This window comes from Cyprinodon tularosa, unplaced genomic scaffold (assembly GCF_016077235.1).
Source record: "Cyprinodon tularosa strain WSP-4 unplaced genomic scaffold, ASM1607723v1 ctg433, whole genome shotgun sequence".
Classification (NCBI taxonomy): domain Eukaryota; kingdom Metazoa; phylum Chordata; class Actinopteri; order Cyprinodontiformes; family Cyprinodontidae; genus Cyprinodon; species Cyprinodon tularosa.
Genome location: NW_024039156.1, coordinates 335,083 through 404,957, shown reverse-complemented (window position 1 = coordinate 404,957; position 69,875 = coordinate 335,083). Strand labels below are relative to the sequence as shown.

The window sequence follows — 69,875 nt, the reverse complement described above, 5'->3', positions numbered from 1 at the left end:
TTTTAGGGAAGAATGGGTTCCAGGTGCGTTTTGGAATTAGCTTCACCAGAAACATATTTCCAAAATCAAAAGAGGGATTAAATTGGGATATTCCAGATTTTGTGGCTCAATTTATTATTGTCCCGTTTTCCACTGGTAATCATGTTGACCATAGATGTTGCCATAAGATTTTACTTGGTAACTTTCTAAAATATTATAAGTAGGAGATTAGGGGACAAAAATAATTTGCAGAGGTGACTGAAAGGGTGGGGAGAGAGGGGATAAGAATTAAGGGAGAGAAAATATAAAATACAGAATAACTCAGAAATCTGCTTCCAGATTTCTGAGTTAGGAAAGAAAATCCACAACACACCAAGCAGGAGTATCCCATGGTCATGGAGTAAATGTGTGTACACATCAAATGCAAAACCTATGAGATTACACAATGTTATTCAGAGTTATATTTTTAGCTGCAACTTGGCATTAAACATTACTGTATCCATGTGCAACTGGACTTAAACACCTGTGATGTATGTATACATTAGGCTCCATCAGCAGGAAAATGTATGAGGGGCCCCAGGGCTGCAGTAAAGGAGATTAGCGCCCAAGATATCCAAAGGCCCCCAGAATAAAAGGACACGGGGACAAAAGCACCCACTTAAGATCGGCAGACGAGAGCCCCGGGGCCAGAACCCAGAGGCTATAGTGCTGAAGCCCCAAGAAGCTGCAGCTTCTTCTCTCTGCATCCACTATCCTGCAATGTCTGACCACCAACACCCTGGAACCCCAATCCCCCACACCAAGGAGGATATCCCGATGCAATCCTGGGAAGGAAAGGGGGAGGGAACTAGAGTTATTTATTCAAAAAGGGACTGGGCCCTACCTGAGGGATAGAGTGTGAATGCAGCCCAAGTTGAACGCCACAATCTCCCAGTTAAATAAATTGTCAACCAAGATGCCGGAGAGGGTAGCCCCCCACAGCAGGACCCACCACACCACTTATTCTGGCCTAATTAAACAGTAACCCAAGTTACCACCATGCTTTATTCTTGCTGCTAGCCTGCTCCTGACCCGGTAAACAACCAGGCAAGCTCACTCCTTGTTTCATATCTGCTCAGTCAGAGTAACACCAACCAGTGAGTTTTGTCAGTGATTCCATTTTGTCCTTTGCATTTTTTTTTCAAGCTTCCTACATTAAAATTCCACAAATATCTATTGTTATATAGTCGAGGTATCATATACCATTATTTAATGTCTAATTTTTCTATGTGATCATTGTTGTTTTTGAACATGGATGATGTTCTAAGTTTAAAAGTCCTTCAATAGACCATTATTTTTGTTGAAGGCATTTGAGAAATGAAGATAAAGAAATAAAGAATCAAAGGTGTTGTCCATAAGTCAGGCCATAAAAGCTGTTCCAAACATGTGTCAATTTTTTTTATTTTTGCTGACAATTACCTGCATGATCATGATCGATGTTCTAGGGAAGACATCTGCTACATCTTCACAGCTGCTACATGCTGTGAGGGATTGTTGTCGAGTCAATGATTCGACACAATCAGCTGGTATTTGATAGGTAACTTTGAAGCAATCTGAGTGGATGATCTGGTTTAATTGTAATGTGCTTTGGAATGACACGTATTATATAAATAAACTGAAACGAACTGAATTGAATGTGCAAAATGCAAGGTCACAAAATTCAGCACTGCACAGAATGGGGCCCTGGTTTGACCATTACTCAGATGATCTCTGCTGGGCTTAGAATTTCCATTTCTTAGGAGATGCTAAACTTAATGATGTTATGAGATGAGCTCAGGCTTTGTAGTGCAAGTCAAGTAATAGCGGGAACGTTTCCGCAAAGCCTGTATCAAGGGTCAGAAAGCATAAAAATATGTGCAAGAATCAAAGATTATATTACGAACTATGATTATGCACTCTGTCAATAGGTGGTGTCATGTGCACATGATGCTCCAAGAAATGACCCCTTTGCTGAAACAAAGGGCTTAAATCAGGCTTCTTGAATTACAGTCCTCTAGGGGACCATATAGATGTATCTCTGCTTCAACAGAATGCTGGGGCAAAATAATGTACACCTATCACCTATATGTGTTCATTGAAATAAGACAAGTAACTCCTTAAATTATGATGATTTCAGAAGAGGTTTGCCAAGTGGCCAAGGATCATGATCAGGGTGACACTACCCCACACGGTCACATGCCCTTGAAGATTTTCATTCTTTTTTGTTTACATGATAAAGTCGTGAAACAACATGACATAAACACGGATATAAACACATAAGATGCATCAATATTGCAGCCATGCCTCTAGTGCTCACCACCTTCATAGTCTCCTCATGAATCCAAATATGCCATGTCAGTCTCTGTTCTTTCTTTCTGAGGAAAATCCCACAAGCTCGCTGGTGGTCAGAGAACTTTACATACAGCCCTCTCACAAGTTTAGAGTTTCCTCATTCACAACTGCTCTGCAGAGGAGCAAACAGCCTGTACGCTGGCTAGAACTACCACACCAACCCATTGGTGCGGGTAACTTTATGGTGAAGGTAAATTCCAGAATACATCTCCTCTACAAATTATAATTTTGCAAGTTTTTCATAATGTAAGCACCCTCTTTAGACCATCTTTAGGCTTCACTCTTATAAATGGGTCTAGTTTTGGCAATAAGCTTCTCTTCTATTGCATCATTTTGTTGCAGTACTCAGGTTTACAACATGGTTTAGTCTCATTACCTGAGCAGAGGTGTGTCTTCATTGCAGAATGTGGAGTTGCAGTAGTTTTAAGCCATCAAAATCCTTCATGAACAGCTAATGACTTTAATATAATTTTGTAAGGATTAGATGTTACAGCAGAGCTTGAGTTGTTTACTAATTAATTTCATATGCATGAAATGAAATTGTTAAATTGTTAGGTTAAGACACTCTTGTGTGCCGTTGGCTGTTTATTTTTTTAAAGGGGATCCCCTGACAGTTTAAAGGCATCAAACACACTATTCGATGAAGCATTATGTATTAACCCAATGAAAATTGTTTGGGTTAGTCTGGGCCTGCACGGACTAACTTACTAGAAAATCTTTGCCTGGGCGAAAAATGTCAATGTTGATTAATAGTGTGCTGTAATTAATGCATCACTCCGTGTGTCACACTGTCTGCAGAGCAGAATCAAGCTGGCCAGTTGACCACAGTGAGGCACCACTTTCATAGAAAATTGTGTAAAACTCAACAACTGACTGACTCGGAAAAATAGTTTGAGCCAAATCCTAAAAGGAATGAAAATACTTTGTGCATCACAAAATTCCAAAAGGGTTAACATGCTAGCTTTGAATAGTGGCATGAGAGCATCATGGTGATGATGCGATGCTTTAAAAAACATGTTGGCTCAAAGAGGGAGATGGCAACTCAACAGAAGCATGAGACGCCACAGTATTCTACATTTGCTCTTTTTTTTAGATGAAGAAACCCAGACAGCAGTTTGCTGAAAATTGTGTTTTAACTCGTGTTTTTCAAACAGTGGTTAAACCGCTAACAATCGGCGTTTGTCTCCCCTACTGTCAAAAAAAGCTGGTCTAACCCCCCGCTGACAGCAGCATGGGCTCCGTCCTTCCATCGCTGCATGTCTGGTGACACTATCACGCTGTGTAAGCGTTGATGCTGTGACCAGTAAGGCAGAAATCAGGGAAGCAAACAATGTAGAGCAACATGTTAGGAAGCCAGGCCATAGTAAGTGTGCTTTATTATTTCGCTCTATTATCTGTCTGAATCTCTTTCACCAGTGCTGCGCCATGTTTAACAAATGTAAACAGCTTGTTAATCGGAAGCAACTGGCGCGGTGTGTTGATGTCCGTACGTTGCGTTCAATGGTGTCATGTAATTTAGTGGGTAAACCTGGCTCCGATCAGAGCCAAGGCAATTGTAACGCAAGTCGTTGTTGAGCCATTTGACTCGGGTAGACACATGTCAGTGAGCTGTTCCTACTGCCACTAAAAGCCATTTGTTCCTGGGTTTAAAGGGGTTTTTCGGGCAGTGGGAAAGGGGTATAAGTCTCTCTGATTGCTTGTTTGCTACTGTTCGCTGGTTAGTGACACTGGATATATTTACTTGCACTAAATGCACTGATTTAACTGAAATAGGTTTTTGGGGATTAAAATAATCTGAACCTGCGGATGGTTGCCTGATTACCTGAGGACTCTTAAGCTGCTGACTGCCACCACCTAGACGACAGAGTGTTTGCCAGGTTTGGGTACTCTAGCCAAGCTGAGTTTTGTTGAGTCAAACTGAGTTTTTGTCAACCTGAGTCTTAACCTTGTTGTTTTTTTGTCTTTGCCTCCCAGCAGGAAGTCATCCTGCAAACTGGATGTTTTGGACCTTCTCCCCCTGGAAGGATTGTCTGAGCTTCCAACTGAGCTGGGGATTCAAACAGGAGGTTTGGATCTACTTTTCCCCAAAGGATAGTTTGAGCTTCACACTGAGAAGGGGATTTATCTCCACAAGAATCAGTTCAAGTACAATTGGAAATCTAAGTGGCAGTCAGCTCCTCCGTTCCTCAAGGAAACACCTAAACCTGGTTAAACCCTGTCCGCCATCCAACGAGCATGTCAATTACCAGAACAACCCACACCGACTGGATTCAGAGAAAGACACCTTTACTGGAAACATGAGTCATGTTGACTTTATTCCCTTTTGCAAATCAAAGCTCAAATTTCCCACTGAGCCTAAACTAACCACAGGAACTTCCCCTTCACTTTTCAGTCCCGGTTCGCCAGCGTTTAGAGCAGCACTGGACCCATCTCTACAAGTCAATAAACCTGTTAAACCTTCCCCTGGTCTCTCTGTTTGGTTTTCTGCATGTGGGTCAGATCTTAAAATAAAATCATGACAACTTGTACCAATCCATCTCATAAAGTTTAATTTATCAAATATTATTTTAGAAACTAATCTGACTGTAAACTGAGAAATCAGATCAGACTTTGATTAGATAAAGAAATCAAGAAACAGGAGGTATTATGTGGAGTTAAATACTGTGGAGACCATGCTATAATATGGAGTTTTAGGTTAATGAGGTGTTTGTATTAATCAAACAACATCAACATCAGCATTGTTACTGAATTTAATACTTTTTAGTAAAAAAAATAGGTAGGGGTATGGGTCAAAATTAGGTTTTTCTTTTTCAGGTAGGATTTTTACCACTGTTGCATGTTGGGTGTCTCTATTTTGTTAAGTGTAAGGTTTTACTCTGTTATAAAGAGATGAAGGCAAAGCCTGTCTGAACTTGTGCGTTTGGGTCATGGCACGGCAGGCTACCAGTTCAAAGGAGAAAAATGTCTCCTGTCTCGTGTGCTTGATGACTAAGTTAGTACTTTGGTAAAGAAGTTTATACAAGCTGGAGGCAATGGAGAGAAGAGCCAAATGAGATACCCCTGCAGAAGAGCCAACTTTCTCAATCTTTTATCTCAAGCTACAATGAAAACTAATCAAATCAAAGAGATTTTTCAGCTTGAAAAAAATCATACAAAACCAGTGTTTAGGCAAAATAAACAAGTTTATTTTATTTTAGTAAACTTCAATATCTAAGCTACCCTATATTTAAGTGCTCAGATTGTGCCGTCTACATATATTATCTACTAAACAAGGCTTTTTCTGCAAATAAAAATATCCTGAAAGCTTTTAGATCCCCTTCAGTTTTCGTGTTTAAATGTCTGCACAGGATCATCCTGCAGCAGTATGGTGGTTCTGATCCTGGTAACGACATGGTGCTCCTTCACTCTGACTATCTTGTTCACCTCTGCATGTGAGGCCATTGGTGGAAACACTTCCAGAAAGTACAACTCCTTGGCGGGATTAAATTAAAATAATCCTAGAGTAGTGTCTGTTTTTGAGAATATTTTTAGTGCCACAGGTATCTGTAAAACATTACTAAGAAGTTACCCTGCTCATGCAACAGATCGTTTTATAGAGAAACATATGAAGCACCTCCAAAAAAGTTAAAGAAAATGTTAAAAAACAAACCCCTGAACTTTGTTTTCCAAGTTTGAATTTATTTTTTTTTTTTTTGGAATGACTATGACCTGGATGACTGAGGATCTTCACAAGCACATGAAGCCCCTCTACCAGGCCTACAGAGGAGCACTTTGACCCTCGGGCAGACTGCTATAATTCTGAAACATAAAACAAACATACATCATCATGCAAGTCTTCCCTCATTTTAACAAAGACGTTAAGGTAAATCATAATTAGAAAATGGATAGAGCAGGTTCTGTGCTGCAAAAAGAGTCCATCTAGGCAAGTCTTACAAGTTTACATGTATCCAAAAAGTCTTTTTAAACTTGTTTTGAGATTAATAGGCTAAACAACAACACATTAGGTTTGATTGATAATCTTTTGAGAAGATTCTAATTAAAAATAGATGCAATAATTTTCCTGCGCAGTATGACGATTGCACTTGGTAAGAGTTCTTGAAATCATCTTTTATAAACAAAAGTCTTTCAAAACACGTTTGTCTTACTGGAGTGGGAGATTATAGATTATCAGTCTAACAGAATCTGCTCATATTTATTATATTAATCTGAAATCAAAAAGACTTTTTGGAAGGAGAAGTTAGATTTATATAATGTGTTAATTTGATGGTCATGTTTTTATCCAATGTGAGGTTAAGTTAAGTGAGGAGTAGATTTCATCTGTAGTTAAGATAAATTAATCAGGCATGCAAATGAATTATGGTGTAAATGAATATGACAGGATGTTGCTGAATTATTGTTTTTCTTTTGGGGTTAATTTGTTGATTTAAACCTACAGTTCCAGTTTTATTTCAGTTCACATAATTTATACAATGCCAACTATCATCACATCACCTTAAAGAATCAATTCAAACACACAGATAGTTTACTGTCTAAGGAAACCCAACTGATTCACTGAGTCGCTGACTTTTCAGAAACGCTCCTCCTGGATGAACATGTAGAGAAAGTAGACGTTCATTTGCTTTACATTGTTATGAGAAAGTTTACAGAATAGCCTATAAAAGACAGACCCTCTGCATATTGGTGACGTCTACCATTTTCTAGAAGATAGAGCAGTTCTAAAAGAGGAACCATGACTTTAATACACAGCACCAACAGGACTTGAGTTTTAAAAGGACTAATGATTCCACGCATTATTCTATCTCCTCGATTCAGCCTCCTCCAAACTTAGGCCTCCTATTAAGTATGTGACAGAACAGAAAGTGAATGAGCCCTTGGATGACCTGATACTCAACCATCCATGAGGATATTGATGCAGAACTAAAAGTAATTTGATTGGAGTGAGGAAGGCTTAAGGTCATGTTCTGCTGTTGAGTTTTGTTCTGATTTACTAATGCTGGAAAAGTATTTCTTTCTACCTGAAAATTGAGATGTCAGACCGAACCCTGCAGTAAAAACTGAAGCACTCACTTGTAAATGCAATATTGAACAGTTGTCCAGAATTTTTAAAGTATGTCTTTCCCTAGAAATAAGCCAGTGTAGGAGCAACTAGCTCTGCCCCTGTTCTGCAGAGAAAAGTGGTTGAACATCCATAGGAATGGGGCTGTAACTCTTAATGTTTTTGTCTTCTTTTTTTATGGTATTAATACATTTTTTCCCATTATGGTTACATAATGGCAACAAAGACTCAAAGATTTCTCTAAGTGTGACATGTAAAATGATTTCATCCTCCACCATAGGTCAACATTTTCAAGTTTTCCTTGCAGTTACAGCCACACGTTTTTGGGTTTCTCTTTATCACATTATTACATCTAGACTTTGAATTCATTGAGTTGTATCCAACAAAGTGCAGTCAAACTGAGATTGGCTGGCTTGTCATTGAAAAGCACTTTATGGCTTATATTTAACTACATCAGGGTCTGGAGTTTAATCCATGAACATAATTTGGATGTGTATAGTTTTGCTAGTAGAGGCGGTGCATTGGGTAGCACTGCAGCCTTGCAGCAAGGAGGTTCTGGGTCTTTCTGCAAGCATGTTCTCCTTGTGCATGCGTGGGATAAGTGTGGAAGAAAATGGCTGGGTGGATGTTTTGCTTGTTTACGAAGTGCCTGTGCAGTAGGAAGATGAAACTGCCTCAATCTCAAGCCTTCTACGGGTTTTCCTTTCTGCATTTTGCTCTGTGCATCTTCCTTTCAACAAAGACCTGTTTACCTGTTCCAGGAAAAGAAAGAATATCCCTGTAGCAACATGCTGCCAACACAACCCAACACCACGATGTAGGATGTGTTTAATGCGATATAAATTCTGACCAGAAGAGGGCGATGTTGAATCAGAAATGACTGCCTGCAGATATCCTAATAACCCAGATATCCTAATGAAAAACCAGAAAAGCACTTCTACTAATTGTTGCAGTGGAATATAAGTCATATTAATGTATTTTAACCCGACATAAAGGAAAGAAAACGCAACCCAGGGTCTACATTTGCTTCAAACTGGCATCGCGTAAAACTGAATTAATTCATGAAGCTTTTCAAACACAGGGTGGCGCTGTGGACCATGCTGCTGACATGGATAAGCGTTTATGTCTGAAAAAAGGATAAGAAAATCCGCTTTAATAAAGCTAGATGAGTAAATGTAATAATTTAAACTAGAGGGTGTGTCTCCTTTCCATCTATAGCTGTTCCTGTCTTCCTCTCCCGTAAACTTCTAGCAGAGCTGGTTGCTTATAGCCATCTAAGATGGATAGAGCATCGGAATTCACCCTCAGGCTCTATCAGTTCAACTAGTTTGTTTTTAAACCCCTCTTCTTCTCCTCCTATCTCTTTCATCGCATTTTACATAAAATTCTCGGTCCGCCAGCAGCTTTAAATAACAATAGCAGTCTGTGGGGGGGCGGCTGGCAGCACATCAGTAGGCTCAATAAAGTGTGATCTCGATGCTGTTAAGAAAACATTGCATAAAACATTAGGGAGACAGTCTGGCTGCAGGATTAGGCTTTAGAAAAACATGCCGGCTGCCCTGTGTGGCAATGAGCGGCACTCAGCTTCAAAATCAGCTCATTTTTAAAGTGTGTGGAGCTGAATGGTTTACAGGTAAATATTGCAATAAAATAATAATAAAAGGTATTTTGGTGTGAGAGCGTCCTTGCAGAAGGCTGGATTTCATCAGGGCGCCTCAGTGAGCGCGCGGGGGGGTTCCAGCCAATAGGAGGGCGGGCTGCAGCTCAGCTCCGTATAACTCTGTGTCACAGCAGCTGAGCCATGCATTAAGAAAGTTTCTGCAGCTGGAGGAGTTTCAGAGGACTATAACCTCAGCATCCTTGAAGCGCCAGCATTGTTTTTCTCTGCCTCTCCTTAAAGCAAACCAACAGGAAGGAGGATTTCTCTCTTTTTTATTTGTTCTTTTATTCCCGGAGCGCTTCTTTCACCATGAGCGCCGGACAGAACTACGAGAAGAAGATCGCGAGTATTCTAACAGATCTACCCGGATCTATGAGCTGCCATCCGAGCTCCAAGGACTCTCCGACTCTCCCCGAGTCCTCGGTGACGGACATGGGCTACTACAGCGGACAGACGTCCCACGGCCACCATGAGTATTACCAGAGCCAGGCGTACGGACAGCCGATCAACTCTTACCACCATCAGTTTAATTTGAATGGGATGGGAGCTGCTGGAGCCTATCCAACCAAATCAGAGTATCCCTACACGAACAGCTACAGACAGTACGGACATTACAACAGAGATCACCTGCAGGCCTCCCCTCCGGGTTCAGGTAAACCATGTCCTGATCCAGGAACATTCCCATCATCTCAAGACGGATTTTTTATTTTATTTAAATATTTCTCACTAAATGTCTGAGGAAATTAAGAAATTTCCTCTCAGAATCGTAGAACATAAAATATACAAATAAATAAATATCATAAATTGGGAAATATATGTTGTAAAATTACAATTGGAATTGATGTATTAAGTATATAAAGGATAACTTTTAATTTTTTAAAAGGCTTCTCTTTGCGACCTCAAAGTCCATACTCAAAGAGGGCGAAATTAATGTTTCATAAGCCTTTAATTTTTTTGCAGTTTTAACATGTATTTTATTCACAGTTTTTGTTTTAACTCTTTTTTTCTGTTGATTTTATAATATGTTTTTTTTTTTTATGCACTTCTTACCTTTATTGCTACTTATATTAGTTACGTTTGGATCTTATAAACGTCGTTTTTTACTTGTATTATTATATACAATGATCCCGTTTAGGGTTTGAAATCGTTTGCGGCAGATAGGCTCTTTCTATTGCTCTTTTTTTCTCCTTGTTTTGTTTTTGACGTGTTGATTTATACGATCAGCTGGATTTATTCGGACTTTGTTGTTGTGAATTTCCAGTGAAAGAGGAGCCAGAGCCTGAGGTCCGCATGGTGAACGGAAAGCCAAAAAAGATCCGCAAACCGAGGACGATATACTCGAGTTACCAGCTGGCTGCCCTGCAGAGGCGCTTCCAGAAGGCGCAGTACCTGGCGCTTCCTGAGCGCGCGGAGCTGGCGGCCCAGCTGGGCCTCACTCAGACACAGGTGAGGTTCCTTCCATCATCTCCAGTCATTTTAAGCTAACTTATCAGTTTAGAATATAAAAACAATACATTAAATAAAAAATAACTCTTTATATTTATATATAATTTATTATTTATTATTATTATATTTATTATTTTATATATTTAATCAGTCGATTTATATCAATATTCAATCAAATGTTTTAAATTAACACTCTCGTTTCTTTTTCCTTCTAAGGTCAAAATCTGGTTCCAGAACCGGAGATCCAAGTTCAAGAAGCTGTACAAAAACGGTGAAGTCCCCTTGGAGCATAGTCCCAATGCCAGCGACTCCATGGCCTGTAACTCTCCGCCCTCCCCCGCCGTGTGGGACAGCAGCAACCCCCCTCAGAACACGCCGATCGGCCGGCCTCAGGTGCAGCAGCCGGCGCACAGCGCGTCTCCGCCCTACCTGGAGGATTATTCCAACCACTGGTACCAGCAGGGGTCACACCTACAGCACCCGGGCACCGTGCACCACCCGGTGCCGCAGCAGAGCGTGGGAGCTGTTTACTAACTCGGACTCAGGCGCAGATCCTCAGCTCTACCCACAGACAGTGACTCTGCAGAGCAAACTTCCCTGGAGCTAGAGGAGGTCGGAAACTTTCTGTCTCTCGATGATCGCAGTTTTCAGAGCTGGGAATCCAGTTTTAAAAAGCACATAAGGGATTTCTAATCACTTTTGGCAGCATATTTAACAGACATCTGGTGTGTTCTTTAAATTATTTATCTTTTTTTCTTCATATGTTTAGCTTCTTTTGTAAATTAATATGCAAAGAATTTGAAAAAAAAAAAAAATAAGTAGCCTGAACACAAAATCACAAAACCGTGCTGCAACCAATTATGCATGTGGGTTTGTGGAGAACTCTAAAAAAACAGAGAAAAGAACTCAGGACATATTTATAAGGATTTGTACAAAAAAAAATCTGAAGGTTGTAAATAAGTGTTTATATATAAATATATATATGCAGAACCACTATGATCATATTTGAACCAGAAAGACTGCACCATGGTGCTATCAGACCGTTTTTATATTCATGTAATGACTCAAAATGTTGCCTTCCTGTCTAATGAATAAAAGTGTTAATTGTATGTTTTGTGTGAAGCCCTTTTCTCTGGGGAAAAAAATCCAATGGGTCTGCAGGGGAATTCAGGACACTGTTTAAGGCTCGCTTGAAAGGGAGCACTATAGGCAATCCGACCGAAAATAAAGATTAGAATATGAGCAAATATAAAAAAGCCAAAAGGAAATTAAAGTTTTCTTTAAAAAACAAAAAAAGAAAAACAAGTGACCAACTTGTACGTAAAAATACATCTACCCAAATAGTCTAAATTCATTTGAAACAGTTTTTTTTTTTTGTAACTTTTTGGTGACAAACATTGGAGAAAAAAGCTGCTTAAGTCGCAGATTTCAAATTTGTCCGCAAATTTAACAACCTACAGTAGTAATAATAATGGTTCCCGCTTGGCTTTTGTATTTTCGGTGCTATAGCTGCAGACATGTCACTGGTTTTAATTGCATTTCTGCTGCAGAACATGTTGGCACAAAGAGACCACCAAAGCATTTCACTGAATAGAGTTATACTTCATTCTGCGATGTTAAACATCGTTTAAACAATGATTTAGTTTTAGAGGAAGAGGAAAACCTGTGCAGATTAATTGTGGCTGTAGTGTTGTACATGTCAGCAGAGTGAGGCTAGTTAGGAGGAACCAGTGTTACCCGCTGACCGCCGGGATCCCAGTGACATATTTATAAAGAAGCAGAGACAATAAAACAGCTGCTCTCCTAAATCTGATAATTATTTTAAATGTGAGCTCAGGCTGCTTGGTCTGATCTATCACACAGAAAATAATAATAGCATGATGGAGAAAGCGCTGATTTTGAGTCTGTCCACATGGACCACCACTGCGCCACGGAGATAAAATGTTGGCTGCCTCGGCGCCCTTTTTTCTTTTTTCCCAATGAAGGTTTCTGCTGCCTTTAATTAAATGGGACGCGCTCAGCCGTGGAGGCGTTTCTGTGAGCGCAGCTCTGGTGGACAGCCATCTTTAGTGTCTGTTTAATGTTTGCACTTCTTTTCTTTATCAATCCCTACAATTACGCCAAAATCTGTCCTTTTGCTCTATAGATCCCAACCAAACATATTAAGACTTTTGGATAATCTTATAATTTTGACCACAATTAAAACCCACTGAAATCATTATGTGGGCTTGTTTATAGCTTTCTTTTTTCTCTCGCTTTAATACAAATGCGGACGTCTTCATGCAAACTTTTTCTTTTGTTACATTTGAGTTTTCAGACAATTTAAAATATTCCAGCAAACATCTCTCACTTTAATTTATTTTTTTTTCTCTTTTTTTAAATACGTAGATCCCTTAGTCTTTCAGTTTTCCTTATCTAAACCTTTTGGTATTTCACTTTTCCGCATTTTTTTCATATTGTTCAGCCAGACAAAGGTATTTTCTTCACGTATTTGGAATAATTTCCTGTATTAATATTTACTTTGACCTCCTCTTATGAACAGATTTCTTCAGAAACATAAAAACACCAAACAATGTGAGCTTCCCCCGACGTGGCTGCCCTATAGGCAAAGCCAAAAGATCAAGTCACTCATAATTGTTATTACTGTCATTACTGTCAAGGCATAAAATTACAATATTATATTTGAAATATCAGTTTATTCCTGTTTGTCAAGTCAAACATCAAAAGCAATAACAGCCATGGAGGTTTAAACGGGTTCATGAGAGGCTAAGAAAGGATCATTCAGACAGGAACAACAATGATGACTGACACCCATTTAAGGTTTAAATTAAATACAAAAGTGGAGAATGAATTAATTATGTTTGACCTTAATTAAGATTTATTTTCACTATAGCACACTATAAACCTATAAAATCATAGTAAATCTGCCTCTATAATATTCAATATGTGTGTGTTCATTAAAGACAATATTTTATCTTTGTTTGCAAATAAAAAAAAAATATTTAAAGCATCCTTTTTTTACGACATTTATAAAAGAGATTTTTTTTTTCCTTCTAGCTTATAATTTTCTGGGCACCACCTCCCCAGCACATGTTTACAGATTCAGCTACAAGCAGCTTAACGTTTCCCAGCCCTTAATCCCATCTCCCTTGCGTGCCCTTCGTGTTTTATGTCCCCTAAACTCAACACCAGTTGTCTATGGCATCAGTCAGCATGGAAATGCACCCAGTGCTGATTTGACAAAAGCGGCATGATGACTATTGCCTTTTGATATCAATGAAATCTCATCACAAAGTATGTGATCCCCCCCCTGGTGGCTCCCTCAGTGTGTGTGGGCTCTCCGGACTGTGGCTGTGTACTGTCAGGGGAAACATTTGTGCTGAGGACAAACATGCATTCACCAGCAAGTGGGCCGGGGGCTTTCAGGCATGTCCATATATGTCATCTCTGAATATGTCAAGTGTTAGAGCAATGGAGGGTGTGGGAAGGTGGCTGGAGAACTGTTGAACTTGAGCATACCGTGAGAATTATTTGTACATTTGTCAGGAAAAAGCAAAATATTTACTTATATTTAAAGCAATGCAACCATGTTTGGCATTTGACTTAATATATTTTTTTACTTAAACACAATTGTTTTCATGTTAGCAGGGTGGGACATACAACAACAGTGTTAAGTTAACTAAATATGATTAAGTGGATGCCAAAAAAGGTTGCATTATTTTTTTTACTGCACATTTGATTAAAAATATAAAGATAATAAGACAAATAATAAGATAATAGTAAGATAATAAGACAATAATGCCAAAAATAATGTTAAGAAGTAGAAGGGAAAAATGACATGCTTTAAACCTGAAAGGTGAAAAGAGACACATGAATATAAGTCTAATAATGAAGACTAAATGCATGTATGAATCTTTAAATGTGTTTAAAAAGTGGAACATGACACTGAGGTTTCCATAAAATGGTGTGAAATGTGAAAAAGCATGTCTATAAAGAGATATATGGTTGCTATAACGTTATGGAAAGTGACACCTGATGTAGAAGGCAAAATGTGGTTGAAAAGTGAAACTTTAAATCTGTTCTACATAAAGAGGTGTGGTTGAAAGTGAGATAGGTGTTTACTTTAAGATGCCTTTAGCTGACAAGGCCTGGGTTTCAACAATTTAGCCAAAATGTGGACAGCTCCATTGAGCTAAAACTCCTCTACTTAATAGAAGGCGGTATTGATCTTAAATAGGCGAGTCATTAAATAGAAATGTGCGTGAACATGTAATGTTTTGCAGGGAGCACATCTCAACACCCCAAGTGTTAGAGCTTGTCTCCTGAGTGCATGCAGGCGGGTTGAGGCAGAGGTCGGGCTCTGCAGCCACGGAAAGACTCCCAGCAGCTGTCCCGCTGTCCCCGGCTGCATTAGGATCACTCAGGCTGGTCATTTCGCTGTAAACCTGGGTGAAATGAAGGGAGGAAGGCATCACGGACAGCTGCGGAGCCATGAACTTTGCCTGACCTTTGTTTTAGGCCAAGATAGGACAAGTCCAGGCTGGAGAAGAGCAGGCAAAGCATGCGTCACTGTATTTCCGATGCCTTCCCTTATAGGCCATCCTTATTTAAAGGCCTTTATTCCACACATCTCCAAATGTTTTTGTGCAACATGCCCTGAAACTGTAAGCCAAGGTCTATTTTATGAAACCATGCATTCACTCTCTTCCAGGGGGGAAGAGAGTGAATTTGCAATTACCCTGCATGTCAGATCCTTCAAGTTAATAACAATAATCGCCCCGGAGACCTGCTTTGCCATTCACCCATTCACAGGAACGGAGATTTAATAACAAGCTATTTTCCCTCTTATTGCTTTCCTGCAATTAAAACCCATCAGCCTGCTCATATCTGATAAGCAGAAGCATCCACATCATTGATACAGCCAGAGCTGCCTTTATCAGGAACCTTCAAGCCGTCATCCCAGCCTTCCATCCGCTCCTCTCAGCTTGTCTAATACACAGGGAAGGCCTTTTCACTTTGGCTTACGTGATAATTGGCCCCCCTCCATTTGAAAGCTCCCACTCTTCTCTGTCCAACTCCACAGAGCCATTATTCTGATCTAGAGATGTGAAATTACCTATAATTTTCCCCGATGCCCCCCTCCGTCAGCTGGGTTCAGCATACAGCAGCGCTCGCCTCTTATTCCCGCATGTTTATTAACAAGGCAGCATAATGATCAGGAGTGAGGAGGTGAAAAGGGTGTACAAAGAAGGAGATGTTAATATGTCACAAAACGGCTCGTTATGAGAGGAAAAATCAGCTCGGAGGGGTTGAAAAACTGCGCGCCTCTGCTGCGCGTTTTGTTCTTCCCAGAAACAGACGGCTGAGGAGCTCCTGCGCGCCTCAGGCCAGGTAAGAGCTGAAGGAGATGATGTTCTGCTCAAACCTTGTGTTTCTCTTAAAACTAACAGCTAGAACCTGTAGACATAAAATGCAAAATTTAAATAGCAGTTTTCTTCCTCCACGAAGCAACAAGAATGAGGGTTTGCTAAACGAGAGCGTCTTAAATGATGTGGCTGTAAAATTACACTATAAAAAAAGCTTTTTATTGGCCTTTAAGCACCCTCCATTAAAAATCTAAAAGATGTGTTACGTTATTGATTTAATATTCAGTAATGGGTCTAAAAAAGACTATCCTGAATATTTTTGATCAGAATTCACCTTAATGATCTGTCAATCATCTCTCTTTCAGCATTTTGTTCTTTCATTTTGCAGGAAACATTTGAATCTGTTTATGAATTCAGGTAGAAAAAGTATTTTAATGGAACAGATCAAATAGTATTTTCATATATGATATCATATATGTTTAAGCTTCAGTTCTAAAGTCAAAGTTGATAAATAAACACGATAGAAACACCTTTTTAAAAAATGTAGTAGATTTTAGAAAATGCTAATGAGCAGAATTCTCTTGCATGTAACAAACTCTTGAATGAACTCAAATTAAAAAAATTAAAAAATGTTCTTCCTTTGTAAAATCAGATAAAACCAAACGATCATTGCTACAGAGTGTCTGAACTTTAAGGAGTTAAAGGAAACCTAGAAAGTTTTATTTTTTATTTTTTAATATTATATTAGCCATTGTAATTATAAAATTGCAACCAGCCATACTAATGTGGAAAAATATCTTCAGAATTATTTTAATTTTAACATCCTTTTTTTATTTTTGGTGTCAACTTCTAGCTAAATATGTTGAAAAGAATTCATCGTAATATTAAGGTTAAATCTATCGCTTTCTTGTCAGTTGTGTTTTGTGTCCAACAAAAAAAAAAAAAAAGAAATAAACATTTTTTTGGGGTTGTTGTTACTGAATTATGTTTTGAATAAACTATTTAAATAAGTTAAAAGTGAATGATTGTAATAAGACATATAACTGTGATAGTTTCTGTTTTCACATTCAGTTTGAGCTTTTTTAGCAGCATAGCTAGTTTGTTAACAATCCCAGCTTCAGAGGCTAACGTGGTCAAATCTGAAGTGTTGCCCTGACAACCGTAAAATGTGTGATCAGGGTTTGATTGATTTTTTTTAAGCATTAGCCCTGTCATAAGGCTAGTAAAAGAAGTGTATTCTTGTTCCAACATAGAAACTTTCTTAAAATAAACATTTTTAACTTTTATTAGGATATTTATTTATTAGGCAACTCAAACAAAATATATAAAATAAAGAAAATAACTGTTTCCTGCAGAGAACAGATAGCGTTAAAAATATTAATATGTTAGAGAACCAAGTTTTACCAAATAAAAGCTGCTGATATTGGTGGAAATTGATTAATTTTAAAATCTAAATTTAAACAACTGATATTGCTTATGAAAATATTTTTATGTTTATCCTGGCTAATATTCAACAGCCCAAGATAATTTTTTACAGTGTAGCTCTTAAGTCTAACCTCTTTTAAACAGAGCTTCTTGACACTGTTAGAGATAGATTCAATGACCATCTAATTTTATTAGATTTAAAAAGTTTGCTGTTTTTTTAGCTTAGTTTATTTTAAACAATGGAGATGTATGGTATTAGCTCTTCTTGACCCAATTTAATGTTTTAAACAAGAAGCTTAAAATTTCACTTTATGTTTCTTAGCTTTTAAATCAGAAGCACTCTCAAACATTGCTTCCCTGTTTAACAGTTACAAACAGTTAAACCAACAGTAGTTATTGAATTTTAAGTTTGCCTTGACGGTGACGGTATTTTAATTCAGATAACCCCAGAGGATTTCCCACTAATATTAGGGTAAACATCTTGGGGAAAACTGAATGCATAGTTTGTTATTCCTCTAATCCCTGTATGTGACATCAGACAAATTGCTCTTAATGTTTGCCAGACCCGAAATGTTCAGGGTGATGAATGAAAAATATTAAATAAAGTTACTGGATGGCTCTGTACGAACTTTTCAGCTTCATTAATCAGAAATCAGCTCTCGATTTAATCAAGAGCACCAGCAGAGAGATAAATGCTCCAATCTGAGTGTGATTAAACTGTAAGCAGCAGGATTTGCAGTCCGCGCAGTGTGTTGCAGGCCTGGCGCGCTCATTTGTCACTGTATTATGACAGCAGTGATTTTGTTGTTTGAACTCACTGCTCAAACGTGCGCTCTTCCCCTCTCACGGCATGGAACCAGATGCATGTCACCTTGTTCTTCTTTTCCGACAAAGATGCAACGGCCTCTTTGCTTTTTTTGAAAATGAGAGGAAAATGCTTTCCTCCAATCTAAAATTAGATCAAACGGCGAGACTCGTGTATTTGATCTAAACGAAGGGTTTAAATTCGTGCGTAAAAGTTGCACAAAAACATGCCAAAATGCTTAAACTCTGGATTATAAAAAAAAAACACTCTCAGATCCAGGAATATAATCTAGCCAATAATCTAATTAATTTACGGCTACAAAACCTCTAAAAAGTGCAATCTAATGTTTCGCAAAGCAGAAAAGGATGATCCAATATGTATTCAAAAGGTTGATCCTAAGTTTTGACTTTGCATTCAAGTATTAATTAATTCGGAATAACCCAGAAGGCTTTGGATGCTCTTACAAGCACATAACACTTAAAAACTCATAAATCATTCAGAAGTTATTGCATTGAAATGATCTATAGCTTAAGATTGTCCAAGAAAAGAGCAATAGATGAGTTATTAAAGGATGAACTCTTACGCAGCAGGTATAGTTTTAGGTGAAATGAATCAACCCACACATTACATTCTCTAAAATTCCTTTATACAGATTGTCTATTTCAGCTGCAAACACAAAGTCCACAATCAGGTGATCTGATGTCCTGCAGAAAGAGCTGCAATGACTTTCAAAAACAGTTGAGCGTCATAGAATGTTGCAGCAAAAACTGAATTTAGTAAAAAGCACGTGCACGAGGAACCATGCAGTTTATCCCCACGAGATATCAGTCATTTCCTGTCCTGTGAGTTGATATTGGCCGATCAACCGTTGGCTGTCCATTCACATTAGATGCGGCCTCTGCAAGGCGTCCTGGTCAGGGTGGTGGTGGTGGTTCGGGTACCAGTGGCCAAAACCATTCATATAATTGTTCGGGTGCATCTGGGTTCCTTTGGTTGCCATAGAGACCTCCCAGAGCTGGGGTAAGGAAGGAGAGCAAGGGGAGATGGAGTTGGAGCTGTGGATGTGCTCCCCCTCTGAGCCTCCGCCATGCTTCATGATCTTTTTGTACTTGGAGCGTTTATTCTGAAACCATATTTTCACCTAAAACACGGAAAAACAAAGATGAAAACACACAACTTTCATTGGAGGGGAAATAGGCTACTTGATCCGTTTTTCATCAGATCTGTGACTTCCTAATATTTTTTTTGTTAAATCCCAGACCTCCTGTGAGATAAATTTGCATAATAGTTGATTGATACACCAAACTTATTAAAAATAGATTCCTTGCGTGGGTGTAACTGATACAAACTTAGATTAGGAATATGAAATAAAGCCAAGCCCAGGGCGCGGGGGAAGCTTAGAAGAATGTAAGGCAAAATTATTTTATAAAATTTATATTTTATTAATAACTTATTAGTAACATCTCTCTCTATTTGTTGTTCTTTCTTTCTTTCTTTCTTTCTTTCTTTCTTTCTTTCTTTCTTTCTTTCTTTCTTTCTTTCTTTCTTTCTTTCTTTCTTTCTTTCTTTCTTTCTTTCTTTCTTTCTTTCTTTCTTTCTTTCTTTCTTTCTTTCTTTCTTTCTTTCTTTCTTTCTTTCTTTCTTTTTCTTTCTTTCTTTCTTTCTTTCTTTCGTTTTCTTTCTTTCTTTCTTTCTTTCTTTCTTTCTTTCTTTCTTTCTTTCGTTTTCTTTCTTTCGTTTTCTTTCTTTCTTTCTTTCTTTCTTTCTTTCTTTCTTTCTTTCTTTCTTTCTTTCTTTCTTTCTTTCTTTCTTTCTTTCTTTCTTTCTTTCTTTCTTTCTTTCTTTCTTTCTTTCTTTCTTTCTTTCTTTCTTTCTTTCTTTCTTTCTTTCTTTCTTTCTTTCTTTCTTTCTTTCTTTCTTTCTTTCTTTCTTTCGTTTTCTTTCTTTCTTTCTTTCTTTCTTTCTTTCTTTCTTTCTTTCTTTCTTTCTTTCTTTCTTTCTTTCTTTCTTTCTTTCTTTCTTTCTTTCTTTCTTTCTTTCTTTCTTTCTTTCTTTCTTTCTTTCTTTCTTTCTTTCTAGCTGAGATTAAATTAGGCCTACAAATGTCGAGGAGACCTTAAGATGATCAGATGTCCTGTTGTACCTGCAGCTTTATGAAATATATGTGCACAGCAGATAAATCCGGGCGCAAACTGTCGACATTACCCAAATACAATCCAGGAAAGTATAGTTAAATAAATAAACAATTAAATTAAACAAATAAATATAAATACATACACGTTTGAGTTTTACTAAATAACCCAATAAATGAAGACGAGCTCATTAAAGGATTAATTAACAAATTTACTCCATGATTCCTCGTCCTTGAAGGACAAAATGTTTTCCTTATTTTCTCAGCTGTGATTTCTGTCATGAACAATATACATGCATGTTAAGATAATCAGTGGGCTGCGCAGCTAATCTATATGCATGAGACAGACTTTCAATCAACTGAATCCTTCACAGATTCCCAAAGTGCATCAAGCATTTTAACAGCGATCAGTTCCCCTGCAGGAGCAGGACACCCACCTGAGTTTGCGTGAGCCCCAGTTTGGCTGCCAGGTCTGCGCGCTCCGGGAGGGCCAGGTACTGGGTCTGCTGAAAGCGCTGGTGCAGAGCCTGCAGCTGCAGGCTGGAGTAGATGGTTCGGGGTTTCCGCATCTTTTTCCCCTTTCCGTTCACCAGACGGATGTCCCTGCTCTCATTGATCGCGGACTTGTTGGGATCTTAGAGATAAGAGACAAAAAACAAAGTTTTAGGAGGCACATTTCCAACTTTTGACTGGCGGGTCTCAAGCTGCGGGCTGAACAGGTCACATTTGACTGTGCAGTTCTTTTAATCAAACAGCCCCAACAAAAAAACAAACAAACAAAACAAAAGAATACAAAAAAATACAAAACAAAACAACCCCAGAACAAAAAACAAACAAATAATAAAAAAACAAAAAGAAAAACAAAATGACAGCTGCTCATTCACCGTCCAAAGCTGTATGCATCGAAATTTCGTTTTGTATACAGTCTGTGTCCAAAATGACAATAAAGTTTAAGTTACGTGGTCCATCTTTATAGAAGCAGGATTATGCGCACGGATACAGCATCTAAAACCTGTGATTAAAAGATTTAAGCAACAGTTTCTTAGACCATGCGAGTAAAAACAATCATTTACCGCGATGTTAATAAAAACACTGGATAATGCAAAAGGAGAATTTTTATTTCATAATAATGACAATAACAGACGCCCCCATATACATTTTTCAAAATGCGCCCCTTACGCGTATTTACGCTTTAGTCCAATGTGTTGTTTTGTTGTTGTAGTTTGTTTTGCTTGTTCCACATACCTGTCCTCTCTAATCTGCTGTGGCTCAGGCCGCCGCTGCTGTGCTGGTAGGGGGACATGTAGGCGGATGATGGATGCGCGTTCATCGCACCCGGGTACGAGTATCCCAGCGGGGGGCCGTAAGACGCATTGCCAGGAAAGGGGGCTTCGTGCTGAGAATGTCCGGAAACGTGGAGGCCATGCACGGGGTAAATATGTGAGAGTCCCGCGGAGTGCTGCTGGTGCGCCGGGTGTCCGTGGCCGAACTCCAGGAAGGCCGACTTGGAGGGATCGGAGCCGTTCAAACTGTCGGGCATAAAACCCACAGACATCATTTAGTTAATGCGCAAGTTCATAAAGCCGCCGCTCTCAGGAGGATTTCATCAGGTTCTGTCAGAAAGCAAAGGAGATCTGGAGCAGTTCCACCCTTAAATCCAACGCGCTGTTTGAAAGGTAAACGTCCACGCAGGACAAAGTCACAGCGGGCATGTTTTTGGCAGGTGTTTCTGGAGGTAAAAAGGAAGCAAAAGCGAAAGATGTTTAGATCAGAAGAGGAGCTGACATGGTTCTTCAAACAGATCCTGCGTGCAGCGCGACTAACAGGCAGCTCTCCACCATAGAGCTCTCTGATTGGTCTGCAGCAGCAGGCTGTCACCGGAGCAGCACCATTAACTTCATTAATATGGGAGAGAGCGCCTCCTCCCATTGATTAACGAATGGACGGAACAGCACACCGCTCCGAGCGGATTGACTGATAAAATATTACCGTTTTTTTTATAAATTAAAAAAGCATAGAAAATATAAAAGTCCCTATATGCTGGCGGGAAACAAAATAACACGTTTTTCTATTAAAACCTCTTGTTTGAATAAAAATTAAAACAGGTTTAGACATTATTACATAATAAATAACTATTCATGCAACATAAAAGCATTGCTTCATTTGATGTTGTGGTTCAAAGTCATATGATACACTATTTAATGTTAACAGGTGTAATTAGATAAAATGAAAGCAAAAAAGCAAGTTCATGATAGACTGAAAAGTGTCAAAGAATCAATCCTTATTACTTCTTTATTTTATTTTTGCATAAACTTCAGGACATGTTGAAGAACACTCCATTAGGTCAAATATAGCTGCTAGACAATAAAAATAGCCTCAATATGTTAAATTTGTGTCCCTTTGTTTTAAAAAAAAATCTAATTTACATTGTGAACATGCTTGTCCTTCTTTGTTAATTTTTTTTAACTAATTTACTTCCAAAATCGATTTAAATCTTTGTGATAAACATTTCTTTTTTTCTTTAAAAAAGTCATTTCAGTTCTCATTTTGCTTCTTTTAAACACAGCTTAGAGGAATATAACTTTATGCCTTTTTCATTACCAGTGCAACATTAAGCTCTAGTAAATTGTGGAATGTGTATGAATATATGATGTGTTGTATCATAACAATTTAAATAATGTAATTTAATTTTTTGATCTTTATAATAAACAGTTATATTATTTTCTGTTTCAGAGTATTTCCTGTATAACTTCCGTTCATCAGGAATGCAGTGAACTATTATGTTTTACTGCATGTTCGTCTGACATCCTCCTAAGTTTTTTGTTCTTACAATTATTAGTTTTTAATTTCTTTATTTTAAACTATAATATACCTTTCCACTGCCATCCAACTTTCTAAAGCAGTATAATATTTTATCACGTGCAAATAAAGTAAGTTTTAGACTCTAATGAAATAAATTACATTTCTAGATGAAAAAGATTTAGGATCTACATATCATTACACACTGCTATTATTCTTCAGTAAATCTGGCAACATTTATCTGCGCATGTTGCAACATTGGTTTATTCCATTTCTTTACTATTATTGCCAAAGTTAGGGGGCATCCTGTTTAAATGTATAATTAAGTATTTTATCATCAGAAGAATTTAGGCATAACGCTGCTGAGGAGGTTATTAAAATGTGTTTAACTTCCATCCAAAAATAAATATAGAAATTGGTTTACAAAAAAGAAAATAATACATCAATTGTCATTTATTATTTCAATATAAAATTAGAATTTAGAATTTAAGCAAAAATTGAGAACAGATAACAAATTGTGATTTCAGACTCTGAACGTCCAACAATAGCGCGTATAAGGGGGGGAACTGCAGCCTCAAAGAATCTGCAGCATGCATTTACTCTCTCCACAAGGCCTAATGAATCCACAGATGGAGAAAAGTTTCCACACAGTGACAGGATGCACTCTCACATTGTGTCCCTGCTCATTCAGATAGCTCATCTACTCTGAAATAAATCACACAGCCTTCAATATGTGCTGGAGGGAAATTACAAGCAGAGCTTTGGTGGGTTGAGCAGCAGTGCTGAGCCGCTGTCCAACCCCATCATTTTGGTCATGTCATTCCCTGTGTGCTGCTACTGAGAATCTGCGGGTATTAAAGGATGGTAGGGGGTGGTTAGATCAGTTTCCAAGCTTTTAGGCTGGAACAAAACCACAAATTATTATCCCTGTGAACATTTTGGCAAAATAAAACAATGAGGAGAAGCGACTGTGGGGGACAAATGTATGACCTAATCCACCAGGCCTTGAAGATTCAACACATCCCTGTGCCTGTGGGAATGGTGGAAATACACAGGTACAGACTAGTCTCTCTGCTTTGTTTAGTTCAGGAAAAAACTGAGTAGAAATTCCATTTTAAATACATGAATTGTCTAAACAAAAGCAAAATAGAACTCTTTGAAGACCTGGAAGTCTGGGACGGCTGTCCTCAGGCATCCTCTTCAGCTGAAAAGCACAGAAAACAAACCAGACTGTGAGATTCACACAGAGTTCATAGGAGGTGTCTGGACAGAGAGACTAAGGTGAGGAGTTTTTTTTTTTTTTTTTTAAAGCTTGTAAGTATGTCAGCATTACGGGTGGAGAACAAAGATTAACCCTGCAGTCATGATACAGGGCCGTTCTGGACCTGGCCCTGGTCGTCGCCCTGCCAACACACCCTAAAAGGGCGTGAAGTGTGTAACAGTCACAGCCCTGAATGCAGGTCAGACTCTCTGGCGTCTGTTGGCTGCAAAGTTGGCATGGTTCATGCAGCTGCTTTTTTTGATAGAGGTGTGCACTCATACACACCCCTTGAATACGTTTGTCAAGCTGCTTTGATGCAGAGTGACAGCATTCTTTGTGTACAAACTAAAAGCACATTCCCATGCAACTGCCGCAGCTGTGATCTTCTTCGCTGGTACGTCATGTTCTACAAGTAACTCTGTTACTGGGGCCAAACTCAGGCTACTATGTTGACCCACGTCTTTTCTTTTTTTTTTGACATCAGCTTTAAGATGTATAGAAGCAAAACCAGCTATTAGAAACAGGAAGGTAACCATATTCTTGAACCAAATTCTGTTTACGGTGAAGTCCAATTTGAATGAGTGTAGATATGCTTTCTGCTCTCCTCCTTTATTTTGTTGTGTGTGAAAGAATAGAAAACTTTGACTGGCAGTGAAACACACTAAACAAGGCGGCTGTCAGTCCTTTATGGATCAACAAAGCCAAAGCAAAGAGAAAGGCTGACATTTTTCTATGACTGTTTTCTGCCGCAGGGGAAAAAAAGCAAAGGAGTAAAGGGAGCAGAGGAGGAGCAACAGCAAGGGCAGAAGATGAACGGCCCTAATCTTTCCTCTGGGCGTCTTCACACAGGAACATTCATACTTCCATCAGCCCCAGTCTCATTCCTCAAGTGCAGCCATTTTTCTCTTGAATTCTTTCTGTTAGCGGGTCGGGGGCTCAGAGAGTTCAGCACAATCCAGATTCTCATGAATAAAACCCACCCTCCAGCAGATTACTGCTGACATGTCTGTGTTCAAACAGAAATACATGCTTTTATTAGCATTTATGATCATATCATTTCTTTCTGTCATCTTGTTTTATGCTGTTTGACAGGGTTACATCTGAAGAATTTTTAATATTCTTTTAGATAAAAAAGTTAATGATTTTCTGCTGGTGTGATTTAAGTCAAAATGTGCTCTAAAATAAAATCATTTTAATTACTTGAATTCTGTTTCATCTAAGGATTTATTACACCAAAAGAATAAAAGTATGTTTTAATTCTCAGAATAGAAATACATATTTACAATTTTCTGTGGCTTAAAGATATGAAATTTTGTTTATTTAATTTAATTAACTTTGTGCTTCATTTGAAATTGAGATAGAATACCTTTTCTATTAAGTCTACTTTCATTTCCCCTTTAATTTTCTGTATTTTGCTGGAAAATATTCATCCTAATAATTTCATTTTGACTACTGATAATTATTGTAATTAGATTCTAACTTCTAATTTCTATCTGCATATAAGAAGAAGAGAGAAATCAAGAAAAATCAGATATTAATTCAGGAACAACAAAAAAGATAATGCAACTGACAATTAAAATATAAATACCTGAATCAGTATAAGAGCTTATGATATTCGACTCAAATCATCCTTTCAATGAAAAGACAACAAAAATATTAGATAAAAAGGAGAAAAATTCAAGTTATGGATAAAGCTTTAGAGGCGAGCATAGAAATTATTCTGTACTAATAACAGCGATATATCTGATTTAATTTTATATATATATATTTTTAGAGAGAGATAAAGCTACTGCATGAACATTAAAATTTCGAATCACAGGACTCTTTTCTAAAATGTTTTATTTCAGTCCGACCTTTGAGTTTGCCTAATCGCTGCCAGGCAGTGTGTGACGCCAGAAACGCGCGCCAACGCTCACAGCTCTTTCCTAAATGGTTTAATGGAGGACTAAAGGAAAAAAGAAAAGAAAAATCTGGAATCCGTTTAATGCAACCATAAACTTTAGTCCATCGTGCTGAGCCTGTTGTCATGTGGGGGAAGCTGATTAACTTGTGTTATTTGTCTCAACTCTGCAGGGCTTTGAATTTGGTAAAACCTCCACATCTGTCTGATTTTACTCCATGACAGGTAGGCTACAGACGTCAGACTTCCCTAAGGCTGCAGCGATGGAAGAACCTCGGCGGGGACGGCATTGGCACCGCTTTGGGGCTTAAAGCTCTGGGCTGAACTGACAGCTTTGTGCCTGCTCCACATCTGGATCAAGGAACCCTGTCTGGGACCATACCCTTGGTGTTTACAGCCCTGTTGTTTTTTCACACTCCTCACATTAAAAGACAAATCTCGCCCAACGCACATTCCAGAGTCACCAGCTCAACGTGGGAGAGAAGCTGTGCAGTTTTCCGGTGTAAAGGCTGCTCACAGTACTTCATGGTGGTGAAGTAAAGAAGTAAAGAAGATGGTTCAGATGACGGCTAAAAACACACTCTGGGAATCTTCCTCTCTGAACTGGGGTTAAACCAGCTGTTGCTGACTGGCTTTCTGAGGAGAAAGCAACATTTTCTTTATAAAAGACAACCACCTTGGTGTGAGCTAACAAACTATTAATCTGCTCCACAGAAGTGAGAAAAACTTCCAATAAAATCATTAAAAAAGACTGACATTTTTAACAAACTAGATATTTGCAGACAACAAAGCTATTCAGAATTGTAAAACTGTCAACACGTGCAGTTTGTTTTCATTTTAGATAGCTGAGCTCACAGGTGGTGGTGGTGGTAATGTTTAACAGAATAATTTACCCAGGGGAATCACACACACATATGCACACCAAATCAACACACAAACACACGGCTCCAGGTTGAAGACCGGTTTACCAGGTCGTAGGATTATCCATCTGAAGTTACCTGGCCCTTTGGTAACGTGAGGCCCCCTTTTCTGTGGTTTGCAGGTTTTCAGGCTGGGATGCCGGGGGTTAAAGTGGGAAACGCTTTGAATGATGCTGTGTGTCGGCAGCAGGACAGTTCATCTCTGAATTGTTACCAGGTTAAGTGAGATGGCGGCAGATCGTTCATACCTACATGAAATATTTTGGTGGACTCCAACTGTCAAACCTGGCTCTTGGTTATTTCACACACAATCTTATCCAATCCATATAATACACTGATAAAGTCCTGAAAAGCATATAAGTATTTTGTGGTACATAGAGCTTTTAAAGCTGTGAGGTCAAAGCCTTTTCTTTATAGCTCTTCAATGAGAACAACTTGACAGGATCAAGTTCAGCTCCTGACAACAAGGCCTGGCTCTGTCAAGTGTTAAGTTCCATTGTGACCTACAATGGAACACAAAGGGCCCACAGGACCCAGCAGCTAACATGCTGCCTATCAGGTGTCTCCCAGAAGAAAAAAACTAAACAAAACCAAGCTTGGCAAATGGAGATCAAGAAAGGTGCATACAGTATGTAAGGGAAGTATTAAGACCCCTTCAAATGTTGCTATTTGTTTTCAATGCAGCCATTTTTTTAAGAAAAAAAAGTTCATTTTATTTCTCAGGAAACTCAGACATGTCATCTCTGGATCATCTTGACAGAAAAAAACTGAAATGTAGAAAATTTTGCAAATTCATTAAAAGAGAAAAATAGAAATATCACATTATCAAAGTATTCAGAAAAAAAAACCTTATAACTAGTACAGGGAATGATTCAACAAGTTTCCCACACCTGAATATGAGGATCCTCTGCAATTCTTCCTTGCAGATCCTCTTCAGTTATGTTATGTGGGATGATGAACAATGGTGGACAGCCACCAATGTTGACCATCCAGGTATCTCAAGAGTCAGGTATCTCCAGATGCCATCTAGTATCTCCAGACGCTTATTTGGTTTTAGGTCAGGGCTCTGGCTGGGCCAGTCAACAATAGTCTCAGAGTTGCTGTTTTTAGCTGTGTGCTTAGGATCTTTGTCTCGTTGGTAGGCAAATCTTTGGCCCAGCCTGAGGTCCAGTGCGCTCCAGAAGAGGTTTTCTTGCAGGACATCTGTGGTTGGCTGCATTCATCTTAACTTCAGCCCTGTCTCTGCAGCTGAAAAACACACCCATTGCATGATGCTGCCACCACCGTGATCAGTGCACTTAGAATCAATAACAAAAAGTTCAATAAGTTGGTCTCATTAGACCAACTTTTACATCACAGGTCACGGATTAGCGGACCTGGGTCCGGATCCGGATCCACCTGCTGACTAATCCAGACCCCACTTGATGCAAAACACTGCATGTTATCCGACAACATTGTCTAAATTCACTTGCTCCGCTTCTCCTGTTAATATGGTAAAGCCCTCCAACAACGTCCGGGACCAGGCTACACGTGATACAGTTTAGCTAATGAGCTGCTGTCAGTCTGGGTTGCTGCTGCTACTTTTAGACACAGCAGGAAAACATGTGGCAAGCCGGGTGATGGGAAGAAGAAGAGGATGATGAGAAAAAGAGAGCAGAGAAAGTGTGGACTGCTGGAAGAACCAGTGATCTGGTGAAAGAAAAGTGAAATGGCGTGCTCAAAGAGACCCTGCGTATGTTCTCCACCATGAACAAAATCAAAAATAACCATTGATTCAGGCTCATGAAAGAGCACCTTGATATCTGATTGAGAATGGCTTTGTTGTCAATCAAACCCAGGTTTAAAGCCTTGTTGGGCAGCATAAAGCCCACTGCGAACATTAAGCCATAAAAAAGGAAGAAAAAATTGTCTATATACCAAACTGAAAGATTGCTGTTCTCTACTTCAAAAAACACTTTAGATTTTAAAATGGAAAAATTTGGAGAAAAATCTTTTTTATTTTTATTTTTATTTTTATTTAAAAAGTCAATGTATTACATGGATGCATAAACACCTCATTTTATTTCAATTTCAGATTATGATTAAAAATGTCTCCAGACCTTTAATCGTGGATAATTTTCTTTACTCGGACCCCGATGATTCTTAATTGCTTACCCCTGTTATACATAGCCTGGGGGTCCTTCATGTGTTTTTGGCAAACTCTATGTGGGCTTTCATATGTCTTGCACTAAGGAGAGGTTTCCGGTCGGCCAGACTGGTGAAGAGCAGCTGTGATAGTTGACTTTCTCAGAGGTCTCTATCTCTGGAGCTTAGCCACAGTGATTCTTGGTTTCTCCTTTGCCTCCTTCACCAAGGCTGTTCTCTCTTGAGCGCTCAGTTTGGCTGAACGGCCAGGTCTAGACTTTGAGTCGTCCAAAACTTCTTCCATTTCCGGTTTATGGATGCCACTGATCTGTTAGGAATGAGTGCTGCAGAAATGTCCTTTGCAACCTTGGCTATTATATCGACAGCTGTGTGCCTTCCCTTATCAAGCCCAATCAGTTTAATTAAACTCAGCTGGACTTCATTAAAGGAGTAGAAACATCTCAAAGAGGACCAAAAGAAATGGACAGCATGTGAGTGAAATATGATTATCACTGCAAAAGGCCTGAATACTTATCACCATGTAATATTTCAGTTGTTCTTCTTTTATCAACTTGCAGAATTTTCTATGTCTGTTTCTTCTGTCAAGATGGGCTCCTATGTTAATGGGAAATTAAATTAACCTTTTTGTGTTATTATCAAATGGCTGAATGGGGAGAAAGAGTGGAACATGTAACAAGGTCTGTATGTGCAAAATCTGCTTTTAATCTTAAGATATCAATTATTATGTTAACAAATGATTAATATCTAAATAGCCTAAATCTTCTCTACTTATTTGTGTCAGACACCTATAAAGTTATTTCAGGGGAGCCAGCTGTTGTTCTCAAACATCGCTACCGGATGATCATGAAAGCAAGCCTTGATATTAACTTTGGGGAGTGCTGGCCTAGTGGTTAGGACATATAGCTTGGAATCCTGAGGTTCTGAGCACAGACTGCCACTCTGGGTCCCTAAGCAAAGACCCATAACCCCACACTGCTCCCTGGGCACAGCACAACAGTAGCCCACTGCTCCCACAGGCGATGGGTCAAATGCAGAGAGGATTTTGTTGCTCTGTACTTGTGACAGTAATGACAAGAAAAGCTGAAAAAAAAAAAGATAACAAAAAACTTTGCCCAAATTCAAGGCTCATGATGGAAACTGGACTCACTTCCTGTTGGGGGCAAAGCAGTAGTTAAGGTTTATAGTATTTCTAAAGTGCCATTAGACAGTATTATCTGTTTTTTTAAAGTTTTGAATATCTGCAGACCAAGTGTCTGACCAAGTGTCATTGACTACAGAAACCTGGGACTATGTTTACATTGGAACTGGCTGCACTGATGTCATTAAGTTACCATACTGTTTTCCTGAACTGCAGTCGCTGAGAAAGCAAACAAAAATACAGCGTGGAAAAGGTTGTTGTGTATTGGAGAGTTAGCTTTTCAGATATTCTAGGGGTGAAGTTGTGAAAAGGTCCAGTTTAACCCAACTGTTTGTAGGTTCCCAAAGATTCAAATCCAGTTTGACACAAGTCAGATGTGTAACTTAGAGTGAGCTGAAGATAAATCAATAACAGCCACAGTGTAGGTCGGGATTAAGCATCAACTTGTTTTGTGTTATGAGACACTGCTTGAAACCTGTATGAAGGAGAACATAAAGAGGACATCCACCAATGAAACAAGTCACTTCCTGTTTTAAACAAGAGGTGTCACTTCTGTCTCGGAAGCACCATCACGAATGCTCATACAAATATACATCTGGGTTGCCTTTGATTTTATTTTGTAAAAAAGACCATAATTATGTTTCCGCTCCCATAAAATAGTAAGCATGGTAACTTCAGTGTGTTAACGGTTAATAATGTATTTCCTGAGAAAATATATGCATTAAAATCCTTTCTTGTTCCAGAAATGGAATCAAATGCTACTTTTTCGGCTCTGGATTTAAACCTAGTCTTTTTGATTTTTATGTTTTCCTTTTGTGTTCACATTATAGTATACATATAGCTATATATTTAGTGAAGACTTTAAACTGAAATATGTTTGACTTGAAGCTAAACTTTTGCTAATAAACTCATATTATGTAAATAGAAGTCATGGTGAAATTATTTCATACATGTGCAAAGTTATCTGTTTGACCATGATTTGAACTCGATACACACTTTCATTTATTGTTCTAACACAGCCTGTAGGGTGCGTGTTCACAGAACAGTATATGACAGTCTGAATATTACATGCAGTGGCGTCTGGCCAAAAGAGGGCGCTAGGGCGCAGCCCCACGCACCCAGTGACCTTGATTAAAGGCACACTATGCAACATTTTTCAGTTAATTAATGTGTTCCATATCGTTTTGGATGATTAAATGAGTCATTTCAGGTTGAACAAAGGTATTCTCGGCCGCCCTGGTGGTCTGTGGGGGAAATACCGCACTTGCAATTGCAGGAGCACCGACCCGCACCCACAGGCTCAGAAGTCTCGCGAGAGTCAGTCTTGCTTTACGGCGAGAACTGCTACACCCCCCAGTTAAAAGCATGCTCGTTGCTAGCACAGTGGCGATCTTTGTGCAGTGCTGCTTTCACACCGGACGCAGCAAAAGCAGCAAAATCGCGTCTGCTGCTTCATTTTTGCTGCTTGTACCAGTTAGTTCTGACGCGCGGCTGAAGCAGCTTTGCTGCTCTGGCTGCGCGGTGCAAAAGTGTGTCTGACACGCGTTGGGCGGAGCTTCACTATCCTTTCTCTGCCTTGCAGCTATATTTGCTGTGATCAGTGGGAATAAAGTAGATTTAATATGTTTTTAAGTGAGAAAATACACCTGAAAACGTAATCAGTGCATTCAGTTCATTCAGATTATTATCCTGCCTTATAATATTTTTTCTGTCGGAGCCGCTCAGACCCCCACATACCAGCGGTGCGCCTAGGAATCCCTTCATCAGCAGCCTCTGGCCTGGTCGCCAGCTGGTAGGTGTTTTTCATCTAAATAATCCAAACTTCAGGCAGCAGGATAATAAAAGCCAACATATTCTGCCGGCAGATTTCTGCATTTTAAGTTAATTTAGGCGTCAATAAACTGTTTAAAAGGAGTGATCATGGCCTCTGATCATCAATGCTGTGTCTCTCTCCCTGCCAGCTCCCAGATCAGCTTCTCTGATTGGTTGACGCGGCGCGTCGAGCAGCAAAAATTCAATTTTTCCATCTCGAGCAGCAGCGCGTTTGCGGCGTGTCACTCGCGTCAGATGCTTAGTCATTCGTTGCGTTCGCCTGTCTGCTAAGCTCAAAACAACCGCGTCTGGCTTGACGGAGAAACCAGGAGGACAGTTGTGCATATTTACGACAGTGCACTTTTACTTTCGCCCTCTGGGGGGAGCCTCACTGGAAAATCAACACCGGATGCATAGTATACCTTTAAGACATAAAAAAAATTAAAAACTTTTATTATAAAATTTAAATATGTCAAAAATATATTAATATATTTCTTAGTTGTGCAGGATAAATATTTAATCTTTAATGACGAGTAAAGCTGTTTTGTACATCATCAGACTGGTGACGTATTTCCGCCCTGGGACGCAAAAAGCTTTTCCCACAGACACCCAATAAAAGTTATACATACACAGTAGTTCTTTAGCAATGCCAAAGATCGGACCATCCTGGGGAGCAGCTCTCCTGCGCCCAGAGCTGAATGTAAATTTATTTGCGCACCACCTCCCTGTTATAAAGTGCGGCTGATTGGCAGGTTTATATAATTATTTAGCAACAAGGCTTGAGTGACTGCATGCAGCGAGGCTAACTCTTTATTCTGCTTTCCCTGTCTCCCTTTTCAAATGTCAGGATCTGACCAAGCATGAATTAAGACAGTTATAAGAGCACTTTTAAATAAAGCACTTTTATAAGTTTTTTTGTTGTTGGCATTCATGTAAATATACTGGTGTGTTAACTTAGTATATATTTGATTGGATTTCGGTATACACCTAATTAGTCATAGCTCCCACTGGAGAAAACACCAGCCGCCACTGATTATTTGATTACTAACATGTTTTTAGCTCATATTTTATGAGCACATATTTTATGCCCACATATTTAATTTCCACAAATGAAAAGAAATTGTTTTAAAATTATTCCAAATACCTGAGAAGAAAAAAAAGCTGGTTGACGATTATTTGGAAATCTATCACAATAAATCTTCCTTCCAGAATAGGTGAGTGTACTTTTATCTAAAGATACATATGGTGGCAAGTGAAATGAAACTAAAGACACGTTAACAGCAACTTTAAGCTCCTAATCAAATTAAAGCTGCTCCACTGACCCTGGCTTCATTAGGACATCTTGCTGCAGTGCTACAGGTGGTTAACCTTGTCATATTAAAGAGTCTGTCTCTGGAGGGCTAGACTACTGAGGCTGTGACAGACCATGCATTCAAGAAAAACACCTCCCCGCTCCACACCCCTCACCTCACTCCCAGATCAGAGGATTGTCAGTGACTCCCTGAAGCCTGCCAAAGAACATCAAAGTCTCCGATACCAAGTGCATTTTTGAACCTCACCATAACCACACCCTCCCAGTTTCCCCTGCAGCCTGCCTCCCTCCCTCAGTCACCAGCTCTAAATGATTTGAGAAAAAGAATAAAACTGAGGGAAAATAAAATCTGAGGAAGTCCTTCACAGATTTTGTTGTTGCTTTTTGTGAGTTTCTATATGACATGGCAGGTTTGCTGCTTTGTTAAGGGAAAGAGGTAGCCCAAAGTGATAGGGAACAGCCTGTTATCAGCTACTGAGCAAGATTAATGGCAGTGAAAGAGTTACCTGAGGCAGACATCAAAGTCAGACAGGATACATATGCTTCAGAGTTTAACTCTTCTATCTGTTGACTCTTTTTATTAGTCATGTTGCTCCTTTTGTATCTTCACCCTCCAGGTAATAAAAGCTGTTGTCCCCAAATGTTGATAGACAAGGGCAGTTTAGTCTAAAATGAAATAAAAGTGTAAAACAAACTTGCAATTCTATGATCTGTTGTATTCTAGAATACTAATTCAGTTTTCACCCATAATTGTGTGCTCTTTTTTTTTTTTCAGCGCAAGGAGGTCTGGAGTGGAGGCTATTAGCATTCCAGCTGTAAGAGTAAGGACAATTAAGCCATTTCCCCTCCAATCTATCTCCTTCCAGCAAGCAACGCAGACATCTCAGGACATCAATGAGAAGCCCAGCTGCAAGGCCCATGTGTGCCAGGCTGTGGAGGTGAGAGGAGAAGATTGGGGTTAAAATCTCCCCTGGCCCCAGACTGGCTTCATACCGGAGTCAAAGGTCCTTCAAGCCAACAACTGCTGCCAGACAGAAGTTCTCTTCCAATCTGTGAAAGTATAAATCAGTTTCTGGCTTTTGCTTATTTTCTTTTCTTTAGGACTTGAAGAGAAAACACTGTATTTTATAGTTAATAGGATAGAGTGCTTGATTGATGCACTGAGTTAATTTTACCCAGTGCACCAACCAAGCTCTTTGTTCCACTCCAGGCAATCTTAGATGGGCCACTCCAAAACCAATTACCTAAATCACATTTCACAAAAGAAGTTGGGTTCTTCTTTCAGTGGCCACAGGCCCAAAGGTGTAATAGAATCAGCTTAAAGTGTGCGGGCAGTGGGATTTGGTTTGGATTAGAAGGGATTAAAACAAACAACGAGCTACAGATATCTCACATCTGTGCAACTTGCTCAAGATGTTTTTACAGCTTTGACTTGGGACACGTGAAAAGTTGGATGGGCAGACCGAGAGGGCCAATCATGAGGTCGAGACCAAACTCCGCTTGCTCTGTGAGTTTGATCCCACTAGATGGGTACAAAATTTACCCTAGTCGAGCACACTATCAATTCCCTGCCTTCTAGCACCACTGGTCTTTCTTTGGATTCCAGTCCCCGGTGTTCACCATTCCAGTGAAGGATTCTAAAGTCCCTTCTACCGTCGATGTCCGAGGTCCAGTTCCAGGCTTCCAATCGTCATCGCCTGCCAGCACCACAGTACCAAGTGGGTCAAAAGGTGGGGAGCAGGAAATTGGCTCCCTGATTCATTGGTCACTTCCCAATTAATAAAGTGGTGAAACCGGTGGCTGGGCGCCTCCAGCTCCCTTGGACTATGAAGATCCATCCCAACTTTTACATGTACCGCGTCAAACCTGTGAAGACATCTTGAAACTGTTTTCCTGCCTGCCTGATTCCGGACCTGATTCTGCCTCCTGAACTGTATTGGACCCGTCAAAGTGTGTTTTTAGATCCCTGACCCTTCTTCTTTGCCCTGACCTCACTCTCGGATTGTCTCTGGATCTCAAATCCCCTGGTTTTGATTCTGGACCTGCTATCTGTCTCCAAACTCTTATTTGTCCTCTTGATCATGCTGTCTGTCTCTGCTCCAACAGATCTGACTCTGTGGATTCCCTTTGACCAACGATTAACTGTCAAAAAAGGATTCCTTCAAATCAGTCTTTACAGATTTTGGAATCCTCTTAGGATCACCAGTGATGTCACACACCAACCAGAATCATCAGAAACTGTGAAAGATTTTCTCAAACACAGAGAGGGTTAGTGAACAGGAAAACTTTTCAGATATTAGAGACAAGATGGGTGAACAATATTAGAGACATCCCTCTCTGTTTCTGTCTGGTCTCTCAACTGTTCAATCTCCCTCCAGAAATTCCAGTTGCTGACTCTGGTGAATCCCTCCCAACCCGCAGCAGTTTCACATTCCAATACACTGTTATGGATGTTACTGGATGATCTTTAGAAAGAGGAAGCTTTGCTCATTCTAGTGTTAATTTCGTTAACGAAAACTAAACGAAAATATTTTCGTCAACGCACATTTTTCACCGAACGAAAACTAGACGAGACGAGACGAAAATCCCCCCTAATTAACAATAACTGGGAGTAAATCAGAAATAATATTTGTAGACTAATAAAGACGAGACGAAAATGCAGTTCGGTAAATAAAGACTGGACTAAAATCTATGGACGTTTTAGTTCACGAACAAAGACGAGACGAAAATTACATATTATTTTATGTTTTTTTCCTCCGCCACACACCCACTTTCGAACCTGGAGCGGGCAGCGGACACAGAGGCGAGGCGGCGACAGGTTAAAAGTAAAACATGCTTTGCACGGGGCTCGGGAGAAAGAGGAGACGTGATCTATGGACACATTTTCACTTCATTGAAGTGGAGAACAAAACCAAATGCTTGATTTTAGTCGAAGGGAAGGAATGTGGCCACATGGTAGCTGGAAAAAACACAACAAACCTGAAGAGACACGTCGCAGTTCACCACAAAGACATTACGGTAAGTTAACAGAAAGATTGGTGGTGATTGTTTATAATGTAACATTAAATCAACGGCTATAATGTCCCAATGATGAACTAACTAATGTTGGCTAACTTTCATAGTATTTAGTATCCAGGCTGGCTATGTTACGTTAGCTTGTTAGCACGTAGCGACCGTAGCCACTTGTTGATAGAACTTAGATATGTTATACTGGCCGGGCAACTATAGTTTCTGTTAAATTGCAAGTTTGATTAAAGCAGACAGACATTTTAGGTAATCTAGGAGCTGCAAGTGAACTATAGTTAACATAAAACACCTCGGCAGCTACACATGTATGCTAAATGCTAAAACGAACTGAAACTATTTATCAGGATAAGACAAAATAAAAATAATATGCCACACATAATTCAGAACAACTTTAACCTAGATTTTCATATACAAATAGTCATTGCTAGGGGAACCACTGCAGGGATGCAAACTCCCAATGTCTTTATTTGGTGACATAAAATGCTGCTCTGTTTATCTGCATATTACTATTACAAGGACATTTGATATGAATTGGCATCAATATTAATACAACCAAAATGCATGCACACATAAAAATGTCTGCAATTTATTCCTGCATAAAATGATAGTTAGATTGTTTGTATGAGTTTGAAATGGATGGTCAAATGTAGTTTTTACAGACTTAGTTTTTGTTAAGGAAAAAAACAGACCTATATGCTACTTATACACTTGGAATTCCTGTTATGCTGTTTATCTATCCTGACATTGTATTAATTTCTGTTCCAGATTGAAGATACACCACCACCACCAACAACCACCCAGAAACAATGACAGGCCAGCTATTCAAGCTTCCTTAATTGCCCACACCAAATACAAAGCTGACTCTCAGGACTAGCAAGCTATGCCTTGTTTTACCTTAAATACTGTACCTTTATATACCATGTGAACTAGCTGGCAGGAAACTCAGTTGGAGTTTTTTGGTTTTTTTAACAACATTGATCTAAAATCTATTTATTTTATTATTCTATGTGAACTAGCTTTAAACAGCCAGCACTTGTGTTAAGTTCATAAGACACTTTATTTTATTTATTTGTTTCCTTTGTCAGGTGTATTTTATTTGTTTTAATGCAAACATTTGTGTTTGTGTCTTTGAAACTTAACAATGTTCAAAATAAATATGTAAATATTGTCATCTTCCATGTCTGCATGTGTTCCTTAAAATTGTGTTTTTTTTTATCAAAAAGAGGAGAGAAAATGTTGAAATGTGAAATAATTTTAGGAAATGTTAAATATTATCTGCTGACAAAAAAGTAAAAGGATAAAATGATGTCCTGACCAAAATTAGACTAAAATGTTGACTAAAACTAAACGAATAAAATTATGTTTTCTTGGACTAAAATAAAGACTAAAATGCTCGACTTATAGTCGAGTAAAACTAGACTAAATAAAAATGGGATGATGCCGACTAAATGTGATAAAAACTAAAAAGCGATGCTGAAACTGGACTAAAACTAAAACTAACGTTAAAAATGGCTGCTAAAATTAACACTAGCTAATTCCACAGAAGTCATTACCCAAGCTTTTTGTAGGCCTGTACAGATATGTCTTTACTGTTTTCCATATTAGTTCAGGGATTTTGACATAATTGCAGACATTTTATGACTGAAAAACAATCACCTTAATTTGTTGTTCCACACATTTCTTCTTCTCCATTTATTCCATCTCTCAGGGTGTAGCTTGCATCACCAGGGAGCTAGAGTGACAGATAAGGTTTTAGCTGCCAATCTTGTGGCCTCCCTAGGATTCTCCATTCTACATTCACTGTTGAACAGGACCCACTAATTGAGGCAGGAATTCTCCATCAAATTGTAGGGTCAAGTCCAGTGGTGGATAATCCAGGTCCAGAGAGTAAAAAGCCAGTAGGCTACACAAATAACTTGTCGCAGGTATGACGCAGATATTTTTGAATGATGCCCAATTTTGAAGCTTGGTCTGTGCTATGTTATTCCACACCACAAAGCAAGAGAGACAGTCACGAACTAGCTGAGGGTCTAGATACGGCTGAGGCAGAAGAAGTGGAAAAATGTGACAAGAGGGCGAAAAAGAACTAACCTGACAACAGCCAGATGCATGTCTCGCTCCGCCTAGCTCCTCTCACATACATCTGGGAGACCGCTCATTGAAAGTGATTTCCCCAACCAAATTTATGGTCTGGCCAATCAGGACGCAGGGCGGGTGTGTCCTGCATGTGACGTAGTGGAGAAGCGAGTTCTGTAAGTCGTTCGTCTATACTTTTTTGGTTGGCTTCTTTTTTTAAAAATAAGTCTGCTGTGCACAATGTTGCCTTTTATCCGCACATTTTCATGGCACAAACGACACTGATCATTTACCGACATTGCGCTGATTCCACTGTTGCTATATCCAAGATGTCGGCTGTTCGGTTTTGTTTTTTTCCTGCTTGGTCTCACAGCGTCACGGGTTAGCTTCGGTGTGAGTGGTTGAAATAGCACGTCGATAAAGATGACAGACAAGTGGCTTATCCAATCATATGCAAGTAGTTTTGATAAGGCCCAGCCTTCAGTAAAGGCAATTCCTATGGCGGTGTCCCAGATGTATGTGAGTGGAGCTAGGCGGAGCGAGACATGCATCTGGCTGTTGTCAGGTTAAAAAAGAATGGGATCCAGGTGGAAAAACAGTCCAAGTGTTCTCGCACACCTTGCTCTTCTAGCTGTTCCATCTGCACGAGTTGTTTCCACAATGGCAGGCATACAAGCAGAACAAGCCGGTAGGGTACTAAACAGGAAATGTGCATATTGTAGTGCGGATGTAGATTTGACCAGAGCATCAGAGGCCTCCTGTCTGTGGCACTGTCTGTGCTCACTTACAATTTTGGAGAGGTACAGAAGGGACGGGGGCATATCTGCATTAACTGCGACACACACGCATACAAACTGGTTTCTGAGTATAAAACAGCCATTACTGCTGACAATATGGACTGAACTCCACCCCTGATTGGACAGCAACCGGATTACATCTAGTACAGCACCACCAACTCCATACACCTGGAAAGCCCCCCCGCAGGGCAACAAAAGGGACAAGGTAAATAGTCTTCTGCAGGTCCACAAAACACATGTAGACAAGTTGGTCAAACTCCAACGAACCCTTAAACACCCTTCAGAGGGGGTAAAACTGGTTCAGTGTTAAACAGTTAAAACAAAAACCTAAGCGTTCTTCCTGAAGCTAAATTTTGAGTATCCACTCTATTCTAGGTAGAGAACACAGTCTACTCATACTCTATGTACTCAGAAGAAGCTCTACCAGAAGTGGAGGTTAAATGCATCCCAGAATGAGGGCTCCGCCAGACATTCTCATCAGAACCTCACTACTTGCTTGGCCATGCCATCTATCCAGTTTCCTCCTCTGTCAGCATACCCAACTCACCACCAGGTGGTTATCAGTGGACAGCTCTTCTGACTCAGTCCGCACATGATAGCATTTTAATGCAAGTTCTTCCACAGGTTCTTTTGGCAAATTTGGAAAGTCTATTTACCAATTTCAAGATCTGACCAATAACATGGCTCTTCTGAGGTTATGTTTTGACTTCGCATGGATCTTTGTTGATTATAATTATCTATATCCGTCTCTGACTGAAATTTAAAGAAATTTGAGTGTGTACTTGATAGAGAACATGAGTATTAAAAGTTCCTACAGGTAGAGACATATTTGAAACGTTTAGCCCAATCACAAATCCTACGGATTCTACCATCTCCAAATAAACTATTGTTGTGATATTAAGTTCAATGCAACTCCCAGCCAGCTGGGAATTTAAATTTCTGAAAGTTTAAGAAGTTTATTGCCCTCCCCGGTAGGGGTGGAAAATTTATTATTTAATCAGATATTATTTCGGCTGTTGTATACCATTTATGAACACACGCCCTACTAACTGTGTGTTAGAACAATAAATGAAAGAGTGATTCAAGTACTAATCATGGTCAAACAGTTAATTCTGCACATACATGGAATAAATTCACCAAAACTGTTCTAAATATAAGAGTTTATTCACAAAAATCATTCAGCTCCAAGTCAAACATATTTCAGTTTACCACTCTCAACTAAGACGAGTGAAACTAAACTAAACTACTATGTACAAAGAGGAAGGGGAAACATGGTTGAAAAGCATATTACGGTTTAAGATAGATCTTTTGTTTGAAACCAAAGTTTATCTGGAAGAATTTGGGATATGATCAAATTACTTTTTCACTACTTTAAAGAAATTTGAATATTTTCAGACTAATTCAAGGTCAGTTTTGTAGCAGTTTGGTGCTGAAAGGTCAATGATGACTTATCTTTGAGGACTCTGGAGATCCGGGTCTTCTGGGGCCCAGATCTCCATCCTGTCGGAGGTGGACCCCAGCTTCATGGGCAAAGGAGAGGAGGCAAAGAGAGAAGAGATCCTGTGTGCTCTGTGATTTTGTCTTTCCTCACAAGGAGGGGGGTGGTTGGTCACACCTCTGTAGGCTGTGATGTGACCTGCCTGTGGAGGCCTTGACTGAAAAGGGGGGCTCGCAGAGGTCCCCCAGCTGTTATTCACCAAAGCTGTGTGTTCTCCTCTGGTCATAATGTCAAGATGAAAGATGGACACTGCTTCCCAATTTCCAAAAAACCTGATCATCGCATATGGCAAAACAATATTATAACCACTGCTCTTTTCAATCTTCTGGCTTGGTCTATAAATGAACATATGTTTATTGCAAGATGTTCCAATAAAAGGGCTCCTCTGAGGTTTGGATGCCACTTGTTTCAATTTCAATACAGTTTCAATTCAGTTTATTTGTATAGCACCAATTCACAACACACGTGATCTCAAGGCACATTACATTTCACCAGATCAGAAAAAAGCATACATACTGTGTATATCCCACTATCTCCACGCTGTTCTGAATTGGTTATCCTGTGGAGTTTCACATACACAGAATTCAAACCCCCATGTCTACCAGGGTTTTGCTGAAACACATCCTTGTAGTAGGACAGAAAATTTAGAAAGAAATATTGGAGCAACAGCACTACAGCTGCAACTGAGAAGGAGAGGACTAGGGGAAATTGCTGCTTGAGTTAATGTGTGAGTAAATGTGTAGTCTGGTATGGCAGGTTGTTTTGATATTTATTAAGAGCATTCTCCTTTCTGTTGTTCCATTTCTAGATCACTTATAGGACTTCATGTTGCTATTGGCTTAAACTGTTGGAGGACATGAGAACCTCTATTCATCATTCTGCTTCATTATATCTCAATTGTCCCATTCTGCAGTATTTGTTAGTCCAACCTCTAACTTTTAATCAGCTAGTTTTCTTTAGATAGAAAACTTAGAATCAATCCGACTTTATGATCTGGTTAAATTGTTAAGTGCCTTGAGATGACATGTGTTGTGAAATCGCGCTTGACTGAATATGTTATGTTGTGACATCATGTTATGACATCTAAAATACATTTCTTCCGTGGCAAAAATAATACAAATTGACTTGTAACATTATGAATATGGAAAGCTAAAATGTATTTTTTATACATTCAGAATGGTTATTTTAGATATTACAAATTTCCTCTTGTTTAAAATGTTCATTTTGACAAGGATTTTTTTTTATGGTATGAGAAATACATATCCAGACAAACTAATGAATGTTAAAATAGCCCGCCAGAGGCTGTAACTGCAATTACAGTAGGGATGGAAATAATTTACTGCTTGAACCCTAGTGGATCAATGTTCACTACTTAAAAAATTAAAGGTACACTTTGTAATCAGAGTATAGCATCAAGTTAATTAAACTTTTGGGATATTGATGTGGTCAGGTAAGTACTAGTGGGGGTTGTTAATCAGTTTCAGCTGCTTTGGTGTTAATGAAATTAACAATAGGTGCACCAGAGGGGCAACAACGAGACGATCATCAAAACAGGAATGGTTTTACAGGTGGAGGCCACTGACATTTCTTCCCCTCCTCATCTTTTCTGACTCTTTTTCACCAGTTTTGCATTTGGCTAGGGTCACTGTCACTACTGTTAGCATGAGGCGCTACCTGGACCCTACAGAGGTTGCACAGGCAGTCCAACTGCTCCAGAATGGCACATCAATACGTGCCATTGCCAGAAGGTTTGCTGTGTCTCCCAGCACAATCTCAAGAGCATGGAGGAGATTCCAGGAGACAGGCAGTGACTCCAGAAGAGCTGCACAGGGCTGTAGAAGGTCTACAACCCATCAGCAGGACCGCTATCTGCTCCTTTGTGCAAAGAGGAGCAGGAGGAGCACTGCCAGAGCCCTACAAAATGACGTCCAGCAGGCCACTGGTGTGAATGTCTCTGACCAAACAATCAGAAACAGACTTAACGAGGGCCTGACGTCCTCTAGTGGGCCCTGCCTGACACCGTGGAGCTCAATTGGCATTTGCCACAGAACACTGGAATTGACAAGTCTGCCACTGGCGCCCTGTGCTTTTCACAGATGAGAGCAGGTTCACCCTGAGCACATGTGACAGACGTGAAAGGGTCTGGAGAAGCCGTGGAGAATGTTATGCTGCCTTTAACATCGTTCAGCATGAATGGTTTGGTGGTGGGTCAGTGATGGTCTGGGGAGGCTTATCCATGGAGGGACGCACAGACCTATAAAGGCTAGACAACGGCACCCTGACTGCCATTAGGTATCGGGATGAAATCCTTGCACCCATTGTCAGACCCTATGCTGGTGCAGGGGGTCCTGGGTTCCTCCTGGTGCACGACAATGCCCGGCCTCATGTGGTGAGAATATGCAGGCAGTTCCTGGAGGATGAAGGAATTGATACCATTGATTGCCCCCCCCCCACGCTCGCCTGACCTAAATCCAATAGAGCACCTCTGGGACATTATGTTTCCATCCATCTGACGCCGCCAGGTTGCTCCTCAGACTGTCCAGGAGCTCAGTGATGCCCTGGTCCAGATCTGGGAGGAGATACCCCAGGACGCCATCCGTCGTCTCATTAGGAGCGTGCCCCAACGTTGTCAGGCATGCATACACGCACGTGGGGGCCACAAATTACTGAATACCATTTTGAGTTGCTGCAATCAAATTTTAGCAAAATGGACTATAGCCTGCCGCATCATTTTTTCACTGTAATTTTTAGGGGGTCTTTGAATTCAGCCCTCTGTAGGTTGATAATTTTCATTTCCATCAAATGGTTTGGCATCCTTTTGTTCCTAACACATCACCCAGTCAATATCAGTAGAAATAAACAGCATGATGTTTTTTGCCCCATTGAGATCTGATGTGTTTTCAAAGGGATCCTTTAATTTTTTTTAGCAATGTATTATATTTAGGTTAAATCCATGTAAATGTTGTTCAAACAGGTATGAACAGTGCATCATTTCATGGGATAAATCCTCATTTTGATCATGTCTTACATTATATAGTAAATACTTTGGGGCTGATTCCAATACTGACAGGGTCATCATAGTGGGAGATTTTAACATCCATGCTGACATTGAAGGCGATAGCTTAAGAGCAGCCTTTAATGCTATCTTAGACACTATTGGCTTTGTTCAAAATGTGAATAGTCCCACGCATTCTCATCTTCATACTTTGGATCTTGTGCTGACATACGGCATAGAATGTGAAGAAATAACAGTATTTCCTCACAACCCTGTCCTCTCTGACCACTTTCTAATAACCTTCAGGATTACTTTAACAGAGTTCTCCTCCCCCAAAAGAAGGTTCAATTTTAGTAGATCTTTATCAGATAGTGCAGTTATAAATTTTAAAGAATCTGCTTCACTTTCTCTCTGCTCTGTGTCACTGAGCAGTGCTGCAGAGTGCAAAAGCTTAGCTTATTCCCCTTCACAGGTTGATGATTTTGTTGAGGGGGTTGCTAGTTCTCTGCGTATTGCCTTAGACAACGCAGCTCCTTTGAAAATGAAAACCGTTAAAAATAGAAAGCTTGCTCCTTGGTTTAATGCAGAGCTGCGTACTTTGAAGCAAAATGCTAGGAAACTGGAGAGAAAATATCGCTCCACAGGCCTGCGAGAGTCCTTCCTAGTCTGGAAAAATGGTTTACTGCTGTATAAGAGGACTCTTTGTAAAGCAAGAGCAGCATACTTCTCCTCATTAATAGAGGAGAATAAGAATAATCCTAGATTTCTTTTTAATACAGTTGCCAAACTCACCCAGAGCCATAGCTCTGTTGAACCGTCCATTCCACCTGCTCTCAGCAGCAATGATTTTATGGGATTCTTTATAAATAAGATTGATCTTATTAAAAATAAGATCATAAGCACTCCTCTATCCGCGATTGTACCTGAGGTAGTCATGGAATCTGAACCGGGTTTAGACTGCTTTGATCCAGTTGAACTCTCTGAATTAGCAAAATTATTGTCTTCATCTAAGCCTTCAACTTGTATGTTAGATCCAGTTCCAATCAGGTTATTTAAGGAGGTATTCCCTTTGATCTCCTCCTCCATTTTAGATGTGATTAATCTATCTCTGTTACAGGGATATGTACCTAAAGCTTTTAAGATTGCTGTAATTAAACCTCTGCTTAAGAAACCGTCTCTTGACCCAGATGACTTGGTCAATTATAGACCTATATCCAATCTTCCTTTCTTATCCAAAATTCTTGAGAAAGTAGTTGCCAAACAAGTTTGCGATCACTTCCACCATAATGAACTTTTTGAAGAGTTTCAGTCTGGCTTTAGAGCTCATCATAGCACTGAAACAGCTCTGGTGAAAGTCACTAATGATATTCTCATGGCCTCAGATAATGGACTTGTATCTGTGCTCGTCCTGTTGGATCTTAGTGCTGCATTTGATACAGTTGACCATAATATTCTTTTAGAAAGACTTGAATATTTTGTTGGAATTAAAGGAACAGCACTAGACTGGTTTAAATCTTATCTATCTGATCGAATTCAGTTTGTTCATGTTAATGATAGATCTTCAACACGCTCAAAGGTTACCTGTGGAGTACCACAGGGATCAGTGCTAGGACCAATTCTCTTTACTTTATACATGCTCCCAATTGGTAGAATTATTAGACAGCATGGGATTAATTTCCACTGTTATGCTGATGATACCCAGCTATATCTGTCTATAAATCCAGATGAAGCTAACCCATTACATAGATTACAGGCATGTCTTGAAGACATAAAAACCTGGATGACTCTTAATTTTCTGCTTCTGAATGCAGACAAAACAGAAGTTATAGTCTTTGGACCAGAGTCTCTGAAAAAGAAACTGATTAGCCAGTCACTTCATTTGGATGGGATTAAACTGATTTCAGATAATAAAGTAAAAAATCTTGGTGTTATTTTTGATCAGGACCTGTCATTTAAATCCCATATCAAAGAGGTTTCTAGAATTTCCTTCTTTCATCTGAGGAACATTGCAAAAATTAGAAATATCCTGTCCAGGGGTGATGCTGAGAAACTAGTCCATGCATTTGTTACTTCAAGGCTGGACTATTGTAATTCTTTACTATCAGGAAGTCCACAAACTGTAGTTAAAAGCCTTCAGCTGATCCAAAATGCTGCAGCCAGAGTTCTAATGAAAATGAAAAAGAGAGATCATATCTCTCCTATCCTGGCTTCTCTTCATTGGCTTCCTGTTAAATCAAGAATAGAATTTAAAATCCTCCTTCTCACATATAAAGCCTTAAATGGCCAAGCTCCATCTGATATCAGAGATCTGATTGTTCCTTATGTTCCTAACAGAGCACTTCGCTCTCAATCTGCAGGTTTACTAATCGTTCCTAGAATTTCTAAAAGTAGAATGGGAGGCAGATCTTTTAGTTCTCAGGCTCCTCTCCTGTGGAACCAACTACCAGTTTTAGTCCGTGAGGCAGACACCCTGTCTACTTTTAAGGCTAGGCTTAAAACTTTCATTTTTGATAAAGCTTATAGTTAGGGTGGCTCAGGTTATCCTGATCTATCTCTATAGTTATGCTGCTATAGGCTTAGACTTTTGGAGGACATAGGGACCCCCATTTCATCATTCTGCTTCATTCTCTCTCTGTTCTCCTATTCTGCAGAATCTGTTAGTTCAATCTCTAACCTTCTGCTCTCTCTGCTTTTCCTCAGAGTAGCTTTGCCTCGTCTGTTCCTGTTTGGCTGTGACGTCATCCTGGAAAAAAACATCAGCTGTGCTGCTTCTATCAACACCCTTGTTAATAGATGTTGGAGATCGGCCTGTTTTCCAGTGTGGTCCTGTTTCTCTGACCGTGACTGAGTGGATGTGCTCTCTTCGTCCTCTGGCATGGGAGCTGCCTTGGAGCTCGTCTGCCTGGCTGTGTGTTTCCTGGACGGGGCCGCCTTTTACAGCTGCTTTTTGTATCTCTGCTTCTGTCTCCTTGAACCCCAGTCGGCCTCGGCAGATGGCCGCTCACACTGAGCCTGGTTCTGCTGGAGGTTTCTTCCTGTTAAAAGGGAGTTTTTCCTCTCCACTGTCGCTACAAGCATGCTTAGTGTGGGGGATTGTATTTGAGTCAATGAGTCAATGCAATCAACTGGTTTTCCTTAGATAGAAAACTTTGTATCAATTTGACTGTATGATCTGGTTGAACTGTAAAGTGCCTTGAGATGACATGTGTTGTGAATTTGGCGCTATATAAATAAACTGAATTGAATTGAATTGAATTGATTCACTTTGCAGTTGTTTTCTATTATGCTGCTATCATACACATCAATGTTCTCTTTCTAATATGAAGTTCTGTTAAAGAAGTCAATGCCACAAATGTGAAAAGGACATGCTCGGTCTGAGAACCCTCTCCCTATAAATATTTATTTCTCTGTGAATTAATGCCACTCATTCTTTAATTAGATCCTCATCAGAAACACATGCTGTGTTTATGTTTTTAACAAATGTGTCTAAAGGACCTAAAGGACTGATTTCCTTTTTGTTGTTTTCACAGTATGACAAAACTCTCCTGACTAACTGAAGAAATAAAACAATGCGATTGGCTATAAAGGCACACCACAGACTTTGTGACCTACAGAGTTGATGCATATAAGTTATTTACATGATTCTTCAGGCCAATATACAGTACCTGACACTATTATTCGTACGAGAGGGGCTCCCCTCTTGAAATACTGCCTATGTAAGTTGGGAGAAGACGGACCGTCGTAGGCCAGGTCATGCGACCTGGAGGAACGTATCGCTTTACAGACACAGGCTCTTATGTATATAGCTAAGGCTTTTGCTCTTGTATTTTTTCGCCTGCTTGAATACTGGTCATGGCTTTGGCATGGAAAAAGTTTAAACCTTCTGAGGAGGCTTAAAAAACAAAACTGGAAAGGGATCAAGCAGGAAAAACAATAATCGATCTTGGAAAGGAGTTTGTTCATTGGAGCAAGCTGAAAGTAGTAAATCCGATTATCCTTTTTTAACTTTATCATTAGACTGGTAAGTTAACACTTTGCTCCTAGTATACATTCATTTATCTTTGTTGTTAATTTCGATGTTTAGTAGAAGCAAAATATGGGCAGAGAAACCTAACAGGCTACAAACAAAAGCTAACCCAGATGCTCGGTCCAACAGTTGTTTTTCACTGGAGCTCTGCCGCTGGTCCTCCGAGCTGATCGGCGCAGTCCGGCCAGCTTTATTGAACAAAACCTGCTCCTGACCAGGTTAGCTCTGGGGTAAATGTTCTAACGGTAACAGACACAGAGGTTGAACAAGTTCTCTACAAGAAAGGAAGGTTTAAAAAACAGACATTTTAGTAGACCTGCTTTGTGAAACGGGGCCACTGGTAGGTGTAGAAAAGAAACTGAAATGAAATGAAATGAGGAATAGAGAGTTTTCACTGAGGACATACAGACGATGAGGTAAGAAGAGCTCCTAACAACCCTAACTCCTGGTGTACACTTCCTGGTTGCCACCATTACAGGCACCACAAACCTTCCTGCCACAAATATGGGTAACAAATCAACAAGTAGAAAAGAACTTGGAGACGGTAGACCTCCGTCAACCAGAAAATCTTGCCGCAAATTGTAACTTATACCTACAGCTAAAACTCACACATGATCTGGATCATTACCATATTTAAATGAATTGTTCCTTGGGATAAGGCACAGCTCTATTAAAATAAAATCTGTACATAAGTTTTCAATTGATCATACTAACAAACCAAAAAACTTTTTTTGTGTTTTTATCTTCAGTGAAATATCTCCTGACTTTTTGATGCTGAGGCTGTCAATAGTCACTGCTGCCACCCTATGATTTAGCGGGGAACTGCTTGTTCCGCCAAATATCCCTGCCTCAGAACACTCTAAAAAAAATCCCAAAAATCTGTACTCAGGTTATTATCTGGATCATCACCAAAATGTAATGAATTGTTCCTTGGCAAGAGGCACACCTCTGACATAAAATTCAATAAAATCTATCCATAACTTTTCAAGTTACCCTGTGCACAGACAGACAAACACACACACAACCCCCCCTTAAAACATAACTTCCTTGTAAGAGGTACTGTAATAAAGCGGAGAACATGGTCAGACTCTGGCTTGATCTAAATTAATCAAATAATAGCCCCTACCTTCTGTTACAGCTCCTTTCCCTTAACCATTTAAAAAGAACTAGATATTCAAAATAAAACAAAAAATAAAATAAAATAAAATGTTTGTTTGGACAGCTTTGACTCACTGGGTCACAGAAAGACCAAGATTTTTTAAACAGTATTTTGTTTAAGAGTCACAATGACAGATTAGTTAAACCATCGCTCTTTAACTCAAGTGGCTCAATTGGCTGTAGACTGGCCAAGCAGTCATACATTTGAGGTCATAACAAAGGATTACAAAGCAGCAACAAACATCCCATTGTAAGGTGATATTGTGGTTACTACATGGTAAGGGAACAAAAATGGTTTTCAAACAAAAATCTTAATCTCCCTACATTACAGTGGCACAAATGACTTTACATTTACAACAAGCTGTTAAAAACAAAAAAAAAAAGGAAAATCAGCAAGTCCCAAACAATGCTTTCCCACACTGAAGCAGTGCTCATACCAGGGCAGGATAATGCTGAAATACCAATGCTCAATAATCCACCTGTCACCTGAGGGGTATAGGTGTGGTGCTGCAGGGCTCAGGAAGAAGGGGCGGGTGGGGGGGATTACGTGCAGGCTACCGTGACTTATGTGGATTCGTCCAGCCACCACCTCAGAGCCCCGGGGGGGTGAGCGGGTGTTTAAAAGAGCCTGTCTGGGGCCTAAGTTGGGGCCTAAGGTTTTCTCAGCTCAAAGTTGCTGAGCTTTGAAGAGGCAGGTCTGGCAATGAATTAGAGTAATGTCCTTTTTGCAAGGAGAAGCCTCTGGGTGCAACATCAAAGGAGATTTTATTAGCTATATTGTCAAATAAGGTATGCAACTGGACAGGGCAGCGAGTAAACACACACACCCTCAAAAATGACCTCTTAGCAAGTTGACATGAATGTCTGGGATGAGAGGGGTTTTATTAAACTGGTGAAGTACCCATAGATTTTGCCAGCAGAAAGCTTCAACACTTTCAATATTTAAATGATAATTAAAAAAAATTATTACTAGAAAATTTGTTACATCCTGTTTAGCTGTTTTTTAAACAAAAAGGAAAATAATCACTTAACTAGGCATTTTAACTTTTCATGAATGTTGACTTTCAAGAAATCCTCGTTGACTTGGTTGAAAGTCAGAAGAGGGTGTACATTTTGTACAGACAGTGTCCCTTCGAATGGCATCAGTGATCCTATTTAGTTTCACTGTTCCCGTAAAAATAGAAGAAAATTTGATTGAAAATATGTATGATATTTGTAACCATGATCCTTTTTTTATGGTGTGTGTGTATTAACTTGAAGTACAGTTTATAGTGCATTGTTCAAGTCTAAATACTCAATGTTTGAACACAATCTAATTTCTCATTCTTATTATTTTCTATTTCAGTTGAAGCTAAATCGACTGCCATAGTCAATGCATGCCTTGAATAAATAAAATACAAGTCTTTAAAGGTAGCCTATAGCACAGTTAGTCTATAGCATAGTTATTGTCAAACATTTCTTGACACATTTTGGCGATTTATTTTTGTGAACGAAGTCAAAAGATGAATAATAAAGGACTTCAACTATAAAAACACATATTGTCTTTGTGTTAAAACCTCTTTGATTAATCAGGCGCTTCCTGCTTTACAGAGGAATGACTCTTTTCAAGCATCTTTTACATTGTCTTGGGGCTGGACTGACCTCTTGGATGGGTCATTCTCCCGTGACATTCTTGTGGAGCATGGAGAGGGAACAACACAACGCTTTAGTTTCACAGAGGTCGTGTTCAGTGGATGGGGCACCGACGCAAGAGTTACAAACACCTGGATGCTGCAGGACTGCAAAGGAATGCAGCTTGAGTTTTAGATAGCAGATGTTTTATCTGAAACAGAGGCATAAACATGTTTTACGTTCTAAAACCACCATAGGATTGTTGTGTGCATCAGACTTTCAATTAAAGTGCCAGACAACTTCGCCTAACAATTTGCTGTCAATAAAGTTGTAATTTGCTGCAAAAACTATGTTGTGCTCAGAGCCTGTTTTTATGGTGATTGGTTATATGGTAATATTTTTTATATGTTTTGTTTGCATCCCAAGATAAATGTGGAGCTATAACACACCTACAAAGGCAAAATTATTTACTTAAATTGATCTAAAATAGGTACAATATCCATAGCAGTTGGAGTGTGTACCACAAAATAAAAGAAAATGTTTTTCGGTTTATTTAATCCTTCTGTTGTGTTAATTATCCACCCTATACTTCAGTCTTCCGGTCTGCTTTACCTGCTTTCAAGTTAACACAAAAAGACTCTTTAGATGTGAAAATGTCTCAAATTATTGGCTAAATCTAACAATTCACTTTAATTCAATTCAGTTTATTTATATAGCACCAATTCACAACACAAGTCATCTCAAGGCAACAACCACCTTGAAAGGACAAACAGATGATATAATGTCGAAATGTATGTTTTAGGCCCCGTCCACACGAAGCCGAACCCTGGCCTAAACGCACAAATTTTTCACCAAATCAGCCTCTCATCCACACAAGGCCGGCGTTTCGGGGGTCTGTAAACGATCTTTTTTTTATTCAGCCTTCAGAGTGGGAAGATTTTGAAACGCTGTTTTCGCGTTTCCATCTTTAAGCTCTAACCGCATTTTTTTTTTCTTACACGCATGCGTCATAGCGTCGCCTCTAAACACGCATGCGCGACACAGTATCACAACAACAATGGCGCCGTACTGTGTTGAATGGTTGCTGCTCATCCTACTCACCCTGCTGTCGGGCTTACAACAGAATCTTCTTCTTCTGGAATATCTCCAGGAAGAACAGAGCAATATCGACGACATAGTTCAGCACCTGAATTTGACTGAACCACAAAAATGGACCCGCAGGGCAACCATGTATAAATATTAGTGCGCATGCCCAACATTTCGTCGCCTATTTTTGCTTTGGCACGACAGCGCCACTTACAGACCTGGCATACATTTTGCAGCGTTTTCATGCATTCGTGTGGACGATCACATTTATTTTACGTCTCCGTCTTTACGACAAACGTTCTGGAAAATATTAGCGTTTCGTGTTCGTTTTGACGGGGCCTTACATAAGACATGTGAAAGCAGAATCCTGGCATCAAGTGGCATCGGAATCTTTATTCCATACTTCTCTAGTTTGCTTGTGAGGTACACTTTGAAAGAACGGTTACTGTATGTCGAAAGTAACAAGACATTCATCAACTGTCACCTCAGAACCTTCAAGCCTGCCAGACTCTGCATCCAACAAAATCTTTGTAGCTTCATTGGTTAAAGGATCTGCTCCTACAAGAATCAACTAACACATTCCCACTGAAAATAGGGTGTTTTTCAAACATGACTCGACCTGCTAACAATCGCCATTTGGCTCCCTTCTAATTGGCAAAAAAGCTGGGTCTAACCCCTCGCTGGCAGCTGCATGGCTTCTGTTCCTCCTGCGGCTGCATGTCTGTTAACACCATCATTCTGGGTTAGCGTTGATGCTGTTACCAGTGTGACAAAAATCAGGAAAGTAAACAATGGAGAGCAACATGTAAGTAAGCCAGGGTGTAACAAGTGTGCTTTATTGTTTCGCCCTTTTATCTCTCCAAATCCCTCTCACCAGAGCTGCGCCTTGTTTATCTAAGGTAAGGGCTTGTTAGATCAGATGTGGCTGGAGAGAGTTGATGTTCGTACGCTGCACTCTATGGTATCATGTAAATTAGCATGTCAACCCGGTTCTGGTGTTCCCAAAGCAGGCCGATCAGAGCATGATCGGGTTGCTTGCGTCGTTTATCAGTGAGTTGTTCCCACTGCCATTAAAAGCAGATTGTTCCTGGGTTTAAACTGGAAAAGGGGTATAAGAGATCCACTTGTGATCCTACTGTCTTATTTGTTTTACTACCTGCTTTTATCATGTTTTTTTTATTTAGTTTGCTTTGAGTCTGCATTTTTTTCTTCTAGTTTATTGTTTAATTCGTGTAAAGCACTTTGAATTGTCCTTGTACTGAATTGTGCTATACATATAGGCTTTCTAAGTGCATTTCTTTAAAGGTGTACACCAACAGCTCCAGGTTTGTCATTTGTACAATAATTCCTTCAATGGACTCTTGCAATGAAATAAGCAAAAGCTTAACTTGATGTTCTTCACCTCAGATTTTGCATTGCATGCAAGTCTGGTCTCATCACTATGATATTTTCCACTCTTGCGCTACAACTCCCCCCATCCGTAAAGATCTGATCAAACCTCCCCTCTTGGTTTGGAATATGGTGTTAAGGTGTGTCCTCTTCAGTAGTTAGTCTCCTCAAAATCTGGATCCAATTCAGAGGTGTTTTCCACTTTTTGTCCTGTTCTAAAATCTGGTCCAGAAGGCCACCTGGTCAGTCACCTCCTCATTCTGCTAAGATTAAAATAGTGCCAGACAAGCAACAGGCTATATACTGGGGTCTGTGTGAGGATACAATACAATACTCTGGAGGGTGTGGTTCACATGTTGAGCACAAAAAGCACACCTGTCAGTGTGTGTGGAGATATGATACATAGGGGCTGATTTTTAGAAAGTTTGTGCATCTTAAAACAGATGTGTTGCGCAGAGTAGAGCTTTAAAGAAGGCATGAAGTTACTTGAATTTGCAATTCTGTGTGCAAAACATGTTTGTGTGTGCCTTCATCAATATGCATATCATATTCTAATGCAAATCAAATCAGAAACATAACTGCAGGTGCATCATTTATTTATTTTTGAGTACCTCTGAGAGTCACCTGCAAACTGACTCACTAAGATATCTGCTGTCATCGTGACATTGCTACAATAAAAAAGGAGAGAGAAAATGTGCCTATGTTAATATATCTTGAAAAATGAATGTAGTGGGATGGAAGACAATCTTTATAAGATTAAAGCGAAACCTAAGTTAATTCTGCAGCAACCTCTGATCTAGAGCCATTAAGACCACTGTGCATTTAGTGGATTGCTTTCCTAATAGTGTAGTTTTCCTGATTCTTTTCCAAGCTGGGACTACTGCTCAACCACCAAACCATAATGTCATAATTGTCTTGGTCTTCTGCTCCTTTTCAACATCCAAGACACAACAGCGAGCAGCTTAGGGGATACGTGTGAAAGGCATCTCCAGCAACCTGGGCGGTTCCAAGATTATTCTCAAACCTGCTGCTCTCTCATCAGCCCTTTTGGTTTTGTCAAGGAATATGGGACATTTGATCAGTCCTCTAAAAATAGCCACATTCTGTTTAAACATAAGGATGTTTCTTTGTTGGTATCAAAACAAGTGGTTTTCCCACAAGCACAGTATTCGTATGATTTATCTATTATTATCATCTATGCTGGCCAAACAGATGCCATGTAACAAACCACCAGAAGAAATCAAATACAAATCATCTTCCTCTGAAGTGTCCCAGGTCTCAATTAAGCATGATGACTTACCTAAAGGGAGTTTGTGTTTAAATTAACTTAGAGGTTTAACACCGGGGAGGCAAAATAACCACATAACAATTACTGATCACTTATTTCTATTTGTCTGCTTACACAACAGGGTTTTGCAATAGGGGATCAGGGAGGCAAACAAAAGTGATCACAGGAGAGAAAATCTCACAGGGGATCAATCAGACTGCATTGAAGTCTCATCATGTTACATTACCATTCAAGGTATTCAAACCCTTCAACCTTTGCCCACTTGTCAGGTTACACCCACAACAGCCCACCTGTTGGTAGTTAACCTCAGTTGGCCTGGAAAGCTCTGGGACCTAATGGTGTTTCCACCTTCTACCTGACCAACGGGCCCCCATCTTCACTTTGATCTTTCAAATAAAGATAATAATAAAAATTATTTTTTAAAGTTACAATTTTTACAAAAAGCGCAATGTAAAGCACTTCAGATGGATAAAACATACAAAAAATGTAAAAAGATCAAGTTTTGCTCTGAAAAGTGAAAGCAACAGTTGCTTCGACAATCCTAGATTCCTAGAAGAAGTGGGGAGAAAGAGGCTCAGAAAGATGTGGAGGGCCAGGATCCATATGTTATAATCTTAGCGCTGATGGCTGGCTTAATTGCTCATTCCATTGCTCATCTGATCCACTTGCTTCGTCCTCTATTTAATGTACTTGCTATCAGTGCCAGATTATCTAGTTCTCGCAGGCCAGTGGTGAGAGTTTTATTTTTGCGTCCCATAGCGTTTCTGATTTCCTGATCCTGACCCGTTCTGCCTCTCGACCACTGATCCTGCCTCTTCCCATCTGGGTGGTCTGCCTGGGCTGTCTGTGGACTCCTGGGGCCAGTTCTGGTCTGTGTCCCTTGCTAATTTTTGGACTCCTGCACTGTAAAAACGACAACTCAAAATTGTTCACCTTACTAAGATTTTTGCATTCACTGACAATAAAATTGCCAGTTGGATATTGAACTGTCTTTTGTGAGCCAGTTGAACTCACTTTCATAAGTTTCTGATGAAAAGTTCATCTTATTCAATAAATTAAGTTGAGTTTACTTAGAAGTTGTAGTTGACACCCAGTCCGAGCGAGGTCAACTTATCTGCGCATGCTCATTTCAAATTTGTCATGGCAACCGGCTGCTACAGGGTTTCCATGGATTTTCCCAGGAGCTCCCTTCTGAAGTTTGGTTCAGCCATCTGGTCACTCTGCTGGCGGTAACTTTCCCTGAGAACTCGTCCAAGAGAAGACTAAGGCACTAGTTTCCTGTCATCTCTGGCAATATTGCATTATTTGTAAGGTTTTAACAGGAGTTGGAAAGTAAAAAAAATATGTGCTGAAACCTGATTTGCTTTAAGCATAAGATTATTTGTTTACATTGTGAAATTGTAAACCTGTTTTTGCCAAAATGGTTCAAATAAAGATGCAAAATTTAACTGGATTACTGTCAGGGCTGCTCGGTGGCGCAGTGGGTAGCACTGCTGCCTTGCAGCAAGAAGGTTCTGGGTTTGATTCCTGGCCTGGGGTCTTTCTGCATGGAGTTTGCATGTTCTCCCTGAGCATGTGTGGGTTCTCTCTGGGTACTCTGGCCTCGTCCAAAAACATGACTGTTAGGTTGATTGGCTTCTCTAAATTGTTGAGTGTGTGCATGAATGGTTGTTAGTCCTGTGTGTCTGGTGACCTGTCCAGGGTGTACCCTGCCACACTTGGGACAAGCGTGTAAGAAAATGGATGGATGGTTTACTGTCAGTGGATGATTTAATGGTGGGGGACTAAACTCAAAAATGTAAGTTTTTACAGGGGATGGTAATCTGAATTTAAAATAACGTTTTACAGATAATCTGAACTTAAAATAAGTTTTTGCAGACTTGAAAGTTCCAGTAACTTGAATTAAAAAAACTTAGTTGGCAGAACTTGAAAAACTTAGCTGACACAACTTAATAAGTGTAGTTCTACAAAACTTAAAAAATTAAGTTGATGCCTTCAACTCAAAAATTCTGTGCAGCCGGTTGCCTTGAAATTTTGAGTTGAACTAACTTTTTCGTTTTTACAGTAAGGACCTCTGAGCCTTCCTGTTCTGATCTGTTTCCCTGATCTGTCTCGGACTCCTGCTTGTCCTCCGTGACAGTGTGGGCGACACCCACCACAACTTGTTGGCAGATCCTCTGTCAGATTATCATGGTCACTAACCTGTGTTTTTCTCCAACAGAGTTTCCAGTGATAGACACTCTAGCCGCTGATACCGTGCACCCACAGCCTGCTCTGGTTTAAATAAATGCTTTTAATTATCCCACTGTCTGTCTTGCTTTGAATACTGGGTGCTTCTCTTTTGTGTCCTGACCCATCTTAGGTTTTAAAACAAACAACACAATTTTAAAACCAAACATTTTAAATTAAAACAGTTAGCAATTTGAGTGAAGCTATGTTTGGAAAATGTCTTTGAATCTGTGGTAAAGGCATTTTAAAAGTATGTACAGAAGTGAAAGAGATGACTTAGATAACTTTGTGATTTTGTATACACTGAGTGTATACAAAACGACAGCTTTTCAGACAGTAAATGAACATTTCCATTCCATAAAGTGCAGCAGTGATCAAATGTAAACAGTGTGGGAGAATGGTAAAAAAATTTGATGGAAGATCTGAGCATTAATATACCGTATATGTTGAGAATATGCAGTATTTTTTGGTTTGGTCTTATCAGTGTGATGCAGACTTTGTGACAGACATGATTTACAGTTTTTTCCAACATTTCAGCAGTCTGATGGCAGTGGGGAAGAAACTGTTGCAGAATCTGCTTGACCTGCATCGAATGCAGGTGTAATTTTTGAGGGGTTCCTTATTTGGAAACAAATATATATATTCTCTATATTACTGAAGTCTATGGAGCTGTGTGTGTTATATTACTGCCAAAAAAAGGTTCCACATTTATATCAGTCCCCATCACATGATTAAATCACTGACGGGCCAAGGCTCAGACATCAGTGAGGATAAAACCTGCTTTTCTGTGTGAACACCTAAAGCACATCACAGGCTACCTGCTGGGCCCCCTGTGATTTTCTTATTGGGCAAACAGGTCAGAGGAGGATCCAGTCACACCAGAGCTGCACCAAATTTTGCACAACCTTGACCACTTAGGGACGTATGCTGGGATCCTGTTTTAGACTTTATCATCTCCGACATCCAGGGGTGAGTAGTAATTAGTTTGATGTGTTCAGTTATATTTACATACTTATTGGAGTAAGTTTACTGTTCGGTATTTCTTACTTGTAGTTGAATAATATTCTTGTAAAGTATCGGTATTCCTAATTAAGTAAAATCTCTGACTTCTCTGTCCTGTTTGAATAATTTGAACTATTCCAAAACCAGGTAAACAAACAGTAAACAGAAGATATTGACAGTGGAAGTTTGTTACCCTGCCCTAACATATACAGGTGCTGGTCATAAAATTAGAATATCATGAAAAAGTAGATTGATTTCAGTAATTCCATTTAAAAAGTGAAACTTGTATATTATATTCATACATTACATACAAACTCATATATTTCAGATGTTTATTTTGTTTAATTTTGATGATTACAAATGACAACAAATGAAAATCTCAAATTCATCATATCAGAAAATTAGAATATTGTGAAAAGGTTCAAAATTGATGGCCCCTGGTGCCACACTCTAATCAGCTAATTAACTCAAACCACCTGCAAAAGCCTTTAAATGGTCTTTCAGTCTAGTTCTATAGGCTACACAATCATGGGGAAGACTGCTGACTTGACAGTTGTCCAAAAGACGACCATCGACACCTTGCACAAGGAGGGCAAGACACAAAAGGTCATCGCTAAAGAGGCTGGCTGTTCACAGAGCTCAGTGTCCAAGCACATTAATAGAGAGGCGAAGGGAAGGAAAAGATGTGGTCGAAAAAAGTGTACAAGCAAGAGAGATAACCGCACCCTGGAGAGGATTGTGAAACAAAACCCATTCAAAAATGTGGGGGAGATTCACAAAGAGTGGACTGCAGCTGGAGTGAGTGCTTCAAGAACCACCACACACAGACGTATGAAAGACATGGGTTTCTGCTGTCGCATTCCTTGTGTCAAGCCACTCTTGAACCACAGACAGCGTCAGAAGCGTCTTGCCTGGGCTAAAGAGAAACAGGACTGGACTGCTGGTGAGTGGTCCAAAGTCATGTTCTCTGATGAAAGTAAATTTTGCATTTCCTTTGGAAATCAAGGTCCCAGAGTCTGGAGGAAAAGAAGAGAGGCACTTCATCCACGTTGCTTGAAGTCCAGTGTAAAGTTTCCACAGTCAGTGATGGTTTGGGGTGCCATGTCATCTGCTGGTGTTGGTCCATTGTGTTTTCTGAGGTCCAGGGTCAACGCAGCCACATACCAGGAAGTTGTAGAGCACTTCATGCTTCCTGCAGCTGACCAACTTTTTGGAGATGCAGATTTCATTTTCCAACAGGACTTGGCACCTGCACACAGTGCCAAAGCTACCAGTACCTGGTTGAAGGACCATGGTATCCCTGTACTTAATTGGCCAGCAAACTCTCCTGACCTTAACCCCATAGAAAATCTATGGGGTATTGTGAAGAAGAAGATGCAATACACCAGACCCAACAATTCAGAAGAGCTAAAAGCCACTATTAGAGCAACCTGGGCTATCATAACACCTGAGCAGTGCCACAGACTGATCGACTCCATGCCACGCCGCATTGCTGCAGTAATACAGGCCAAAGGAGGCCCAACTAAATACTGAGTGCTGTACATGCTCATACTTTTCATGTTCATACTTTTCAGTTGGCCAACATTTCTATAAATCCTTTGTTTTTATTGGTCTTCAGTAATATTCTAATTTTCTGATATGATGAATTTGAGATTTTCATTTGTTGTCATTTGTAATCATCAAAATTAAACAAAATAAACATCTGAAATATATGAGTTTGTATGTAATGTATGAATATAATATACAAGTTTCACTTTTTAAATGGAATTAGTGAAATCAATCTACTTTTTCATGATATTCTAATTTTATGACCAGCACCTGTATGCAGTTCTCATTGTAAGGAATTGTTTTCTAGGTTTTATGTTGGAAAAAAATTGTAAAAATCTTTCTTCTGCATGAAGTTGTTCTTTTGTATTCATAACATGTATTTGTATTCTTTAAGCATTTAGTTTTTAAAATGCAAGAACTTGCACATAAAATGTGTTTGCCAGCATCATTTATTATTCAACAATGTTATTATTCAACAATTACTCAGTACTTAAGTAGCCGTTCAATTAAATACTTTCTTAGTTTCACTTGAGTCATTTCTTTGATAACTAAATGTTCTTTTACTTCAGTAAAAAAATGTAAAAGTAGTGCTACTTTTACTTGAGTACAATTTTATGGTACTCTACCCACCTCTGCTGACTCCACTGAGGCTCACATTTGATCATCAAATCTGTGACGAAGATGAGGTAGGAGCATTTTCTTCTGCACAAGAATACAATATATTGTCATGCACATTCACAAATACAGTGTCATTGAAGTGCATTGCCATCATATAAATAGCTAGTCATATAAATAGCTAACTAAAGAAACTTTATTTAAAAAATCTACTTAAAAATAAATCTACATGTTCATAATTAACACTGTGCATTCACTCTCTTTATTAAGTTATGCGACCTCATAACCCGGGGATAAAAATTGTTCCTGAGCCTGTTAGTTAGGCACCTGTACCTCCTGCAAACAGGTGCTGCTCCGGGTTTGAGGGTCCAGCAGGGATTGCCCCATGCTCTCTCGAGACACCTCATGCTGGCAATATCGTCTAGCAAGGAAGTAATTCGAGCTCTGTTGTTTGGTTAACAGCAAGTAATGTAGACATATGAATAACACACAACAATCCAAAATAATTGAAATTTATTAAAGAAATAATTTGACTTTAAATTAATTGAAATAAACACATTAATTCTAACTAATATGCATCACTCAAATAACTACACTGAAAAAAAAATTACTTGATCACATGTAGTTTCTTTAATTCAATTATTTCATGTTAGCAGGGTATGACATGAAAGTGTACCAAGTAAAATAGATAAGAATAAAGAAAGATATTCAAAAATAAAAGCAAAAGCTAAAAATATTATTATTTGAAAACCATTACAATTAAAAGATCCAATGATATCACAGTTCATGTGGGTTATTAGGTTTGATAATGAATATGTATCCTAAGAATTTAGAGTGCAATCAATTTAGCTTTAAAACTAATTTAGAAAAGCAATAGGGTTTGTGTTCATGCCAATTAACATTGTAAATCAGAAGGGTAGAAAAAACTATCTTAAAAATATAATACTTTAAAGAAGCATAACAAGAGCTCCAGAATTATTGCAGAAGTTTGAGTCCAGGGTATTAATATGGCCAAACTCCTACTAAAACTCCTTTATTAAGCCAAAATGTTACCATTGCATGTTTTTAATCCTTTCCCTGGTGTTCTGGTGCAATGCTGCTTCTTTCAAGATCGTCTCCAAAGCTCACTGTGCTCAGATATGAAACTCCTTCATGTGGACCCAAGAGAAGTATCCTGTCAAGCTCTCAGAACTTGCCTCTGGAAAACCTGGTCCAATTCAATTAAGTTTATTTATATAGTGCCAATTAAATTCAGTTGATTGCATCGACTCATTGACTTTAGTGCAATCCCTCACGCTAAACATGCTTGTAGCGAAAGTGGAGAGGAAAAACTCCCTTTTAACAGGAAGAAACCTCCAGCAGAACCAGGCTCAGTGTGAGCGGCCATCTGCTGAGGCTGACTGGGGTTCAAGGAGACAGAAGCAGAGATACAAAAAGGCACTGTAAAAGGCGGCCCCGTCCAGGAAACACACAACCAGGCAGACGAGCTCTGAGCCAGCTCCCATGCCAGAGGACGAAGAGAGCACATCCAGCCAGTCACAGTCAGAGAAACAGGACTACAGTGAAAAATAGGCAGAGCTCAAACATCTATAAACAAAGGTGTTGACAGCAGCAAAAAAGCTGATATTTCTCTTGAGGATGGAGTCACAGCCAAACAGGAGCTGGCCAGATGAAGTTACAATGAGAAAAAGCAGAGAGAGCAGAACGTTAGAGATTGAACTAACAAATTCTGCAGAGTGGGAGAATAGAGATAGAATGAAGCAGAATGATAAAAAAGGGGTCCCTGTGTCCTCCAGCAGTCTAAGCCTATAGCAGCATAATTATAGAGATAGCTCAGGATAACCTGAGCCACTCTAACTATAAGCTTTTTCAAAAAAAGTTTTAAACCTAGCCTTGTCCTACAAACCCTTGGTGGTCAGCGTTGTATCTGTCAATCTGAGGCTGGACAAGACTAACAGTCAAACAGAGAAGAAAGTGATTTGGACCCTGGTAGAGCCAGCTTAGGTTTACGGAGCCGATGTACTCTAACAGTAAATAGTAAATTTCTCCACTGTCAGATCAATAAAGTCAGTCACTTTGTTTAGCATCTGACTCAGCATCTATCATTTTGACTCTGCCCCGTGTCCTCAATAAGCATCTGAGAAGTACTGAGAAGTCCCTATGTCCTCCAGCAGTCTAAGCCTATAGCAGCATAACTTTAGAGATAGCTCAGGATAACCTGAGCCACTCTAACTATAAGCTTTATCAAAAAGGAAAGTTTTAAGCCTAGCCTTAAAAGTAGACAGGGTGTCTGCCTCACGGACTAAAACTGGTAGTTGGTTCCACAGGAGAGGAGCCTGATAACTAAAAGATCTGCCTCCCATTCTACTTTTAGATTTTCTAGGAACAACTAGTAAACCTGCAGATTGAGAGCGAAGTGCTCTGTTAGGAACATAAGGAACAATCAGATCTCTGATATCAGATGGAGCTTGGCCATTTAAGGCTTTATATGTGAGAAGGAGGATTTTAAATTCTATTCTTGATTTAACAGGAAGACAATGAAGAGAAGCCAGGATAGGAGAGATATGATCTCTCTTTTTCATTTTCATCAGAACTCTGGCTGCAGCATTTTGGATCAGCTGAAGGCTTTTAACTACAGTTTGTGGACTTCCTGATAGTAAAGAATTACAATAGTCCAGCCTTGAAGTAACAAATGCATGGACTAGTTTCTCAGCATCAGCCCTGGACAGGAGATTTCTAATATTTGCAAAATTTCGCAGATGAAAGAAGGAAATTCTAGAAGCCTTGATATGGGATTTAAATGACAGGTCCTGATCAAAAACAACACCAAGATGTTTTACTTTACTATCTGAGATCAGTTTAATCCCATCCAAATGAAGTGACTGGCTAATCAGCTTCTTTTTCAAAGACTCTGGTCCAAAGACTATAACTTCAGTTTTGTCTATACGGTTAAGAGTCATCCAGGATTTTATGTCTTCAGACATGCCTTTAATCTATGTAATGGTTTAGCTTAATCTGGATTTATAGACAGATTTAGCTGGGTATCATTAGCATAACAGTGGCAATTAATTCTAAGCTGTTTAATAACAGATTGGGAGCACATATATAACAAAGTTATATAAGATTATAAATACTCAAGTTATCTTCCCAATGTACCAATGGTGAGTCAGACTCATTGACTAATTGACAGACTAATTGACAACAGACTTATTGATTTTCTATAAGTATCGTTAGAAAACTGATTTTTTGCTGAACAGGTTTTACTTATTTCTGTTGCCATATGTGACATATGTGTCCTAAGGAATCTAAAAGAGGACAACCACTGAGGACTGGTGATGCTCAGCGGGGGATCGATCCTCTTTGTGTTTCCTGTAGTTGATCTCAGATTCTTTCATTTTGCTGGTATTGCTGGTATCACTGTTACTGAGATACTTAAACCTCATGTCAAACATCACTTATGGGTAGCCTGTCAGATGTTGAACACCTTGGGCATGAATATCTCTAGCTGGTAAGTACATTTGCATAGTACTTTCTAAAGTACACATTCTGGACTGGCAGCTTTCATGATATCCACAGGCCACAGCAAGAGTTTCACTTAGTGTTGCTGGAGTATCAGTGTCCTGAAGCTAGAAACGTGGTGACTGAAACAACAGTCAGCACTAATAGCCTATCAAGAGTCTACTCTTTCTTTCTCACTCCATCCTTAATCTTTAAACACAAAGTACTTAAGCAAAGCAGTCTTTAAAACACATGGGGTTTGCAGGTAACACCTCTAATACTGGCCTAATACAGGACATAGAGTGTCATGATTGGCTAATGGAATTAACCCACATGCAGAACACCAGACTGGAGACTGAGAAAAGTTAACAATGTTTATTTTAGGGGAAACACACAGAGTAATATGGACAGGTTCTGGTACAGGTCCGGGACAGGTTTCACAGATATCTGAGGGGATGAGAGTTTGGTTAGCCAGGCAGTTAGATGGAATGATGAGTGGGTAATTTCTAAATGTACCTTGAAGAGGTTCTGACAGATCCTAGAGGTGGGGAACCGGTTGAGTCCAGAGATTGTGGAAGTAACAGAGAGCTCAGCAGCAGCAGCGTCTAGCTTCTGGCTGGTGAGCCTCAGACGTGGGTCTTGTTCCTAGCTCTTCCCTGAGAGCTGATGGAGGAATCCAGACTGAGATCTTCAGGTTTAGTTTCCTAGCTCTCCCCTGAGAGCTGAAGGAGGAATCCAGACTAAGACCTTCAGGTTTGGCTTCCTTGGGCAGGCAGGTTTCCAGGTAAAGCTCATCCAGAGCTTCAGACTTCAGTCAGGCTTTCTGTGAGCAAAGAAAACAGAGGCAGGTTAGAATTCAGTTTCTCTCTAGAGCCTACTGAAATTCACCAGATAAACAGGGGCTTGGGTTTGCTAACCAAACTTGGTCAAACACTCCGGCGTCGAAGGAAGGTCTGACTGCTGCTTATGAAGGAAGGTCTCCTGATGGGCTGATGAGCTTCAGGTGTGCTGGAAGCTCCAGCCCAGGAGACCCACAGCGCTCCTTGCTGGAGACAGATGGTAGATCTCCAGATCTCAACAGTAACCCCTGTCCTAACAGAAAACAAATAAAAACAGAAGAGGATCCTCGGCGCCCTCTGGTGGGCAAGCCTCAGGATCCCAACAGAGCCCCCCCCTCAAGGGCGGATTCCAGACGCCCTCTGAACAGTCCATGAGAGAAAAAAAAAAGCAAACAAAAAACAACCCACCCAGGGCGGGCGGAGGGGGCGCTAGGGCAAGGAGGGCCAGAAACAAAATCAGAGTCCAAGAAACAAAAAACAATCCACTTAAGGTGGACGAACGCAAAAAAAAATCTCTATTAACTCAAAGGACAGAGTCTGAGGTGGCCGGCCGTGGGACCTGGCAGCGAGGCAGTGTCTCAGGTGGCCGGCCGTGGGACCGGCAGCGGGGCAGTGTCTCAGGTGGCTGGTCGAGGGGCCGGTAACGGAGCAGAGTCTCAGGTGGCCGACCGTGGGACCGAAGATGTGGCAGAGGTTCTGGAGGCCGGCCGCGGGGTCGGAGGCGAAGCTGACGCTCTGGGGGACGGCTGCGGGGCCGTAGACGAAGCTGAGTCTCAGGAGGCCGACCGCGGGGTTGGAGGTGAAGCAGACCCTCTGGAGACCAACCGCAGGGCCGGAGGCAAAGCAGAGCCTTTGGTGAAGAACCCCTCTTCAGCGGCTCAGCAACAGTCTCAGAGGGGGCCGCGGACTGTGGCTCAGGAACAGGCTCAGTGGTGGCCGCCGACTGCGGCTCAGGAACAGGCTCAGTGGTGGCCGCCGACTGCGGCTCAGGAACAGGCTCAGTGGTGGCCGCCGACTGCGGCTCCTGGACTGGAACAGAGGAGACCGCCGACTGCGGCTCTGGGTCAGGAACAGAGGAGCCCGCCGACTGCGGCTCTGGGTCAGGAACAGAGGAGCCCGCCGACTGCGGCTCCGGGTCAGGAACAGAGGAGCCAGCCGACTGCAGCTCCGGGTCAGGAACAGAGGAGCCCGCCGATTGCGGCTCTGGGTCAGGAACAGAGGTGACCACCGACTGTGGCTCCACCTCGGGAACAGAGGAGACCACCGACTGTGGCTCCACCTCGGGAACAGAGGAGACCACCGACTGTGGCTCCACCTCGGGAACAGAGGACACCACCCACTGTGGCTCCACCTCAGGAACAGAGGAGACCACCCACTGTGGCTCCAACTCCAGCAAGGGAGAAACCGCCCTTGGCAGCAAAGGTTCGGTCTCTGAAGAGGCTGGTGATGCTCGCAGAGGACTCTTGGCGGTCAGGGGCGCCTACAAAAAAGTCCTGGGAGGCGTAAAATCACATACCTCTTTATCATTCCGCTCAGGGGTCTCTGGACGGCACAGAGCTAACTCAGGGGTCTCTGGACGGCACAGAGCTAATTCCGGGGTCTCTAGACGGCACAGAGCTAATTCAGGGGTCTTTAGACGGCTCAGAACCGGCTCAGAAGTCTCTAGACTGCTCGGAGCTGGTTCAGGGGTCTCTAAACGGCACGGAGGTGACTCAAGGGTTTCAAAATGGCACGGAGGTGACTCAGGGGTTACGAAGTTGCACAGAACTGACTCAAAACGGCTCACGGCTGGCTCAGGGGTCTTTAGACGGCTCAGAACCGGCTCAGGGGTCTCTAGACGGCTCAGAGCTGGTTCAGGGGTCTCTAGACGGCTCAGAGCTGGCTTATGGCGCCACCGTCTCTTAAGTCGGGGTTCGTTAGGTGCTGGGCTAATAGTTTCAGAGACTGACTGAGGAAAAATGCGATCTGGTGTGTGATTGGGTTCAGGTGCTGGTTTAGTTGAAATGATAATGGTTATAGGAGTTGGACTAGTTGGTTTGATTTTTAGCTTCTTGACGGATGGTGCTAACTGGTGGTCATGTAAGTGGTGGCTGAACTGGACTGAACTGTGCAGAAGTGGACTGAACAGGGCTGTGCAGAGCTGTACTGGACTGGACTGAGCTGGACTGGACTGGGCAGATCTGGACTGGACTGGACTGAGCTTTAGTGGACTCAGAAAAGGCTAGAGAGAGATCCTCTAAAAAATGCTCATATGAACAGGAAAAACTGGGTTTTGAAGAAACTCTGGCCTTTGCCCATTTGCGGGCCTTTCCTGATAATCGTGAAAGAATGAGGGCTATTTTTGTCTCTTCACTAGAGAAATTGGACGGAGAAAATTCAAAAAACACCTTGCAATGAAGCAAAAATCTTTTACAGCGACTAGGAATACCAGAAAACTTTTCAGGAAGTGAGGGACGGAATTCAGGAAGTGACGGAGCAGATTCTGACCTGAGAAGCGGAACTGGAACCGGCAGTTGAGCTGGCGTCGTGTTAGCGCTTTTGTAGTAGTCGGCGCATTCCTGTATTACTTGGTTCCGACGTTCAATATACTTTTTTTACTCACAGAGGGTTTGTTCCTGTTCTTGGATCTGGGCTGCTTGTTCCTCAAGCCTCCTCCGGAGGTGATCCGCTGGGTCTTGTGAGTGGCCGGAGTGTTCTGTCATGATTGGTCAGACCTTCCTTCGACGCCGGAGTGTTTGACAGAGGAGGTACATTGGCTGGTCCACTGGTACAATCTCAAACACCTGGAGTTAAACGTACTAAAAACAGTAGGTTTTAAGTAGATCCATAAAAACCTACTGTGGACAACTGACTTTTTAAGAGCATCGTCTGTAAAAGCCCCCTTCACAATCCTAAACATGGTTGTATCAACTGAGGAAAACATGTTCTCTTGTAAAAAAAAAACACCCTTTCTCAAGACCTGCAGTGGTCTCCAAACCCACCAGACTGTACTTCTTTCAGGACCTCAAGAATTAAAAGCTACCACAGGAGTACCTGGTTGTTTTCTATTGCCATTATTTGGTGTGAAGAACCTCACAGTGTGATTTGACTCATCGACAAAATGTGAGAGACTGGCACAAAACCAGATAGAGCACCAGAGAGGTGCCATACCCACTGAGCTGTGTACATTTTTTGTAAGGTTTGGTTCTTGTCTTTGTTTCTTCTTCAGGGTGCAACTGGCAGATGCAGCTCCACAGATGTGCGTCATTTACCCCAATCGGAGTGGTCTTTTGAAGGATCTGCGACTAGGAAGGAAACATCAGACATCTAACGCTTCCAGTGTGTTAATCTGGCCATAGTCCTAACTAAACTCCTGCTTTGACCTTGGAGCTTACCTCTGTGTGTTTTTACACCAGGTTCTGGTGTAAACCTGCTTATTTCAACATTGTGTGCTTCCCTCTGTGCTCAGAGGAGAAACTCCTTAATGTGGGGTCAAGCTCTTCGAACCTACCTCTGGAGCACCAGTCCTTCAGCACCTGCCTGTCCACCATTTGCCATCAATTGCATCAGGAAAAGTCAGAGATCCTATCCAACAAGACAATGCCAGATTCAGTCTCTTTGGTTACTTACCACCTCTCGGGAACACACAAAAAAATCCTGCTTACCTTTTCTCCACACTACAGATCACAACCAATCCTAGAAACAAGAACCTAAACGGATCTTTAAAAAAAATAAAAATAAATTAAAGCTTTAGTTGTCTATCTGACATTTTTTTGCTTCCTTGTTCTGATTTACATACTTTACATTACATCAACAGGATGATCAGGGTTGACCATCCTTTCCTTCTGGAATATTACCGGTCTAGAATGACAAACAAGGACAGCAAGATCGCGGCATATCACTCACATTCTGGGCGCAAACTGTTTAGACCTCTACCTTTATGTCGGTGAAGCAGAACAAAAATGACAGACATGATGGAGACTTCCCCCAGGCTGTCTCTCTGATGGTCATAATGAACGCCTTTCAGCTTGAGTAGCCAGTTTCTCTACTGGGAAACAAAAGCCTCTTCTTGTTTTTCTTGTCTTTATATGGCTGTACATATACATACAAATACACGCCGTACCTTTGATCTTTTATTTTGTTTTCTCCAAAATATGTATTTATGTTTCATGTCTGCACACAGAGTGAGCTTAATGCCAAAGTCAAATTCCTTATCTTCACACACAATCTCAGATTTATCAATATAGCTGATGATGACTAAGATTCTGATACAAATGCTGAATATTTTTTTACAGAATATTAATAAACAGCATCAAAGAAAAACAAGGAACAAAGCAGGAAGTTCAGCGAGGAATCTAGATTCAGAATGTTTTATTGGAGCCTAGGCAGAAGTTCAATTGATCAATCAGTTTCAATCAGCTTTCAACCACACCTCCACCAAAACCCAATCAGCATCTAGATTTCATTTTTAAAGGTGGCCAATCCACAACTCCGTTTGTTACCCAAAGCTCAGGCAGTGGTTACGCTATGTCTGACTTCGATTTGGATGACCCTGATTCAAACCACCCCCAGCCCCTCCTCCGCCATTGCAGCTGGAGCTTCATCAGAGCGTCACTCCTCCCGGACTCTTACTGCGTTTCCTGTCTCATCTCAACCCTTCAGCAGTAGACCGCCATGTTGAGCCTGGTTCTGCCAGAGGTTTCTTCCCAAAGGGGAGTTTTTCCTCTCCACTGTCACTTAATTCTTGCTCATCATGGACAGGTTCTTGTAACCATTGTCATCCAAGCTAGAGTTCCGTCTTCCAGGTCCCAGAGTGAAGCACTAGTATAAGCTCATGCAGTCCAGTGGATCACCCCATACAGCTCAAGCACACCATCTGTCCAACCAGCAGTCTCTGGACTGACCAACTTCATCTATCTCCACTTCAATAGTTTCAAGCCTGGGGGAAAAAATCCCTGATCTTTACTCCTATTCATGCATATCAGACAAAATTCAGCACTGAAGTTTGCTGCCAAGGTTTGAGCAGCAAAGACTAAAGTAATTGTATCAATAAAATTCTTCTAATTGTCTTTTTCTTTCTGTGTTAGCCTTTCGTTGAAATGAAATAAGTGTCATAAGAAATTTCCGTTGGGGAAATAAGTCCATAGTATCTTACTCCAATCAGAATTTGAGGCAGGAACTGAAAGGTCTCATAGCAACAACCTCTTTGCCCAATCTGAGTTTTAACTAGAATGCACTTTGTGGTCTCAATACAAATGCATAACTCACTTTTCACATTTTATATTTGGAAACATTTTGAAAACCATATTATTTTCCTTTACAGTTGTATACTTATCTTATGTTTGTCTATCACTGCAAACTTACCTGAACATAAATGAACAAATATTAACATCTTTAAGGGGTGTGAATAATTCTGGGAAGTACGGTAATTTAAAGCACACTACCGGAAAACATATATCAAGTACCAAAGGAAGATGATGTGTTAAAAGTGCTAAAAAAACAAATATGAAAAAATGCTGTGTTAACCCAAATCCTACTTTCCAAGATTTCCTTATAAGTCCTTTGAGATTATTTGTAGCAGACATGACTGGCGTCAGCAATGATGTATTTCCTGTGGGTTTGTACCTTAGTCTGTTCCATGAAGAGATCCCGTGATAAAAGCTCAAACCCGGGCCTGTTTCTCGCCAG

The 69,875-nt window shown here is 40.2% G+C and overlaps 2 protein-coding genes and 1 long non-coding RNA gene across 3 annotated transcripts; 2 read left to right on the top strand and 1 right to left on the bottom strand.

The window, feature by feature from the left end:
* Positions 1–9,203: 9,203 nt before the first annotated feature.
* dlx3b (distal-less homeobox 3b) lies at positions 9,204–11,620 on the top strand. Its single transcript, XM_038299731.1, has 3 exons — positions 9,204–9,717; positions 10,327–10,511; positions 10,728–11,620. The coding sequence occupies exons 1-3, from the start codon at positions 9,375–9,377 to the stop codon at positions 11,043–11,045; spliced, it is 846 nt and encodes a 281-aa protein (XP_038155659.1). The 5' UTR covers positions 9,204–9,374; the 3' UTR covers positions 11,046–11,620.
* A 3,817-nt stretch (positions 11,621–15,437) lies between these two features.
* Positions 15,438–26,949, top strand: LOC119792888. The gene is made up of 2 exons (XR_005282038.1): positions 15,438–15,902; positions 26,424–26,949. It is a non-coding gene; the product is annotated as an uncharacterized LOC119792888 (long non-coding RNA).
* dlx4b (distal-less homeobox 4b) lies at positions 18,732–21,796 on the bottom strand. The gene is made up of 3 exons (XM_038299725.1): positions 21,484–21,796; positions 20,676–20,872; positions 18,732–19,248 (listed from the first exon to the last, which is right to left on the bottom strand). Exons 1-3 carry the CDS (start codon positions 21,794–21,796, stop codon positions 18,988–18,990), a joined length of 771 nt encoding a protein of 256 aa, XP_038155653.1. The 3' UTR covers positions 18,732–18,987.
* Positions 26,950–69,875: the final 42,926 nt, after the last annotated feature.

Coding starts and splice junctions, on each gene's coding strand:
- dlx4b (XM_038299725.1), bottom strand. CDS start 21,796: ATGATGTCTGTGGGTTTTATGCCCGACAGTTTGAACGGCTCCGATCCC. Junction 20,873..21,483: donor CAGCAGATTAGAGAGGACAG/GTATGTGGAACA, acceptor CTTATCTCTAAG/ATCCCAACAAGTCCGCGATC. Junction 19,249..20,675: donor TGGGGCTCACGCAAACTCAG/GTGGGTGTCCTG, acceptor TCCGTGTTTTAG/GTGAAAATATGGTTTCAGAA.
- dlx3b (XM_038299731.1), top strand. CDS start 9,375: ATGAGCGCCGGACAGAACTACGAGAAGAAGATCGCGAGTATTCTAACA. Junction 9,718..10,326: donor GGCCTCCCCTCCGGGTTCAG/GTAAACCATGTC, acceptor GTGAATTTCCAG/TGAAAGAGGAGCCAGAGCCT. Junction 10,512..10,727: donor TGGGCCTCACTCAGACACAG/GTGAGGTTCCTT, acceptor TTTCCTTCTAAG/GTCAAAATCTGGTTCCAGAA.